The 60948-nt window shown below is 35.2% G+C and overlaps 1 protein-coding gene across 2 annotated transcripts; it reads left to right on the top strand.

Moving 5' to 3' along the window:
• Positions 1 to 2799: 2799 nt before the first annotated feature.
• Positions 2800 to 26816, top strand: LOC149070132 (putative divalent cation/proton antiporter TMEM165). Of its 2 annotated transcripts, XM_089249392.1 has the most exons (8): positions 2803 to 3187; positions 9043 to 9264; positions 12609 to 12831; positions 15456 to 15554; positions 19098 to 19174; positions 21518 to 21694; positions 24942 to 25047; positions 26581 to 26816. In XM_089249392.1, the coding sequence occupies exons 2-8, from the start codon at positions 9145 to 9147 to the stop codon at positions 26649 to 26651; spliced, it is 873 nt and encodes a 290-aa protein (XP_089105518.1). In that variant the 5' UTR covers positions 2803 to 3187; positions 9043 to 9144; the 3' UTR covers positions 26652 to 26816. The 2 variants fall into 2 exon arrangements, with proteins under 2 accessions (XP_089105517.1, XP_089105518.1); XM_089249391.1 differs by lacking the exon at positions 9043 to 9264 and having other exon boundaries at positions 2800 to 3187.
• Positions 26817 to 60948: the final 34132 nt, after the last annotated feature.

Here is a 60948-nt window from a genome sequence, read left to right as displayed (position 1 = left end):
ATATTTACGGGACGAGAGTATGAGTAGAGAAAACAAGAAACGATTTTTAGGCCAACACACCACTGACCTGTTTAATCAAAATGAACTCTTGACCACGTTTCGTCCACAATGGCGATTTGAAAATCACGATATAAAAGTGACATATCTATACAATCATTACACTTTTCCGAACAAGAAATCAGATTTTAGGAGAGCCAGATCTTTTATCAGTATGATTATTAAAAAAATATATATTGATATAGTTGTTATAGATATGTTATTAACGATTTTAATTGCCGTAGACACAACGTGGGTTCGCAGAGTCAAAAAAAAAATGGCGATTTAAACACAATTTTCAAAAATTCATATAAAATCATGAAATCATTAAAATTGCCTCGGGTTTGTTGCAAAATATTCCCAGGATTCTTGCCGACAATTTTCACACAGGGTGCCGAGACGTCGTCACTCAAAATTTAGAGTTTGAGGCGGAAAAAGAAAGGTACTCACAATTCCGCGAAACCCATACGGATCCATGTTATCCAAGCTCTGACGAGCACCGTAGAAAAACACAAAATTAGTTCACTTCCTGATGAGAAGTCACCACGAAAATTCGTCCCCAAGCACACGAACGACTGACAGACACGAATCTGAAGTCAAAACCCAGAAAATATTAGAAACACTGGTCGACCAACCATCACAACAAAACATTTGCCGGAGCTTCGCTGAACACGTCTGCTCGCTACTGTGGCAGTCGCGCGTCGCTATAAATGCATAACTGGCAGAACATTACAGTATCTGTCTGCCAGAAACAGACAAAAAGCCATCAGAGCTTGTTTGTTTTCATTATATCGAAAATTCTGCAGAAATCTGTCTAACTTCAACTAATCGCAAAAAAAAGAAAAGAAAAGACACCGTTGTAAAGGGATTATTGTTACATCTAGAGGCTAAATTATCATCACGACTAGGATGAATATACAGGGTGGCAAAAAGTTCGAAGAAAGTTAAAAAATAAATAAAAACCGGACAAATAAGCGAAATAAAAAACGGTTTGAAGGGTTAGCATCGCTAGGTCACGGGAATTTTTTTAAGACGGGGGGAAAAAACTAAAAAAAACATTCGATAGGTATCACTGATGCGAGTGACTTCGGTGGAAATATGCAAATGAGACGGTTATAAGAACTTGCACTCGAAATCCACAATCAGTTAGTTCACCGTCGTAAAACGTGTATGTGGACCTGCTGCACTCTGCCGTTGCTGGACTTGTGACTCACCTGCAATGTATTATCCCCTGTGGTGGTGGTCATGTGGAGCACATACTGCTGTAATAAACGATTTGGAGGAATTGTGTTCGTTACTTGCGTATATTTTCTTTCACTTGTGTACGCCAGCGACACCCAGCGGCTGTTTTTTGTTATTTTCCAGTCTTAAAAAAATTCCCGTGTCCAGCGATGCTAACAATGCAAACCATTTTTTATTTCTTTTAATTTTTCCGGTTTTTACGAATTTTTAAAGTTTTTACGGACTTTTTGCCCACCCTGTATTTATTGCATAAGGGATAATACAAATACAAAGGACCACAATAGGCAAAAAACCCTACAGCAAAGTAATTTTGCCGCTACAAATGATGCTGGAGGTAAGCTGGTTCAAAGACGGCCATGTTTTAAGTCGTTTCACACACAAGCGTTCTCACACATTCCTGAAATTTTTAATTTGTACTTTCTGTAATTATTTTTCTATATAGAAAAAAAATAACGTCTCAACAACATCATGCCCCTCCCCTCGAACGAAGTAGTGCATTCAGGCTCCTTCCACTTGGCGGGAAATATTAATCCAACAAATTACATACATTATACAACCATAGCATGAGATCTCGTTATCCTGGAGTCCCATTTAACCCTCGAGTTCCCTTGGTGAGCTCCCTGAGTTGAAACGGTCCTGGGATTACACCTCGTACTGCTATTCAGCACTGAACAGAATGAGTGAAAATATATATATATATACTCCTCAATTAAATGATTATTCCACAAATACCCGCTCCCCCTTTTTTAAAATAAAATTTAGGAGAGTCTTTTTGTAATATGAGAAGGCCCCGTCCTCTTGCTGCAGCTTATAAACGTTAAAAGGGTTTCAGATATAGTGGCGCCATTATATGTTGTGAACAGAGATAAGTGAAAGATAAGATATCAGGGACGTCTTAAGACCATGGACCTCGGGCAAAGTGATTATTTTGAGTCCCTACCTCGAAACATAGGCGGAGATAGACTTTGAAGTCTGGGGGGGGGGCAAGGTCATTATTGCTGGGGGGGGACATCATGATGATGTCAATTCATATATGCATATATACATTAGATCAGTCAACTTCACCTTTGATGCTGGGGGGGGGGGGGGGGGAGGAGCAGGATCTCCGCCCATGCCTGGAAAATTCTCGAAAATTTCAACTAGATTTCATTCCCTCTTCCTCTTTTGAAGCCTTTCCCAGGCTGTGCCAACACCTCCTACAGATAAGATCTATAAGGGGTGTTGGGTGTGCCCCCATTCGTTAAAAACTCACTGGCGAGTCTATAACAGGGAAAACCGAGACACTTCTGCCAAGGACGGCCAAAAATACAGAAAACACCGGGACTGTCCCGGGAAATACGAGACGTATGGTCACCCCAATCTATCGTGACCTTATGAAATCACATCCCGTATATTTAATGAAAAATATGGTCATCCAAGTTTAAGGACTCCTCTGTTATGACGTCATGATTCAGACGATTGCATGGGGTTGCAGAGATGCGTTCGGAACTCCGTAGCAGACGAAGGCGTGCTGACGAAGCCGGTAGAGCGCGAGGAAGTGAAAGTTCCTGCCCCTATGTCCGCTTGTGTTTATGTTTCACGTGTCCTTTCGCTGTGTTTTTGCTCAATGTTTCCCTTATCGTAGAATCATGCCGACGCTTTTATAGCTTTCGAGACCATTTTCTGTGATGCATCAGCGCTTTATTTAATTATGTTGACCAAGCGTACGAATAGTGGAAGCAGGACCTTTAACAACAGTTGTCGTAGCCGGCTCTACCCAACCGACCCATTGTTGTTGTTGTTTTATTTTGTCACTCTGTCGTGTGCTTTTGTTGTGGTGGCGAACGCTGCTAATATCCCCGTCGATGTTGTACAGAAGAGTTCCGAAGAGAGTTTAAAAAACGTCGATTTTCCTGATCATTACGACAGTGTGAGTTTTATTGCTCTTGGGGTGTTTGGTGTTGGGTAACATGATATAACGCGAAATGCAATCTAACCCTTGTTAAGACGATTTCGTACTAACCGAATTTCGTATTAACCGACGTGAGAGCTGTTTTTTTTTCATTGTGAAATATGCCCATTTTAAACCAGGGCTTGACAAATCCAGATCGAAATCTAGGTGCTAACCAAATATTTTAAAAGCCGAATGTATTTCTTTTGCTCGAGCATCGGATATTTTAGGCTCCGATACCAGTACTTTAGTTGCAATAGTGACCCGATGCCAGGGATTTGTCAAGCCTTGCTTTGAACAGAGTATGTGCAAGGTACGGATGAGCTGCTGAAGATCTGCAGAGCGTGATCCCCAAAGCAGGATGCTATATATCGGTGATTGGGCCAATTTTCAATATATGGTATACCGCTTTGTCTCCGAATTTTTGTATGCGTTAAAACAGCAGTATGCCGTCAACATAATTCCTGGTTATTTTCAGTGTTATGGCTGATCGCATAGATTGATGTATCTGCTACAATTCGAAGGGCCGAGAAGCAGTATCATCAAGTTCTGTGTGAAGAAGATGGGCCTGTGTTTGGGCAGTGACCCTAGCAAATAGTGCCTTACCATAGTTGGTGGCCCGAAGTTGATATTTTCAACTATAGATAGGTATATATATATATCCCCTATTAGGGGGGGGGGGCTATCGCCGAGAAGCGCCGTACGAAGTGCCCCCTATAGATGATCATTTATTAAATAATTATTATTAGTATGTTTTATATATATATAATTTTTATTTCCACATGTTTTTAATCGTCTTTTGGTAATGGGGCAGTAACCCTGTTGCCAAAGCGGGTTTGGCGATAAAAGAATCTTCAAAAAATAAATTTCTGAAGAGAAGACGATGGGACAAAAAAAGGTTGGGAAACTATGCTTTATATTGTTCTGCAACGTGCCCTCTGGGTGGGAACGTTCTGCAGTAAAACTTTCCATAATAGTGTTTTCTACAGTTTTCTTATAATTCTTTCACATTTTTCTGCATAAGTACTGATTGGTCTGTGATGTAGGTCACAGGTGTCAGGGTATTCTGCTTTGGGAGACGCGATGATGATGTCAATGCATATATATGTAATGACCAAAACCCAAAATTGGTCGGTTTTTGAATTGGTTAGACTTTGGTCGTAACATATACACACATACAGTAGAATATGTTGTATAATCCAGATGGTTGGCAATTTCTTTTTTGACACTAAACATGTCCAATGGCCTGGATGAAAGGCCAAACATACACTATGATTGCCAAAAAAAAAATTTGCCAACATAGAAAACATAAAAGCAGAAACCGACAATAATGCTATAAATAATAGTATGAATAAATATTCTCAGTATGAAAAACCCCCGGATTCTTTGAAATAATAAACCGATCAGGGCATAAGTTTCTCTATGTACCCAGACTCTTTTTAAATAACAAACTAAGAAATGGCGTTGATCGATCGCGTTAGTGATCACTCTATTTTGTTTGGCTAAGTTGGGGCGCCCAAGCCAAGGGGGGGGGGAAATAGAGACATACAATCCGGCAGTGGATTGAAAATGGTTAGTGATGACAAGATAATATAGGTTAACAGGTTGTTTAGAAGCTACGACAAACTCAGAAGGGTGATATTAGGCTTCAAGAGGAACAAAAATTGCAATAGAACATGATATTGCAAACCATATTTAGTCTATGAAAGTCCCAAAAAAATACTTATGAATGTTGTGACATCAAGTGGGACAAGAAGGCCAATAATAAGTGGAAAAAATATTTGACTGCATGATTACAACACAGCAAGTGGTGTATAAAGTAATGTCTAATAATATGTACAGAAATGTAAAATATGCTCAATGTCAGAAAGTTGACTAAGAGAAATTATTACAGGAGTTATGCAAAGTTGTGGCCGTGAAGGTTATTGCACAGCTGACAGCGACAGAGTAATGATTGTCGGACGTGCTCAAAGATACCGGGTGTGCTGGCGATGTCTGCTGTTTATTTTTGTGACAAGGTTATGACACCGTGTTCTATAGCAATTTTTGTTCCTCTTGATGTCTAATTTCACCCCCTCGAGTTTGTTGCCTTTTCAAGGGACACCCTGCATAGCCTGTTTGTTATAACACTTGGGATGGATGGATTATGAGAAAGTATTTAGTGATCATAATTATAGTGATGGTGTCTGAGATTTGTCATGTCCTGGTCTAATAACAAATATTGTGCTTTTCTGTCGACATTGTTAACCCCCCACACCAAAAGCAGAATATGCCCAAAACTAAGGTTACTCCAGAACCTTGAGTCAGCTGAGGGCTCATTGAAGAACATTGCAAAGCATTCTACATTAGAGATAAAAGTTTACCCCAACATGAAAGCATCACATGGCAAAATTAGATATTCAGATGTGGCTTAAGCGAGAGTATAAGGGTGGGGGGGGGGAGAGGTTGTAAGGGGTAGCAGCTTAGGCTGTAGTTGGACACAAGAATTTCCAATATTAAAATTACATCACACTTTTAAGCCATAGGTCTACCTTGACAACAAAGATGTGGAGAAAACAAGGGAACAGACAACCACAATACCATAAACAGGAATGTACTACAACTGAAACAAGTGTGTATTTTGATGTCCCCGCCCAGTAATTTTTCTAGAATGGTCAAATAAAGCAAGGAAGAATTCAGCTACACACTTGTATGATCCCTGGAGCACCAGCATTGCCTTCAAAATACACTTCTTGATAACATTAGCCTTGTTATACTTCCTGTTCGCAGGATAAGTGCAAGTGATGATGGCTCATAAATAAGTGCAGTTTTGTGGATCATGTTATCTGGCATCATAATTAAAAACAGTAAAATAATTCAAGACTTAAAAGCTAGACATATGTTCACTGATGGGGTGCAGCTTTGTACTAAAAAGAAAAATCTATGTTATTAATAACTGGGTCCTCTTGAATGAAGCCATGCAAGCCTCCCATCAGGGTTGTCCTTAGGGGTGGTAAATGAGCCTTTGCACCCAAGTTTGAGCTGCCCCTGCAAAATACCTGCACATAGATTTCATCTTTGCACCTGAACAAACTAACAGACAAGGAAAGTATTTTGCAGTAGTTTGATAGTCAACAGAGCAGGCTTCAGCTTGTTCCAGGTACCCTCATATTTATTTGCATAATCAATGAGATTATTATGACCACCTTTTCTCATATGTCTCATGCTCATGAGTATCCACTCACAGATCAGTTACTTTTTGAGGAATATTCACATTTCCCTCATGACTCACAGATTAGGCCTATGAAATACAAAGGTCATGCAAAGCACCATTTTATATAAGTAGCGAATAAATAGGTATATTTTTATAACTACTCTCAAGGCCGCAACTAGATGCTTTGTCAGCTGGTACAAGCATGCCTTTTGGCGCTTCTTGTAGTGCAGAAGGAGCAGTTAAATGGTGCATTTGGCACCCTCTTTGGTACAGTGTCTGGGGCACCAGGCCTGCCTGCTTCCCACTAGTTGCGACTGTGACTACTCTACTTCTTCACTGCTCACCAACTCTGGCCATATCACTATACTCCAATTTTCTCCTGTTAATGAGTTGGGTTTCGAAATAAAGGCACCATCTATTGCTGGTTGCGTCAAGCTTTTTAGGGTGAATGTCTTGTTATCTACATTCTTCCCTCGGTTCAAACCTGAAACCTGACTACAATCTTCACAGTGGTAGGCAAGTATCTTACCACCACACCACTCGGCTCCTGACTATTCTACTGTTCATATATAATATTATTGATGTAATCATTTTTATTTTTTGTAATATGAAGTAATATCAGTAAATAAGTTACAAATAACAATTTTATAAGTTTCAAGATAAAACACAGTTTTGGAAACCAATTTTTTTTTCAACATGGTCTCCATCGATGTTACAGCATTTGTCCCATATCTATGCTTCAAAATCTTGTCATTGGAACTCTAGGTTCTCTGTAGCAATCCAAACAGGGCATTGAGGTCGGTTTTCATTGAGAACGTTTAAGCAATCTTTTATGGAGAATTTACACTCCAGATTGTATGCACTGATCTATAGGGGGGAGGGGAGGGGATAGTGCCATCTTAACGCATGGGGCCTACCCGGGCCTCAAGAGAAGAGGGGGTCTCAGAAAAATGAGAAGTAGTTGAATTTTTCATCAATTCACATGGTAGGGCCTCAGAAAAGTCACTTGGCCTGGAGGCCCATGATGCGTCTCTGGGAGGGGGCTGATTGGGATGAGCTCCTCCTCCAAAGGAAATGCAATAATTCGTAAAATTTTCAAATCACCTATATGATAATATTGCATTCAATAAATATAATTACCTGTGTCAGCGTTTTTGATTAAATAACAAATTCAAGAAAACTTAGACTAAGAAACGGGAAATGCCGGGGGCCATTAAAAAAAAAGTTGAGATTGTAAAAAAAGAATAAAAAAATGGGACTGTGTCCCAGAAAATATGGGACAAAATGCAGAATGTATGGCCACCCTATTTACAGCAATTTAGAAAATCGCCCCTCCGAACAGGGAGCTCTAGGCACTGCCGTCTGAATCTGAAGGACATCATTGCCCCCCCGGGGGCCAAGTGATTTTTCTGAGGCCTTACCAGACAAATTCCTGAAAAATTCAACTACTTCTCATTTTTCTGAGGCCCGGATGAGCCCATGCATTAAGACGGCACTGACTCTAGATCTGTCCCTGCTAGATTGGCTACAGCTTCATGTGACAAACAATTCTCACTGCAAGATAAAGCATTTTCTGGTGGATGTCCTTTGCAGTTTTGTAAGAAGATTTTGCCAAGGCTTCACAAATTGCAGTCGCCAGGTCGTCTTAGTGACTAGACAATCAGTATTGGTGCCTAAAATTTTCTGTAAGTGATTGCTCAATCAGAGTCTGAGGATGAGATAAAATTTTTTTATTTTACTTTTTTTTTTTTGCAAACTGAGTACAACTGAGGTTTATCACTAGATTTCATTACATTACATGAAAAGAAAAATTCCAGAAATGTCCAAAAACCCCCATTATTTAGAACCGTGGTTTCTTAACAAAAACCATGCTTGGTTCCTAAGATATTTAGATTTTTTATTTTATTCCTTGGCTACTTTACCGCACACCAATTCCGGTCATATATTGCCTTACAGCAATTTCCAACCAGTGAGGTTGGGTGGGGAATAAAGGCATACTCTATTGATTTTCGCCCCAGGCTCGGTAGGTAAAGAACTTGTTTCTGATGTTCTTGCCAGATTTGAACCCATATACCTTCATGATAACTTTCATAGTGGGAGACGAGCATTTTTCCACTATGTCACTAAGATATTTGGCTACTTCACCAAACACCAACTTTGGCGATATCGTTATATTGTAATTTACTGCCACTAGTGCGATGGGTTGGAAATGATGGCAAGGCGGTTGCCTCAAAATCATTAGGGGGGAAATATCTATATCATCTCTCTGGTTTGACCCTGGAACTGTGACAGCAACCTTCATGGTGATAGACGAGCATCTTACCACCATGCCACTTGGGAGCGGTGGATATTTGGCTGGAGCTTAGATTTTTTTTCAATTTGTCAAGCCTGGGTTTAATCTGAGCATGCACATATGCTTCTCAGTAACTGAAAATTGTGAGTGAAGAGCACAGTGATTGCCTTTGAAACTAAATAAATACATTATAAGTTACACGAATGCACAATAGCTTGAATGATAAAGCACATGTCTTATCATCAAGCTATTGTGCATGTCTAAAATCAGTTAATAGCACAAGACTTATTTACTGATTTTCCTTTGTATTTCCACTAGCGTTAACCTAATTATCTCTGGATTTTACAGTGACTGCACCAAGATTATTTTAGAGTTTGAACTGGTTTATTAGACGTCAGTGGAGTTTTTGCATGCTTTTCAACTTTCCTAAATTATTGAGATCGATCAAACATGTTTTTCCCAGTCGCTTTCCTTACTCCCATGTTTATGTTGTTCGTGTTTTTTTACGTATTCGGACAAATGCCAGTGTCCATTATAAGTAATATGAGTTTCATGGAGTTTATTATTGAAGTGAGTATATTTGTGCATGGGCGCTTCATTGAATGTCCAGCCTTGTTAAAAGCACAAGGCTGGATGCCATGAAAAATTATTGTATTAAGTTTAATCTTTTAATGGAATGTTTGAGCGTATGCGAGGATTTTTATGAAACTATTATCTTGAGGGAACAGATATTTTTTTCGGAATATTATCCTGAGGTGAACTTGAAAAAAAATGTCGACGCCGGGATACGAACTTGGGCCCTCTTGCAAACCAGTCAAGTGTGCTACTATCTACACCACGCTTGTCATGTTTTCAATGGTGTAGATGGTAGCATGCTTGTCCGGTTTGCTAGAGGGCTTGGGTTTCAGTCCTGGCGGAAACCAGGTGACTTTTCTTTTCAAGTTCACCTCGGCATAATATCCAGAAAATATCTGTTCCCCTGATATTTTGGGCTAAAAAAAAACCCTTTAGCTCCCTCTATAATAAGTTGACACTTCAAAAAAATAAATTCATTTTCAAGTCCTTAAATGTCTTCAAAAATGATCTGAAATCATATCATAAATACATGAAAAGAAATCAGGTAGGCTGTGTCTTTGCATGTCCTCACGTTTTACATGAACACATGTCATGAACTGAACAGTGCTCGCTGAGCACAAATCATTTGGTTGGTGTAGTTGAATGAAAAACAAATCCAGTAGCCAATTAGATCTATCAGTCATATTATATGCTGCTGTGTGGTCCTTTGGCCATCATGATGGACTTTCATTGTAACGATTCAGGTTCAAATTCTGTTGGCAGCATTGTGGTGGTCTGCTGAAGTATTTTTGTACAGGTTTTCTCTAACTTCCAGGCGTGGATGCAAGCTGGTGTCCCATTTGAAAAAGTCTGTCCGCGAAAAGCAGGCATACCTTCAACATGATACTTACGTAACATGAAAATTTAAGCATTTACCATCTTCACTCAAAATATGGAAGACATATGGCAGCACTACCAGAACACAGAAATAAGTACAACTCTGACAACATAAATAAATCACTAGCCACACACACACACACACACAGATTCCAGCATGTGATGATTCATTCGAGATTCGGTAAAGAAATGTGTACGAGGTGCATTTATGGTTAAATAGTAATTGTATTATAAGAACATTTATTTCTTCTGCTGGAGTGACCATTTATTTTGGTGCAACAAATTTCTTTTAGCTCTTAGTTTATTCTGGTGCATTTCTGTTCTGGAAATGGCCAGGTTTATTAAAAGTTGACAAATCTCTCTTCGATCATAGACCAATGTCAAGGACATAGTGCCCTGAAATCAAGAATTATACTGATTTCAGGTTTGCCCTGTGCCATTAAAACCTAATCTATGGGGTTCCTTGAACCAATGAACATCCAAATACAGGATGTTAATTTTTTTCTACATGTAATTAGCTCACCCGAGATCTTTTTGAAGCTCTGTGCACAAAGGCATTGTTTCAATCGCCTGTACCTACAAGGACCCTGGAAGAAAATTCATAAATGTTACTCCCTCCTAAAAAGTGTGACATTAAATAATTCCATAACTCTTAACACCCCTTGCTAATAAAAAATGAGAAACGGTATGAGAATGGATGGTATGATGATGGCATATTTCATCAGAATGTCAAACTGAGTTTCAATTTGAGCATTGATTTGACATTGTCAATATGCATATCCTCCCCATATCCCCATTTTGAAAAGCACAAATCTAATCCATGAACATGATCGTGGAATGTATGGACTGTGATAGCAGTTTGCAATGAGGAATATGAGTGATATCCAAGACTTTAGGTGAATTGATACGTTTGTTACAAAGAAGTAAAAGAAATTTATTGACCAGTGTAACACAGTTGGTCCTCCATATTTGTTTTTTTTTTTAGTTTTCTGAAAAATATCGCTACATAGCTAATTTTTGTATCGAAACAAAATAGTAAAAGTTTAGATTTAGAAAATACTTTTCTTGGACATTGGTTTGAACGTTGATTCAGTCTTGAAGTCAGAAGGTACCTTGAGATGGTAAAGATGATATTCAAAGTTCTTTAAATACTGTGTAATGCCCTTGAATACCATGGCGTCTGAGTCCTCTATATACCTCCTAACTGAAGATCTACCATTCAGCTGCTTGATCAGATGTTATGTGAACATTTACAGCTCACTATAAACATTACCCAATGGTGATTGTACAGGAAATCAAAGAAAATGCAAATTCAAGAAACGTATTGACGTCATGGATAAATTTCATGGATAAATTAACCGATGCCATCAGTGTCATTGCTTGAGCTGTGGAAGCTATAAAAATAGAAACATTTATCTCAAGTTTGAAAACTTTCAGCCCGAGGGCACATTCATTTTTACAGAGCCAGTGAGAAAGTGCATTGAAGACATTGTCACGTTAGCAAAGCAGGTGGATGGACAAAGTTTCAATGATGTGGCCATAGAAGAAATTGAAAAATCAATTAATAGCAATTCAGAAATCGGCAGAGAAAGGATTAATCAAGCTGAGAACTCCTGAAGCTGAAGTAATACTCTATAAAGGTAATCAAGAATAAGATGTGAAAGACAAGCTCATTGCAAACAAAATAGCATAAAGGCTTCTTAAGTAAAAAAATAGGCAATAGATTGTTCCCATGACACAGACCTATCTATGATATGTTTTTCATGTGTAAAAAATATTGGTAGAGGAAACCTTGTTATCATACTCTATGCTTAAATTGAGAAGAAGCAGCTTACACAGACCTTGTAATATTTTTTCAGAAAACATCACGGAGTCATTGGACACCTGCAGCACAAAGTAAATATAAAAGAGATGCGTAAAAAACAAACGTTTATGGTTTTTGTTTTCGCAAATTTTTCATATTTGCTGTCACCTCTGAAACGTTATTTCATTGAATACCAAGGGGCAACTGTAATTCTGTTTTTTGTACGTTTGGTTTGGTTTAAGATACATTGCCGGGCTAGGCAAATCCCAGATGGTCATGGCAACCAAGAAATTAGTATTGGTGCCTAACATTTTCTATGTCTGGTTACAAAATTTGAATCTGAGGATAGTAGAAAATTTTTAGAACTTAAATCAGCTATCTGTCAATCACTATTTCCTGTAAATAGTAATAATAGCCTAGTTTCATATATTTCTTTCAACTTTTCAAAAAATAGATTTTTTACCAGTTTTTCATGGAAAAAATGCTTGGTGCCTAAGAATAATTGTTCGGCCGCCTAGATCTTTTTGTGATTTGTCAAGCCCTGATGTATTGTTTGCATTTAGTAAATATAGGTTTTCAAAATATTTTGTATTATACTTTTTATGGGCTAGAAAATTTGATTTTATAGGCTACATTAAAGTTGATTCTTATATTCTAGGCTGCTGGTGATTTTAAAAAGCCTGCCGCTTTCTTTCATAAATTCACAAATGTCAAGACCTTTGGTTTCCTCCATGGATTCGTGGCAGCTGTTTCTGTCATCATCGTCTCTGAGCTTGGAGACAAGACATTCTTCATTGCTGCCATCTTGGCAATGCGACACTCCAGGCTGACAGTTTTCATGGGTGCTATATCAGCATTGACTGTGATGACTATACTCTCTGGTTAGTTTTTTTTGTATGAAATTTTGCAAGTTTGTTACGTAATAGCAAACATGGTACATGGTCAGACCTCGGTATAACGCCATTCCTGAGCACCAAATAAAAATGACTTCATGGATGAGGTGACTTGATAATAAGTTTACCCATTTGCTAATTATGCAGGCTGGGACTTTTGAAAACTGTCATTATTAGTGAAGTGACACTAAAAGTGACAGATGTTATACTTAGGTCTGGCTACATTAATGCAAGTCTTGTCATATCAGATAGTGTTTAAATCTCATTTCAGCTTTATCATTGTGTAATATAGTTGGGGGTTGTTATAATGCATTGCTGTGATCGTTTCATTAAAATGAGCAGTATGATAAGTTCCAAATGTTTTTCAATTCATCCTATGTCATTTTTTTTATCCAATACAACGACGTGTAAAGATCATTCAATCTAATACATCATCCTATAACTCTGCTCTCTTCCCCTCCCTGTGTTATGCAAAGAAATTGGTAAAACTCATCCATAAGTGTATTTGAAACTGATCTTTGGCATTGGAGAATTTGGTGTAATCTGCTTATAATGGTGAGAAATGCATTGTCCCCCCTCATGTCAGAAGCATGAATGTGCAAATTTTAAATTGTTTGAGTTTATCAGCTGGTTGGATCCAGTATTTTGATATTTAAGTTTTGTCAGAAACGTGAATGTTTTAACCCCTATTGAAACGCATGTTACAAAATATTTTAGGGAAATGACACTCATAGAGTAACATGGGTAGATTAAACATTCAAGCATACCTGGCAACACACTTACCATTATACCATAGATACCCTGTATGCAAGAGTTCCTAGGTTCAATTCCTGGTGGAGAGAAACAACACGTTTTTCCTATTTACCTTAGCATAATATCCAGAAAGCCTATTGATTTCATGTATTTTAGCCGAGCAAAAAAATCATCATTTATTTATTATTTCCCACATTTTGGAAATTCGCACATTCATGCTTCCAGCATTGGGATGGGGGAACAATAACATGGAATGTATGGTAAATATCTGTATGTAGTGGTTGCATGACTAACCCTTCCATTTCTTGAGGTCAGGGTTTTTGAAATCCATATAGAGGAGAAAGATTCTGACCACATCATATAGACATGTCATTCACTGGGCATTCATATTGAATCACTTTTCTTCAAATAAGGGGATGGAGCGAGAACGAGAAATGCGACAGCATCTATGGCACATAGCGAACTTAATGGTCGAAGATGAACTACTATCAACTTTCGTAGATTAGTGGTGTCAACAGAATATTGCATCCTCACAGAAAGACTTTTTCCTTCTGCCAGCATCTGTGCAGCCATCTGTCAGGTTTTTACTTGACGACAGACCTCACTGTGATAATATGCACACAAACTCGAATTTATTTTTTCACTCTTAAAATCATCACTTTATTTTTTTGCATTCATTGTATATGGCTGCCTGAATAAGGTGCAATTCTTGAACATTAAATTTCACTCGCATGCAATTAATTATTACAGTCTCAGTATCACTCTCTAATGTTATACATTTTCATTGCATATTTACATTATAAAAAAATTAATAATATATATATTTTTTATTTTTCCAAATAGAGTTTTTTAAGAGCTAATTTTTTATTTCAAATTTTCAATATAGCGATTTCCCAATATTATTCAATTTGTCGATGAGGGTTCTGATGAGCATCTCAACTGCACTTATTTGTTATAGTGGTTCATAAGCGTATAGCTATACATACTCATTGAAATATCTGCAGTTTGTGTAAATTTTTATTAAAGAAATAAAAGTCAACAGGGCATGAAAAATTCCAGGGGGGCAGGTCATTATGAGGAACTAAAATTTTTTTTATCATTACATAAAATTTTTTATATGTGATTACTAAATTTATAGATAAGGATCTCTTACTAAACCACACATGTATTTTGAAACATTGTTTTGAAGACTTTCTGATTAATTGATGATGCATGCCAGAAATGTGTGCCATCTCATTTATGAATTGGGAGATGTCTGAATTTTGTTTTTTGTTTCTACCTGCTCTCTGTAAAGGGACATTTTAAACCATAGGAGACCTGCTCTTATTCACATCTTGAAGTTTAAAAATCATGGAAGAGTGTCAGAAAGTCCTGTAAAGTTGCAATTAGGGAAAAATTATTTTGATCCAGTTTTCTTGAAGAATATGCTTAGTTCCAAAAATTTTTGTGAGAATTTTTTTTTCCAAGAATTTCTTAGTGTGAAAAACTCTAGAAGCCCCAAAGCAGAATGTGCCAAAATCTGCGACGTACGCCGCAGAACAATTAGCACTACTGCAGAACAATTTGGAAGAATTTTCAGAAAAAGTGAAAAAAAAAACCCACTATTACATGTATGGGGATTTTTACCACGGTTCTAGAAGTAAAAATGATGTAGCATTTAAAATTGTTTTCAGTCAAATCTCATGTTTGATTATGATGATTTTCACTCTTCTGTGAATGTTAAAAAAACGTAAAAATTTGAAATGTTTGCATCAGTTCAAATATAGTGTGAGGAGTCTATTTACAGTTTTTTTTTTTTTTTGAATATATATTTTAATTTTTGGCTGCGCTCTAAAACTCTTTTCATGTTTCTGTTACAGCTGCTGTAGGATTTGCTACAACAGTGATACCACGGGCATTAACTCATTATATATCTGCAGCACTATTTGTTATTTTTGGACTGAAAATGTTGAAAGAAGGTAACAAATGATGTATCATGTTTATTTTCCCAATCATGTGATTCTAAGTTTATTCCCCCCCCCCCGCCCCCATTGAGTACTGTGTCTTTATTTTATTAGAATAATGTTGTGCCTTGACCTGCAAATGTCTCAACTTGTAAGTGATCCGAGCTATGAACAAAAAATATTTGCTGAAAATGCACCAACCGAGAGAATCATGAAGAAGAATCATGAGCACTTTAAAAAAGAAATGGTGCATACGCTTTAAGAACTGCCCTATTTGAGAAATTTGAAAAAAAATGTTTATTCATATAGTTTTTCTTTTCAAGTTATATTGCCGTAACCTATTTCTGTTGCACTTGTGACATGTATTTGTAATGTTTTGCTTAGTTCTCAGATTTCATATTTTTTAGCAACATTCATCAGTATAGGTGATTGCGTAAAACAGATGCACATATCTCCTAAGTTGATAATAGTTGATAGGCAATCGATAAAACATGTTTTTTGCTCCTAGATCACACACAAAAATATTTTACATATTTATAGAATTGCCTTAGCATCAAATCACTTCAAATACATTCTTTCTCATAGAACAAGATTTTGTATACTTCTTTTGGACGCAAAGGACACTATGATACCTTTATGGCTACTTTCAGCTCCAGCTCAGTGCTCCTTTCCATTGTTGGTCACTGTTCGGGATAAGATAGCAACACACATTCTCCATTGACGTCCAAGCATAGGGACAAATAGTCCAAACAAGGCAATTTGGGCTATAAAAGCCATCACTTTGTAGAAGTGGAAAGATTTATTGGGGGCACTATCTAATGCCCTTTATCCCTCTCAAATAATTTTCCCCCAAGATTATGCTTTCGAGTTCCCCAATAATTTTCACTTTTATAAAAGACAAAATGCCTGTCCACTGATGGAAAATGCTTTATAAACCATTCCAGACTTTGGTAACCATTTGTCCCTTATAAACGTATGGACTTGCAAGTCTAATGTAATCTTTTGTTTTTAAAGGTTGATTTTTTACAGTATGGGAAAACCATTTTCTTCAAAACAATGTTGACATCTGTGGTTTTAGGGCGAATTGTTGAGTTGATCACTACATAATTTTGTAATAAGCGATCCTAGGGACTGAGCCCCCCAATAATTTCTGAACAAACAATGCATTGCACCCTCCCTCTCCTGCATACATGTTTGAGTCCCGTATATACGGGACGACCAGCAACTTTCAGCCCCTCCTAATTTTTTCTTCGTTTATGCATCTCTGATGGAAAGACATTTTCTAACTAAATGCAGGGCTCCCACTCATCTACGTTTCCTACCTTTTGGTAAAATGTCCTACTTTAGCTACTTTTTTACCAAAACCTATCAATGAAATTCATATAATTGATTTTAAATGAGGAGGAAATCATCAATATAATGCCAAATAATACAAATGTAGTAGATTGCAATTAATGATTCTGCCAAAGCAGAAGTTGTATTGTTTTTAAAGTTATTTGGCAGGGGGGGGGGGTGTATGTGAACCATTTGGTAGTTTATTAATTTTTGATTTGCTTAGTTTGATGGTTCAACAAGTAAAGTAGTCATCAAAACTTCTACCTGGTTGAAAAAAAAAATTGTATTTACTACTTCATGGTCTTGGACAGTAACTAACATTCATCATTCAAAATTATGGTGCAAATTTTGTGTATAGGTGAAACAACAGTTTACATAACAAAGCAGTTGGGTACATGAACCTATTCTAGGTTTTGTGACTCTGATGATACTCAATAACATTCAGTTGTCTTATGTATTTTTAGGGTATGCAGAGGCATAAACAATATTTACAATGCTCAGGAAAGAGCTAGAAATCAAAGTGCTTCATTTTTCAAAAACGACTACACTGGCATTGAGGGCTAAAATTTAAACAAATCCTTTTAAAAAGGGATGGACAACATAGTAAAACCATATTTACTTTACTGCACACCAACTCCGTTCATATATCACCATACGGCTATTTCTAACCAGAGGAGTTGGGTGGGAAATGAAGGTTCCATCCATCGGTGGTAGCACAGGCTCGGTAGGTAAAGAACTTGTTTCTAACGTTCTGTGCCCGGATTTGAACCCATGGACCTTGATGGTAAATTTCATTAGTGGAAGACGAGCATCTTACCACAGCGCCACTCAGGCGCTAGTAAAACCATCTTTCTTTCAAACTGAGCCCAACTCAGGTCTATCACCATCTATGGGTAATTTTCCGACTGTGCCGAAAGTGTAGCTGTGTGTGTGTGTACCTAACAGTCTGAGTGCATATGTAGGGTTGTGTTTGATTTTTCAGTGCTGCCATCTATATTTCAGAAGTGGAGTGAGTAGTAAAACCACCTGGTTCACTTTGACTTATTTATATCGAACTGTGGAATTTTTACACGTTTTGCACAGTGCTTTTGAAGTGGTCTCGAAAGAGCATCATTCATAAAAAACATACATGTCATCATAATTTGCTGTGTGCATTGTCGAAGAGAGTTGACAGACTGGACTGTGGAGGACTCCAAAAATATAATGTAATATATGTATTGTGAGGAGAGAAAAAGTTATCTGTGGTTGCTGATATCCTATTTGGCCAAAAATGACGGTGGTACGACAAAAATGAACAAACAAAACTTAACTTTACTACGACACATGCCCCTCTTCCCATCTGACATATCAGAGCATTCCTGAAGATTGGGCACGCTTAGAGCCAACATTTTTTTTGTGCAGAACGAAACCTAACTACAATACAGCATGAAATGTAAAAATTGTTTTTATTAATCCAATAAGAAATGTGAGACATGGTGATAGCTGGGATATACCTGGTCCTAAATTATCAAAGTTATACCATATACCTACGATGTTCTAGAAGTAAAGATCAATATTCATTTCTCAGCTATTACAATGTGCCAATATTCATATAAAAAGAATTTTCATGGTGAAATGAGTTATGGTACAAATTCCACGTGGAATAAGATAACGCCACTTTATAATGAAAACCTACCTTGTACATCAATTTTTTTTTCAAAAATGACTTTTTGACAGTTTTAAATCAGTGCTGAGAAAATAATATATCACCTATTACAGCTATTTGGAAAAAAATCTGCAAAGATCTATTCTACAATGATCTGATCTCTCTATACAGAAAAAAAAAATTTATACAGAAAAAAAAATTAACCCTTTTTGTGTTATTCAATGGGATATCTCATCCTTTTGCTGTAAAGTTGAGAAGTTTTAGTGCAAAGTTTTCATTATAAAGTGACATAAATATTTCTTGAAAGATAAAATCAGTGCACAGTTAAACAATTTTGTCTACTTTAACTTATTCAAAGTGGCCAATAGGTCAAAATAAGTTTTTTCTCATACTGGTTAGCTGAATATTTATTTGCAAGTTCATGTGCATTTATCAAATATTTTCTTTCATAACTTGGACTACTTGCAAGAGTTATATGAATGTCTGGGTACCCCTCACAGCAACTATATAGTGACTCACATATTCAGAGGTTTTCTAATGGCTTTCAATTAAAATTTTATTGCAATATAAATTGGCAGGTTATCAAATGTCACCAGATGAAGGTCAAGAGGAATATGAGGAAGTTCAGAAGACTGTCAGCAAAAGAGAGAATGAAGTAATTCATTTATTTTTCTTGCCTCTGTTATTTTTAAAGAAGTGTTTTTAAGGATACAGTGTAATTTTTGTTTCTTATTTTGTTTTGCATATATTAATCGGAAACATTCATTGAATTTGTACTGCTGTTGACAGTTAGATACATGAGAGTTTCTTTTTTTTTGTCAAAGACACACACACCTTACAAAAGAAAAATATTATAAATGTCCAATAACTACTGCCATACTATTGCAAATTGCAACTGGTGAATTCCATTTCTTTGTCATTCATATTCAAGGTTAATTGAGAGTTTATTGAATTCTTTTCTTCAATAGCTTCTTTTCATAGAGATAAGGATATATTCAGAATACTGTAATTTAGTGTATAATCTGTGCAAGCAAATTTTGATACTTTAAGAAAAAATCCCATTGTGTAATTCACATTCATAAGCAAAATGTTTTGTATTGTTCTTCAATTTGCCATCAGCTGACAGAAATTTTTAGGTTAAAAATAATAGTTTTTTGCATGGAAGAGTTCTTTTACCCTTATTTTCTTCAAGTTCTTCCAGAGATTGTTCTGTGGCAGCAGAACAATCAGGTCACAGTTTTAATTATATTCTGCTTTCAAGAATTTGCATGCTCAAGCTTCTAGATATGATCTTTTGTATCAGATGCTTACCTATGCTGATGTTTTAATTAAACTTTTTCTATATTTTCAACATCAATTTTTTTTTTCACTTGTATCTACACAGCATTTTGTTTATAAAATAATTATTTTTATGAATATTTTTGGCTTAACCTATCAGCTAATATGCAGTAGTATTTAAAAATATGACACCAAAAAATTCAGATTTGTTCTGAATAAAATCTCTTCATATAATTTGCAGATTATAGGCCATAAATAGTGGAAAAGACCTATTCTTTCTAATACATTTAGCTTCTGAATAGGTCTTCTAACACAGCTAAACGTTTTACATATTTGACTGAAAATAATGTTTTTTGTAACAATTGGTTCAGTTCCAGATAAATGAGCTAGTTTATTACAATGATGTTATTGTATACAAAATACAGCAAAACCTCTCTATTTTGCAACTGACAGGACCGAGAAAAAATTTGAGATATAGTTTTCTGTATAAAGGAAAAACGTCGAAAATTAGAAGAATTTTGATTGACAAATGGTAAAATATTAAATTTAACTGCACACTAATTAATTTTTTTTTCTGTCAAATTAGACAATGTTCAATTATACTATATACAAACACACTAAAATGCATTCAAAAATTTTTTTGTTCATTTCAATTTGTATTTACATACTTTATTTAAAATAATCCAATCTATCAATAAAATAATCAACCTATATTATTCAAAATAATAGATTAATGCATATTTTTTGCTCCTTGAGCCTTCTCTGTGTCTTCTTATTTTTACACACCTGTGTTATGAGCATAAGCAAACACAGACTTTCCGAACAGAAAGGGAAGGAGTGGGCAATAGAGTCCACCCCAACTTTTTGCCTATGAAACTAAATTTTTTTAAGTGAGCTGCCCCCTTTCAATCATATTATCCCCCTATAATTGACAAGATCCATCATCACAATGGTTTGTAAGTCTGGGATTACTCTATAAAAGTTTGATGAAAGCTTTTTATAAAACTTGAAAATGCAACAAATAAGCTTATCAGTTACATTTGAGTGAATGTAACCAACAGGCTTATTGGTTGTTTTCTTCAAGTTCTGTAAAAGATCTTTTATCAAACTTTATAGAGTAGTCCCAGCCTAATTCTATTAGGAATATTCTTTATTATAACTTTTTTCTTCACCTCCATTTAAAAAAAAGCCAGATTTACATGAAAGAAAAGGAATTTCCAGTGTTTTCGTTTTACTCTCATTGTGACTCATCCTTCGAGATAGAGTTTTTAGAAAAATGCATTGATTTAGTACATTAAATGCAGGAAAGTTTCTTCTTCACGATGCAGAGTTTTCAGGGAAGGAGAGGTTTGACCGTAGGTGGAGGCAGTTCCTTTTTGGCATAGAAATAAAAACCCTTTTGGAATTTGTTGTGCATATAAATTAGGGTAACTAGTATTTCCTCACTTATCCATTCATATATCCCTAGTTTGGACTATGTGTTTAAGAAACGAGAAGGAAAAAAAGAAGATAACAAACTGTTAAAATGAGAAGAAAAAAACCAAACATACATATTACACCTTAAAGGAGGGGGGGGGGATCTTGTTTCAAAGAATGCCACTTTTTAAATGAGAACCTAGTGAAAGAATTACACTGTATAAATTGGTTTTGCTAATATGCCTGAAATTCTTTTTTGTGTATGAATTGGCATAAATTTAATATAATATTGATGAAATTTCAGACTGAAAGTCCCGATGATGTTGAGAATGGTACGATTAAAATAAGTCATGCCAGAGCAATAAAAAGGAAGCTCATGGTTTTTGTGTCTAGAATATTTTTAGAATCTTTCACCATGACTTTTCTCGCAGAATGGGGTGATCGTTCCCAGCTAACGACAATTATATTGGCAGCCAGAGAAGTGAGTGTCATTTTTTAAACCCATTTCTTTGTAATATGATTGCTAGTTATTATACATTTATCATTTACATCAATTGCCAAAAATTTTCTTACTTTAACATTGTTAATTTCAGTGAATTTTATCAATAGCTATATGCAGTCTGTGTGAAGAGTTTCCAGACTGACGCTGCAAAAAAATGTATTGGAAAAGCTAATTACTAACTTAGTCTTTGACATATGACCCTCCTGTGTTCACTTATCTTAGAGTATTTTGAAGCAGTTATTAGATTGGGGGCAACTTATTGAAGTGGATAGAATCATGGTTGAGAGATGGGCCACAACAGTTATAGTGAACAGGGAATTTTCTGATTGGACTGGTGTCAAAAGTGGAGTCCCTCAATGAAGTGGCCTTGGTCTTATATTTTTCCCACTTTTATCGATAAACTCAATCAGGGTATTGATGGGATTGTTAGCAAATTTGCAAATGATTCGAAGCTAATAGGGGGTAGTCTGGAATCCAAGTGATTGGAAGATGCTTCATATCAGCTTGAATATGATTGTAGCATAGTCTAATGAATGAAGCATGACCTTTAGTGTTGATAAGTGCATAATCACTCATTTTGGTTCAAACAACCCACACTTCACTTAAGAGTTGAATGGTATTACTATCCCGAATGCAACTAGTGTCACCAATTTGGGAATTCACATTGGCAAGTGGCTTAGGTTTTCTGAACGTTGTTCAGCAGTGGTTAAACAGATGAATAGGATGTTCTTTTATTCTTAAAAGGGTCTCTTTGCATTCTCCTAAAGTCAATCTTCCTCTTTTGCAAGGCTTAATTCATCGTGGACTAGCGTTTGCTGTAAGGTTTTGAAGACCATATCTACAGAGGGACATAGACTTGGTTGAAGGGGCTGCAGAAAAGAGACACATTCTATTTATGGCACACAGGGCTTGAGATATAAAGAAAGACTTGATTTCTTGAATATTTTTATGCATTCATCGGAGGAATGCAGGTGTAGGGGGATATGATCAAAGTGTTTAAAATTTTCAACATGACAGATAGGATTGACCATAAATTATTTTTACACTGTTGTTCTGCTTCGACAAAGGGACATTTCAGAACAGCAATTTTTACATATATTTACAAGCAGAGACATATGCTAACCAGATCAGAGTTTTCTTATTGAGCGTCAAGTCCAACAACTCTCTTGTTTTTATAGATGTGACGAAAATTCTGAAATTCTATAGTTCTGGTTTTGTGGCACCACTGTCTGGAGACCTTCTAGATAAATCTAGAAGCTTTGAGCATATCTTGACATTCCCCATTTGGCAACAGTAGATTATTGTCCAGAGGGGTTCTTCAAAAATCGTGCTGCAATATTTTTTGTATAACACCAGTTTTATACAATGCTAGTTGTGCAGTAGAAACATGTGCTGTGATCAAAGTTAACATTCATTGGCCTTGAAAATTTTATCATTTGCATGCTTGGTATAAAGGAATTCGCATGAAAATTTCGAGATTATCAGATTATGTTTTAGCGGTGCTTCATTTGTTTTTGCAAAAGAGTGTATTTTTAGGATCAGTATACTTTCATATTTAATATTTTTTGTAATTTCAAATATTTTTTATCAATAGTTTATAGCCAAACAAAAATTTTCCCCAGCTTTTTCTTCATTACTGACATTTGGAAAACATTGGTTTAGGCAGGGCCATAACTAGGATTTTTGCCACCCGGGGCTAACATTATTTTGCTGTCCCAGAAACTTTAAAACTCAATAATATTGTAACAGTGTTCTTTGTTCCCACCTAAAATTGCTGCCTGGGGCAGTTCCCCCTTGTGCCCCTCTATTAACAGCCCTACTTTAGGTCATACAAACCAGTTGCCACTTATCAAATTCTGTGTTGAAAAGGTTAAGAAGAATATAGCCATCACTTGAACTTCCTTTTAAATCAGTTACAATTGTAAGTTAGTTCACAAATTAGATTTATTCCGGAAAAAATGGGTGAGTGACTTTATTAAATGTCCTTGTTCTTTTGTTGCAAGAAGTATGAAATTGAAAATTATTTTCACTTTATCAAGTGTTTCAGTTTAGAGACATCTATTATTTTAAAAAAACATATGGATTTTCAATATGCTCAGTTTTTGATCAGTGTTGCAAAACATAAAAAAGGTCTTTCTCCTGGCATTAGTCAATGAGAAGGAAAGTTTGATCATAAGTTAAAAGGGAAAAGATTCCAGATTTCTTGGTTGTAACATCAAACTGCAGTAATGATCCATCTGAAGACTTTGCTTTGATAACACAACCCGTGGCAAAACAGAGAAATTAGGAATCTGTTGTCCCTATGAAATTGACTGAAAAAGAAGCGAGAAACACAAATAAAAAAAGAAAGAAAAATGCAATTGAAGAAAAAGTTGTTCAGAGTATCAGTGCTTGTTCAAGTTGAAAATGAGCTACGAAAATAGATGGAGTATGGTGCGATTGTCAAGGATTAATATCAAATTAAGTGCTGAAACAGGCAAAATGCCTTGTCAGATTTGCCTGTCTCTTAACATGGTTAAATTTAAATTTATTTTTCCACCATAAATTTTTAACAAACTTTGCCGCTAACTATATTCCATTTATTAGCAGGTAAAGAAGATAGCGGGTGTTTTTAAATCATCAAAAAATAAATAATAATAAATAAAATAAAATAAAAATAAATAAAATTAATAATAATTATTTAAATAATTACTTATATAGTAGTTTTAAAAAATTAATATAATCAAATCAAAAATCAGTACGACACTATGTGCCGTCGTAGCAAGATGACTAGTTAAGAGTCCTCGTGAAGCAAAATTTGGAAGAAGAATCGATACTACATTTACCTTTCAATGGCCCAACATTCAAAACCAAATTTGGCCCAAATGTATGATTAGAGAAGTGATAGAAGTTTTGTGATTTCATTCACCTCTCAAGTTTTATAGTTGGGGAAAATTCACATTTCCTCATCTAATGTGAACAAAAAAGTTGTTTTTCAGAATACCTTAACCTCAGTGTACCTCAATCAAGCTTTTATTTCAAGCTTTTATGTGTCAGTAAAAATGCCAACCATTGTTCAACAACAGGCAAAATATTAAGTTGTAAGCAAATTTCATTAGTAAACAAGATGGTGAAAAATGGAATTTGTAGCATTCCTCACTAGTTGAAATAAGCTCAAAATAATTGGGAGAAAAAACTATATTGGTACTAATGACAATATTATTTTGTTTTTATTTTATTATCCAAGGATGCGATTGGAGTTACAATCGGTGCAGTTTTAGGCCATGCCATGTGTACAGCATTAGCAGTCATAGGCGGGAGAATTATTGCACAAAGGATATCTGTGAAATCAGGTATGCATGAATGATCAGTTATAGTTAAGTTTTTGTCGATTGGTTCATTGTACACATTGCATTCATGTTGATATAAGACCAATTTAAGAATGAGAACAATAACATTGTAATGCATATTAATTCTGTATAGTGTTCAGAATGACTGCTACTGTCATTCTTGGTAGAATTTTGTTTTACAACTAAACCTAGAACATTAATACTCTAGCTAGCAATTCAAATGCCTCAAGAAGATGAGAACAGTCATAAAATTTGAATAACCTGAGGTAAACCGATCAGGTATACAGTGATACCTTGGCTAACGAATCCCTTGGCCTGCAAATTTTTTGACCAATAAAGATTTTTTTCACGTTTTTTCTATCTCGGCAAACAGATGCTGATTCGGCGAACAAAATTTTTTGTTGATATGGATGCACATGCTAACGTAAAATATCTGCATCATCAGCTGAATTTTAGCTCAAACCAACATCAGAATTACTGTTGCTTGAGTCCAATTAACTCGGGTTCACCTTTGAATCTTTTTACAGATTTACTTACATTTTGGGTGCGGTAGCCCGGTTGATAAGATGCTCACCTAAAGTACCAAAGGATGTTTAGAGGTGTCGCGAGTTCGATACCCGGTTTGTCCTTGTCAGAAAACTTTCCCGACACAGGGGTACAACAGAAAACGGCGATTTGACCGCAGCGAAAAATTGCTACTGTAGAAAGTCCCCCATCAAGGGGTTAGCACACCAACCTCTCGATGAGTATAAAAAACAAGCCTGCCATTCGGAATCAGCAATAAATTGTAGATCCCGATCTCATTAGCCCTCGTGTGCAGAAAATGACAGTGGTGTGACAAAAATGATCAAATTTACTTACATTTCTCTTTCAGACTCTCTCCATCAAACTGTACATTCTGGACATCACCTTTTCCATCTGCATGTATCAGACACAGAAATCAGCTGACCAAATCCCAAATAGATGGGGGTACACCTAGAAACTTGGCTGGGTTGTGACAAATAGACTGTCAAATTATGGTAGACTAAAGCTGTGTTGGTTGCGTACATACTGTAAAATAAAAAAGATCCACAGTATCTCATCGTTTTATAAATTCTCATTTATCTAATTTTAGAGCTGTTCATTTTAGCCTTCTGTCAGTTTTTGTCTTTTTTGTTTAATGTTTTGAAAAACTTATCTTCAAATTTTGGGCAGTTTCTGGAGGTAATTAAACAATTTTCCATATGGAAAATCTTGTTTCGGCTTACAAAGACTTTGGCTAATAACGAACGGGATTCCAGAAAAAATTATCTTTGTTAGCTGAGGTATCACTGTAATTGCATGTCAAAGTAGCTTTCGTGTCAAAATGAATGCTTCCATCATTCTAGTGGTGAATGGTAGTTGAATCGTCTGGTTCCTATCTTACCTTTGAAAAATTTGTTTCACGTATTTCTCAAACAATGCACTTTTTCTTGCTAACTTTAAAATTTATGATGTATTTTATCAAATTTTTTTTTTCTATCTCTAAACTGATATTTTCATTACATTGTGTTCTAGTGACCTTGATCGGAGGATTTGTATTTCTGATATTCGCTGCATGGGCACTCATCATGGGTCCTGGTTCATGAGGAAGGTTTGGCTCTTGAAGATAGTGGGGAAAACTTGAGTGCAAATGATTATTCTTTCAAACAAAATTACATTCTTCGTACAAATCTGTAATTCACGAGGCAGTGTGTGTGAAAGAACTCATTTTTCTGACTGAGTTCATAATTTAAATACATTATATTTATTTATTTGTTCTGTCTGTCATTATTGAAAACGTTTTTCATTAATTTCTGATGATTTTTTTTAGTAATAGTGATTATAGAGTTTTATGATTCAGCTTTCTTGAAGCTGGATCAAGGGAATGTTTCTCTTTCAGTGAAATTTTGAGATCTTGAAACACTTTTTTAAATTTATTAAACGTGTCTTTATTTAATTTTAATTCATTTCAATTTATATTGTTTTACCGATAGGAAAGAGCTAATAAGAATTTGTCTCGTTAATTACTGCGCAAATTTGTTCCTCATTCAGAAGCCATTGATTTTGTGATTTTTGTTGTGGTGCGTGATCATGAATTTTGAAGGAGAATTGAATATATGTTATGATGTACAGAATTGTTATTCGAAAAAAAAAAAAAAATGGAATTTTATTTTTGTTTATTTTATTTTTATTCACCTGTAAATAATTGGGGGAAAATTAGTTATTCATTTGTAAATAAATGGGAAGTAAAGTTAATGTGGGTTTAGTTTGATTAAAAAAAATTATCCTGACTCATATACAATTGTCTTGTTTTTTTTAAAATCATTTTTGGTGTAAATGTTTTCGTGAGAAATTCATCATAGAAATTGATTGTTATTAGCAGAATATGTTAAAATGAGTATTGTCTTCCAAGCATGAGATAAGACTTGGCTGTGTCATGTTCGATGACTCCATACTTTTCTTTCAGGTAAAACAGGGTATCAAGAATCACTCATCAGTGTCTGAGCTTTCATGTTTGGCTTCTAAAAAAAAAGAAAAAGGAATCATTCATCATGACATGACATGATGATGTGAACTAGATGAACTAACATGATGATGTCTCATCTTGTGCTTGGAGCAGGGTTGATAAAAAATTAGGGGTTTTTTTTTCCGGTTTTAATAACATTTACATTAAAAACAACATTTCTGAAAAATCATTCAAACTTCTAATAATTAATTAAAATAAAATGTTTATTAATGTAACTAACACAATTTGTATATTAATTAATTTATAAATATTTCTTATATTTTGATAAATACCAGCTTTTGCAATTTAGTTGTTTTATACCTTAACTCAAAGAAACATTTGGTGTTTGAGAATTAATGTTATTATTAACCATATAATAAAGATGTTTACCCTAGTTACTCTTTCAATTTGATTAATTAGGACTCTATTTCACAAAAACTGATAAAAACTAAGGAATTATAGTGTGTTCAGTGAAGCATAATTAATGCAATTTAATTGGTGACTATAACTAAAGTTATGATTTCAGAACACTGTAAAATAAAAACCACTGACCAGAATGATTTGAAAATTTGTATTACCATTCAGGAATGTTCCTGAGGCAATGGAATTTTGTATGGCAAAGAGGAAAAAATACTTAAAAATGTAAGATAGATGAAACTGTACTCATCCAGCACATGGGAAATTTGCTTGCAGAATGGATATGACAGCCAGTCAAGGCAAAATGATAATGCAATTAGCATGGCACAATTTTATAATTCATGGAAATATACAGTTGAATCCCGTTATAACGAACTCCAAGAGACCGTAGAAATCACTTCGTTATAAAGGAATTCCAGGTTTTTGCATTGTTCCTATGTGAACTTATCTAGAGGATTAGAAAAGTGTTAGTTAAAACTAGATTTTCGCTACAGCAGTATTTGTTTGTATCACAAAAATGCCCTAATGGGCATTTAAAATGGTCATTTAAACCAACAATTACAACTTAACAAGAAATGTTAAATATGTTGTCCACTGTGTTCTGGCTGTGAGGTGAAAGAACAAAAGTGCTTGTGTGTTCAACATCATCAGAGTAGGCCTATGCCATGGTAATGATGTGGATGTGCTTTCAGTTCACCAAAGCTTTCAATCTGACCACTGCACGTAACATTTTGGGCTATTCATAAAGCCAAAAGTTGTAAGGGTTATAGTAGTGTTCACCTGTAAGGTGGACATGCCAGCCAGGTGTGGTGTCATGTTGTTATTGTCAAGATTTTTTCTTCAGCAACTGCTTTGCTGGTGTTGCAATGTGCATCTTGATAAAAGTTGTACCATCCACCAGGGCTAGACAAAAAAAAAATTAGGTGCCAGCCAAATTCGTTAAAAGTGAAGCATGTGTTTTTCCCCGAGAAAAACAGTCCTGAGTATTTTTTTTTTTAATTTTCCGAGACTTTATTACCCATTCTCATGTTGGAAAACACATTATTACGAAAAAAAAAAATTCTCACACATTTCATTTTAGCAGTGATGCACGTGAAGTTTATAGGTGCCAAAACCGATTTACTAGTCACCCCGGCATCTGGGATTTGTCCAATCCTGCTATTCACACACTGATGCTGTTGAAGTGCCAAAATGATGTGGTTGAGCAAAATAGATTACAGCTCCCATTAGAAAAATTATAATATTTAACTCAGATTGAGAAAATGCAAAATTTGATTTCAAATTTGTATTATATTTCAAAGAAAGCATCATTTTACAAATTTTAAACAAGTACAACAGATTCTACATAGTTTGTAGAAGAATGTATCACAAAAGAAAAATTATACATTAAAAAAAAAAAACAATGCATTTTCTGAAAAAATCATAAAATTATAATACTTTAGTAATTGATTCAAAAAATTATAATAAACTGGAAAGAAAGAGCATAGATTTTTCAAAACAAACAATTCAGAATTCTTCAATACTTGGTGGCATCCCCAGCTCTTTGCCCTAATAACATTTCGTGAAATGATTTGGCATATTATCAACAAGTTTTTTATGGTAATAGCTAGAGGTATTGGCCCACACAGATTTCAAGGTAGACAAAAGTTCGTTGTTGTTCTTTGGGGCAAATTGCTGTGTGCATTCGTCTGAGTACGGTGGAGGATGATGCAGTCACTCCTATTTCTTTCCAAGCCTCACTATGAAAAGTTTGGTAGAAATCGGAATGTCTTTCTTTCTGTCCATTTTCAATGTATAACTAAAGCCTGCTTAGAGAGAGAGAGAGAGATGGCTTTTTCTCAGCCCAAGATATCAAGGAAACAGTTATTTTCCAGATATTATGCAAGAGGGCCTGGGTTCGAGTCCCAGCGGAGATGTGATGACTTTTCTTTCCGAGTTCACCTTAGCATAATATCCGGAAAATAACTGTTTCCTAAAGCCTGCTTGCTAGCAGGTATTTATAGTAGTAGCACATGCGTAATAGAAAATTTTATGCTAATTTTTGCCCTCAGCGTCAACCAATAAGAAATATTCATAAATATTCTAATATTTTGAAAGGTTTTTTTTTGCCTCCAGATTATTCTAACTTTGCGAATGATTACAGCATTTTTTTTAATATCCTATATTGATGTTGAGTGAAGGTGTGAATAATATATATTTTTCCAAGTCTATATCTAGCACAGTTATTTTTTTTCATTCATTTACACTTTATTTTTCAAGATGTCATTTATTTTAAAACATCAAACATACATTTTTCACTATATTCTAATTTTTTGAATTGGAGTTGTATACTGCTGGCCAAGTACAGCATCATCTATTTATACATTTACAGTTTTTTTTTTCTTTTGCCAAAAAAAAATTCCATTGCTTCATCTAATTTTCAAGCCATTCTGACCATCAGTTCTTATACGTGTTGTGGAATCAGAACTTCAATTATAATCACCCTGTACTGTACAAATCAGTTACTACTGTACATCCTAACCAAATAGTGACCCAGTCCATATTCCAAGGAATTTCTAACTGAACATTTTTTTTTGACAGGGATCACCAGCCACTTCACGAACTGACCAATTTCGGGCTTTTACTCGAGAACCGAGAGCTTTTACAGTAGAACCTTGATTAACTGGGGGTATTGTTGAAAATATGTAAAACTAATAATTCAATATTAAACCTGGTGGCAATATACAGTATGAGATGCGCTGCTTCCTATGAAATGAAAATGTTTGAAGGTAATGTAACTACTAGTACACTGGTGTTTGTCCTTAAGGAGCAGCTGGTCTCCTTTTGGATTATAAGACCACCTGCTCTTAGCATGACAGTGAAGTCACTACTGTTGTTGCTTCTTTGTGAGGGGGGTGGGGAAGCCTTTGAGATAATACGCCACCACCACATATGTGTGAACCACTTACACTCTCAACAATGGGATTTGTATGCTGATTATATATTGCTATGGATATATAATTTTCACTTAAAATCTAGAGCCAATCGGGAAAGACCAATGCCAGATTCGGAATCAGCAGTCCTAATATACCCCGAAACCATTAAAAATTTCCGTAAGGACATGAAAATTTTCAACCTGTATTTCACATGGACCTCTGGGGTTCCGTGAGAATTTTGCAGGTGGTCTGCGGAACCTTTCATTTGTCACCATTGCATACACGCAACACGATATACCTAGATTGATCGCATTCATTAGGGAATTAAGAACTAATAAAGTGAAGTTTATATAGCATTGATGTCAATTCTGAATTCATGAAAGAAATAATTTCAGAATTGAAAATTCCGGAATGAAATCAGTTGAAGCTCGGAAACCTTGTTTACTACGAAAAAAATGCGTTTGATGTGTGCATATTTTTTTACTTTAGTTTCCTCTTACTAAATGCAGGGCCAGGTGCGACTGCACCTCACTGCACACCCCTGAGGACGGGAATGATTGAGGGCCGTATGAAATGTTAGAAGCATTGTGAGATTTGTTCGCATTCATCTCCCAACAGGAAGATATAAACGATCATAAATTACATAAAATAACGCAAACGATCAGAATCTTTAAATTCTCTCGAGTATTTTCTAAATTAAATATATATGTATATATAATATTTGCGCAAATTTATGGCGGGGGACCGATTTCGGGCACTTTTCCTTTTCCTGTTATTTTTTTTTCGATCGACGGTCCGTATAATGTAAAACGTAAAATGTTAAGAGGTATTGTGAAAATTGTGTGTATATAAATAAATAAATAATAATTTTAAAACTTCAAACAATGAAAATAAAAGCTATTTTCCCCTTTAAGGGCCGTATTCACCGACATGGTTTAAACTGTAGTCACAATTTTTGGATAAGGGACCGACATGGATTGGTTAAATTCAGGTTTTTAACCAATCTATATTGATCTCTCATCCAAAAATTGTGACTACAGTTTAAACCATGTCGGTGAGTACAGCCCTAAGAAAAAAAGCTTTATTTTCTTGGCAGTGATTTTTACGTGTATACCTTTTTGTTTGTTGATAGATTCAATATATCGAATTAAGAAACTTTATATCCGTAATGAGTAGGGTGACCATACGTCCCGTATTTCCCGGGACAGACCCGGTATTTTCTGTTTTTACGGTCGTCCCGACTTTTTGGCAAAAGTGTCCCGGTTTTTCCCGTATTTTACACGAAGCCTACTTGAATATTTACTTTTTATTGAAGTCAAAGATTGACATTATTTTTCAACTCATAAATTATTTTATGATAATTACAACTATATATATGAGAATATTAATCTCCCACATTCATGTTGACGTTTTTCTTCGTGGAATTCATTTTAATTCACTTCAATTTGCAGTAATTGTTCATTTCCCACCATTTTGATTTTTCCGTAATTTCAACAATATTTCACAACTTTTTTTTGGATTTGGCGTCATTTTTGGCGATAATTAGCGATGTCCCGTATTTCCCCGTATTTGGAATCCCAATGTCCCGTATTTCTTTCGAAGAAATACGGTCAGCCTAGTAATGAGTGTGTGAAACATCTTTTTTTCCTTTTCTATTCAATCTTGGCAGAATGCCAAAGATTTTCCGTGCTTAAAGTTTAATCAGGATTCGAGGTGAATTCATTCATTTATGGATACTTTTAAAAATATTTACAATTTTATATTCCGTTTTCAAAGAAGCTATTGGATTTCTATTGATCGCATATACAGTGGCACTTCGGTTAACGAGCGGTTCGATTATCGAGTAATTCGCATAACGAGTATAAATTTTGGAAAAAAAAAATTGATTTGATTAACGAGCGATGATTCGCATTACCAGCAAAATTTTTACGCTTTTTTTATTCATTGTCACGTTTTCACAACAAAGCTGATGATTTTTCGCTTTCGTGCACACACGTACTGTGGAATTGTAGGTGATATTTTCCCCTACAGTGTCCGGTCAGCGTGCCTCACTGGAAAAATTGAGTGTGACTATTATACGAAACTAGATGTTGCGCATTGTAATCGTGCGCTGGTTTTCTTTATAAATTCTACTTGGCCAGTAGTTGACCATAGACGAACTGATGGACTTTCATTGCATGCAACAGCAAGAGCTTATATTAAAGGTATCTTTGTCTGAGGAAGAGAGGAGAAGTCCCTCACTTTTCATATGTGTTTATAGAGATATGTAAAATGTGGGAATCCGTGCAAAATTCTGTAGAAAAGTACTAATGAAATAGAAGCAAGCAATAAATCTGTCCAACGACAATGCAATTTCCCTTCTCCGAGAAATCCTAAAAAGGAGGCAAAAAGCAAGTGTCATTGGATACGTTCTTTTTAAAATCACACAAAAAGGAATAAGAATGCAAACAACAGTGAGTTCGTAAATCGTCCAACACGAGATAGTCCTCTTCTCTCTCGTTGTTTAGAGTAAGTTAATTTATATACATTATCGTATCGCAATGTTTGTTTAGCGTTATTACATTATAAGCGTAATCCATTTCTATATATATATATAATGGAAACACGGATAATTCGTTCCACAATTATATATATATATATATATATATATATAATAATGGAAACACAGATAATTTGTTCCACAATTATTTTCATTCACATAAAATTGACTAATAAGAACGGCATTTAATCATTATTGCATTGCATTATTGATTAAATGCTGTTCTTGTTAGTCATTTTTATGTGAATGAAAACAATTGTGAAACGAATTATCCGTGTTTCCATTATTTCCTATGGGGTAGGTTGATTCGAATAGCGATTCGTATAACGAGCACGTTCACGGAACGAATTAAGCTCGTTAACCGAAGTTCCAACTGTATATATATTTTTTTTTTTCAGTGTTCATTGCAAACTCGATTTCGACCATTTTTCTAAAGCCGGATTCATATCCGCATTACTACATAGATAGCTCCGAGCAGCTTAAAAACCAATTTTTGGGGGTGTGGCAAAGGTGATTTTTACTGATTCTGTCAACAAAAACCGGTTTTCGTGCAACTTGGAGCGGCGTAGCGCTGCGGGTGTGGAACCAGTTAAATATGAATAGCATATAAGGAAAATCTGTTCAAATGTATGGGAACTTTTTCAAGAATTAGTTTCCTAATTATGATACTATCATTTTTATTTGCTTCAATGTGGCAAATTTCATAGATGATGGTTGAAGAGGTTTTCCTCTTGCCGTGGGGGAAAGATAGACCTACACAGACATTGAAGAAGATCATCATGCAGTTCGTACGAACAGCTATCTCACCAAACTTTCGCCCGAGGGATTATTTGACAACTCTATATCAAGAAGAAAGGACATTTTTTAACAATACGAGGTGATTATAAATTCATGGGACAAACTTCATGAGGTGATATGACAAGTATTAGCATTTTAGCCATAGAAAGTGCTGTCGAATCGCAAATGTGGTAGAGGGTGTCTTTAGAAAGTGTTCAACAGCACTACACCAAAAACAAATACCATATTTTTCTGACGGATCTGCTACGATATGCGGCATCAACCATTCCAGGGTGAATTTGCACCTTCAGATTGGATTAGAGTTTGTTTTTTATTGGTGTGAGGACCATCAAGGTCATGCTGCACCAAACAATGATGAAGAGGTATAATGACTTGTGGTGCAATTTGCGTTACCAGGTTTTACCATGAGAAGGCGTACCGCATTACAATACCTTGCACTCTCGAATAGTTTGCCGCAATTATTGCAGAAAATCCGTCAGAAAAATCTGATATATTTGTTTTTGGTGAAGTGCTGTTGTGCACTCCCTAAAAACATCCGCTACCGCCTTTGCTATTGCGATTGGACCGTACATATTCGATGATAAAAAATGTTTGTTTAGATGTCTTATATCTCTTCTTAATGTTTGTCCCATGAATTTAGAATCACCGTGTAGTCCATGGACCCCTTGGGTTCACTTTGTAATAAGTCTGCGGGACTTTTCATTTGCCACCATTGCATACATACAGCATGATATACTACCTAGGTTGACCACATTTTCTCGACATAAATATGTGCAATCTGAATCCCTACAAAAAAAGACGACATCACCAATGATCGACAAAAAAATTTTGTCAAAGTTGTGTTCACCATTTCCTTCGAGGAATTTTGTTTTGGTTCCTTAGATGAGCCAAAAATGGCACCTAAATTGTTTTTCAATTTATCACGCCCTGTACTAATCTAAGTTTAAGTTATTTTCTTCATAACTTCCCCTTATCAAGAAGTGAAATTATTTGTTAAATATCAGACATTTACACGGTTCTTAATTAATGGAAAACACACAAAATAGTGAAAATCGTACGAGCTTAGAACACTTGTTTATTCGACGCATTCAAAGTGAAGGTACCATTCTGGATATCCCATGCACTTCTTTTCCAGCCTAATATACATACTACATGCACATATTTTTATTTTCCTGAAAAAAAAGAAGGAAAAATGGCCATCGTGGAAGTGAGGTATGTAGCGTTGTGCTTTCTCCTAATGGCATCCTCGAGAACATTTTCTTCCTTAAAAATTTATGCTGTTCTGAATGATCAGCTTAGGCACAAAAAAACAGATGTTACCCCTTTACCACATTCTCAGCCAGAAAAACGACGTCATCTTTTTGAATATAGCTCTTCTTGCCTGTTTTTTCTCCTTTTTCCCGGAATATTTTTAACTTTCTTTTCATTCCCCGGTTCCTGTTGTATATTTATTTATTTGTTTATTTACTTTTTTTCCAGTTTCCTTGTATATTTTTCCTAAATGTTCCGGCTGTAGCAGATTCTCGGTCAGAAAATCGTTTTCTGAGAACCGAGGAACAAAAATCAGATTCAAGAATATGCTAATGAGGATTCATCTGCGGAACATTTTCCCCCCTAACATTTTACGGGTAGGGGAAGGAGAAAAATGAATAAAACTATCGTACTCGTATTATGTGTTTTGCCGGGGAAAAGAAATTATAATATTAAAATTTTACAGTATAAAAGAGTAAGTGCACTAAAGCAGTGGTTCTCGGCCGGGGGCCATATGGGCACCCTCCCTTGTGGTACATTTCAAGGGAGCCGCGGGAGGAAATTAAGTAGAAAGCGCGGGGCAATGACAGGTAAGTGCTTTGGAGGGCCACAGACAGCTGAGAAGAAAAATTGAGGTGTGGAAAAATAAAGCTTTTATATTAGTGACCATAAACTTGCAGAATCCAGCAAAACCACCCACAAAACCAGGGCCACATTAGGGCATAGACCGACCTGGGCCTGTCCCCTTCCCCTACATTTTGCCGCAGGTTCCCTAGGATGGAGGTCTTTAGGAGGCACCCCCGTCTAGATTTTTCACGACCCCTCCCCCATATTAAAATTATTGCGAGCGGAAAAAAAAGAGAATTATATCGGGTCCCCGGGTTGCAGCTCTGTCAGTCTCACTCTTGTGGGGGGGGGGGGGGGGGGGGCATTCCCGGGTGTCTCGTATCCATAAGTGACCCCAGCTCATGAAATTTCGTATAGTACCATAGATTTTGAAAATAAGTTATAGATATGTAGGCTTTAGGCTTTTACATCCAGCTAAGTATGGGACTACCATGACATCACTTTGCCTAGGGTGCCCATGATGTTGAGACGGCCCTGAATAGAACCCAGACTAGCGGGGAGCTTTACATATTCTACTCCAGTGGTGTGTAGAGAACAATCTTATTTATAAAATTTTCGTTCAGTATAAATTTAATGAAAAATTCTTTTCTCCCTCATTTATGCCGTTCTTTAATAACATTTCTCAGTTTGTGAATTCAGATATTTCAACGAATATCATACGCACTCAAAAAACATGAGAATTTTTTTTTGTTGTTGCCCTCAGAAGAGACAAGACAACAACTTTCTAATTGAAAATTAGAGAAAAGGGCGTCCGTATATATGAAGATAAATTTTTATTTTATTTTATGGTATACTGGTGCAGAGTGGTTTCTGAACACATTTTGAGCTTTTTTTTCAAATTAGAATCATACCTCTACGACGGACGGTTGATGCCGATAAAGGCTGAATTACCAATTACAGGACACCTTGTAAGTAATAATTCAGTAAGTAATATATTAGTAAGTGATATTAGTAAGTGATATTAGTAAGTGATATTAGTAAGTGATATTAGTAAGTGATATTAGTAAGTGATATTAGTAAGTGATATTAGTAAGTGATATTAGTAAGTGATATTAGTAAGTGATATTAGTAAGTGATATTAGTAAGTGATATTAGTAAGTGATATTAGTAAGTGATATTAGTAAGTGATATTAGTAAGTGATATTAGTAACCATATCTTGAATGCAATCAGAATGACAAAAAAAATGAAATCCCTTGGAGTAAGAAACAAAATCAGTAACGCGTTATCAAATTAATTCTTTCCAATGTAAGACATATTTCATCAAATTCTTCTATACTTCTAATAAGAAACTAACGTAAATATGCGATATTTATTGTTCGTCTGTAAATTGCATTAATTAGGAGATAGCATATATATGCAGTATTGTATACAAAGTTTTGCATCACGTACAAATGTTTTAGCGCTAATTAATAACATGAAAGAATATGAATAAAAATTATTACATGTCTTCAAGATAATTGAAATATTATGTATAAAATGTGTAGATATAATCCAATTTTCAAATTATAAAGAAACACGATTCCAATGAAAAAGAACAGACAAGAGGGGAATAAATCTATGAACGATGAATTTAAGAAGAAAATATAAATAACGTCGAGATATTTTTTGATTGTTTGAGGAATTAAGATAAAAATAAGGAAGAAATACGAATTATTGTAGATATAAATGCCACGGAAATACACGTTCCTAAATGGACGACAATATATATTTTTTTCACACTGATAATCCTAGATAATGCTTGTCTAAAATCATTTCTCTCATATGGGGCCGTTCAAGTATTACATCAGCAAATTTTTAGTCATTTTTGATCCCACCCCCCCCCCTGTAAGCAAAATTTCGTCATCACTGCGCCCCTACCTCCTAGTGTACATTGGTGGGAATCAGAAACGTACGCGGGAGGGGGCATAGGGGGGCTCGTGTGCCTCCCCCGCGATGAAAAAAAATATTAAAAAAAAATTAAAATTTCCAAAGAAAATACCTTTATATGTTATTATAATCGATTTCTGTTAATTTAAATGCTATTTGAAAGTTATGAACTCAAAATTTCTCTTTAAGAAATTCATTGTGACCCACCCTTCTATCCATATATGGTAAACCCTTGACCCGCGGACCAAAAGTGGCCCTGAAGGTTATCTGATGTGGCTTGGCCCCTCAAACCTAATTTTGTAAAAATGAACTAAGCGGCACATTTTTACAAATCGCTTCAATGACCCGTGGCGAAATTCCAGAGCATTTAAGTGGCCCGTGGCAGATTTTCAGATCAGTGAAGTAGGCCTCAAAGATCACTTTGACCAGATTAAATTAAGTATATATGGGTTTCCGACTTGCGTGGGGAATAAGCCCTTATTTCAAAATTAAATATCTCTACAACAAAGATCAATAGAATTATGCGGTAAACGGTACGTTCATTAGCAAAACTGTAAGAATGTTATACAGAAATTTCTAAAATTTAGTTACAAAAACTGTTAACAGATGGCGCTCTGCGCTGAAAACTCTTTCTCTGAAAGGAGTCTAGAACAAAAAAAATAATAAAGTCAAGCAGTCTTTGCAATCAGAACACAATTTTTTCAAAATGTTCACCGTTCGTAACAATGAGGTGGCGTAAACGAACAATGAAATTTGACATCACGTCTTGCAATGTCTCAACGGAAATGGAATCACATGCAACACCAATCAACGATTCAAGCTCATCCAGAGTAGCGGGATTGTTTCGATAGACGGTGTCTTTCAATGCGCCCCACAGAAAGAAGTCACAAGGAGTCAGATCGGGAGAATATGGAGGCCAATCTATTCCTGTGTCAGTAAATTTCGGATAATCTAACGCAATTACTCTATTCCCAAAGTATTCATGAAGAAAGCGAAAAACTTTATCTGTTCGATGTGGTCGAGCCCCATCTTGCATGAACCAGTCGATACCTGGTCGATCCTCCAACGCTAGATGTGTGCTGACAAATTGTTCCAAAATTGTAACGTAACGTTCGGTAGTAATCGTTTCTCGCACAAAGAAGGGACCGATAATGCCTCTGGCGCATACCGCAGCCCATGCAGTAACTTTAGGCGAATGCAGTGGTTTCTCTTCACACAAATGAGGATTTTCGGAACCCCAAAATCTCCAGTTCTGTTTATTTACGAATCCATTCAAGTGAAAATGTGCTTCATCTGTGTACCAGATGCAGCCCACATCAAATCCTTCGTTGTCGATCATTGTGAGAATCTGATTCGCAAAGTCAACCCTTTGTCGAACAGCTTTCATGGGTATGGCCTGATGACTTTGGATTTTGTATGGAAACATCCGTAGGCTATTTCTCAATATTTTTTGCGTGCTCGTGTACTTCAAACCCGTCTCTGAGGCAATTCGGATGCTTTTCCTAGGATTTTGCTGAACAATTCCAGAAACTTTGGCTGCATTTTCAGGAGTGACTACAGTTTGCCTAGGCCCAACATTTCCCTTTCGATCATCATCCACGCTGCCAGTCCGTTCGAATTTGGCGAAGAGCATGCGAAGGGTTTTCGCATCGGGTCCAACTGGAACATTGAATCGGTTTTGAAAACTGCGCCTTGTTGCCGTAGGACTATGTTCTAATCTGTGATATTCCAGTACCAAAAAAACACGTTGTTCAATGGAATACATTATTTCAATTTCTACACGCTAGCCTCTTTTCACTATCCAACATTTAGACTTCGAAGCACGTTTTAAAGGCTATTTATAGGTATCATTCCGATTACAGCGCCATCTGTAAACAGTTTTTGTAACTAAATTTTCGAAATTTCTGTTCAACATTCTTACAGTTTTGCTAATAAACATACCGTTTACCGCATAATTCTATTGATCTTTATTGTAGAGATATTTAATTTTGAAATAAGGACTTATTCGCTGATCACCCTGTATTACGTTATACACTGGTCTAACATTCGTTTAGATATTATATACTTTTTTTCCATAGTAGATGGTGCTGTTAAGATGGAAACAATTGCAGATACATATACTGGTAGAACTCGGAATTTTTAAATTTCAGTTCATAAAGAATAAGTATAAAGAATATGCTACGAATTTCGAAATGTCATGAAAATTATCGAAAACCTGATCAAGAAATTTCTTTGATAAGAGTGTTTTGTTTTTTACACAAACACCATTCTCAAAAAAATATTGTTTAAAAATATCCCTTTTTCTTGATAAAGAGCGAATATAACTAAAGAAACAATTGTTTCAGAAATTTCATACTTAATCAGTATTTTGCCAATAATTTTGATTTGTTTCTATCATTTCACATCATGAAAAGCTATCTAAATTGTGACTCCATTTTCGTTCGTCATATGAGGCTTCCTGAAGTCATTTCTCATGGAATGTTCTCGAGGCACGTCTTCTCTATTATTTCGTTTGTCAGCATTTTTCTTTTTCCCCCAGGATACTATATTTCTTCTTCTTGCCAATTACCCCCAATCCTCCTCGAATAACTTTCCCAAATAATCATTCAGGTGAAAGTTTGGCGTGATAGCTTTTTGATACGAACTGCCTGATGATAAACCTTTTCAGCTTTCATCTATGAAATCTATTAAGGTAATGGTTCATAGTATGTATAGTTCTATATGGTAATGGTGAGGTTCTCTTAACGTTACCCCTCTTTTAAGGGCAAATAATAATTTCCCCTTTTGTAATAAAAGTATGCATTTCCAACCCCTTATGGTCACTCCTCTTTTAGGGACGAATTTTTTTGTCCGGCCGGTGACCACATGAGAGAGGTTTTACTATGCATTGAAGAAAGTGGAAATGATAGTATTGTAATTAATAAACCAATTCTTGCATGTTCTCTTACATTCAAACAGCTTTTCCTCATATAAGCTATTCATATTTAACTGGTTCCACACCCGCAGCACTACGCCGCTCCGAGTTGCACGAAAACCAGTTTTTGTTGTCAGAATCAGTAAAAATCACCTTACACGGAAAGGGTCCCAAAGTGACGTCTTCAAAAAGTTTTGAGAAAATTACCACTGATTTTACTCATATAAATGTGCACAAAAAAATACAACAAAAATCCGCGGAATTATTATGGGACTCAAAAAAATGTAAATACTAATATTTTGAATGCCAACAGAGGCCAAAAGTTTATTTAAAAATCCTGCAACCCTAGAGGGACAAATTAATAAATATCATTCAAACAATACATGATCAGATTATGGCGTCTTTACGCAGTATTTTCTAGGAGTTTTAGGGGTTCTAGATCAGGTACAGCACAGAAAAAAAAGAGGCGAAAAAAATAAATACTAACTAGTTTCTAGAACAAAGAAGCTGAAGAAAAGACAGTAAAAGATAGTGAAAATAAGTTTTTTTTATAGATATCACCAAGAAGCGCGAGAGGTGATGAGTAGCCAACTGTTATCATGTTTAATAAATTTTGCGGCTTTAATAATTGCATTCCGCCGCTAGTTTTTTTGTTTTTATGTGCTCCTGGATCCTGGATGAGATGAATGTACTTAATTTTTTTATTCCTAATTTTTTGAGCGTCACTTTGAAACCGTTTCTTTGTTAGCCATACTTCAAAAACCGGTTTTTTTTTGAGTCGAAATCACACAGCCACACCCCAAAAACTGGTTTTCGAGTTGCTCGAAGGTATTTAGCAATGCGGATCCGGCGTTGGAAAAACGGTCGAGATCGAGTTTGCCATGAACACTAATAATAATATGCGATCAATATAAATTCAATAGCTACTTCGGAAACGGAATATAAAATTGCAAAACAACTTTAAATATGTATAAATAAATGAATTCGCCTTGAGCCCCTGATTAAAAACACTACGGCACGGAAAATCCTTGGCACTGTGCCAAGATTGAATGAAACTAAAAAAGAAAAATATTTCACACTCATTACGGATATAAAATTTCTTAATTCCATAAATTGAAACTTCCAACAAATAAAAAAGAGTACACACGTAAAAAATCACTGCCAAGAAAATAAAACTTCCGTTTTTTTCTTAAGGGAAAATGGCTTTTATTTTCATTATTTGTGTTTCAAAAGTTTTAAAATTCTTTTAAAAAAATATTTGTTCTAATTAAATTAAAAGCCTTAATTATTCTTTCTTAATTGAAAAAATTTTTTTTTTTTTTCCTTAGGAAGACGAGTCGTTAATATTAGTCTCAGCGTCGGGAAATGCGTTCATTTTATAAAATTCCCACAAATTATAGTTTTTTTTGTTTAAAATTTAGAAAATACTTGGCAGAAATGAAAGATTCCGATCGTCTGTATCATTTTATATAATTTATTATCGTTTATATCTTGGTGTTGGTAGATGAATGCGAACAGATCTCACACCTCGTTTCTGGCCCCCCCTTTAGGGTTTTGCGGTCACGACGGGACTCGCGGTTTGGGGAAAGGGGCTTGCATTTATTAAGAGAAAACTAATAGAAGTGAAAGAAATGCACACATCAAATGAATTTTTTTCGTAGTAAACAAGGTTTCAGAGCTTCAACTGATTTGATTCTGGAATTTTTATCAATTCTGGAATTATTTCTTTCATTAACTCTGGGATTGTTTCTTCCATGAATTCTGGGATAATTTCTCTCAATAATTCTGAATTTCCATCGATTTTAGAAGTTTCTTTCATTAATTTTGAATTTCCTTCACTTCTGGACCTACAGTATTTCTTTCATTACTTATCAATTACATCAATTCTGGGATTTTTTTTCTCTTGTTAATTCTGAATTTTCATTTATTCTGGATTTTTTCTTCAATTAATTCTGGATTTTTTCTTCAATTAATTCTGAATTTTCATCAATTCTGGGGTTTTTCTTCAATTTCAATCATTTTTGGATTTTTTTCTCTGATTAACTCTGAATAACTATCAGTTCTGTGATTTTTTTCTCTGATTAACTCTGAATTACTATCAGTTCTGTGATTTTTTCTTCCACTCATTCTGAATTTTCTTCAGTTCTGGAATATTTTTTCTTAATAACTCTGAATTTTTCTATCACTCAATTCTTGGATTTTTAATTGTTAATTTTTGTGAATTCTGGAATTTTTTCTCCCATTAATTCTTAATTTCAATCAATTCTGCAATTTTTTCTGAATTTTCATTGGTGAGTAGATGTTTTTCAACATTCTTGTTCATTCAATGATAATCCATGAACATTAGGATGCGTGCGCTCTATCATTCTATCTACCTATATTCCTATCCCCACAACTTATATAATATTCGGGCTATGGAACCCCGAAACTATTTTCGCACCGGGCGCCGCTACTGCTAATGACGGCCCTGACCTCAATCGAAAGAAAAAAATCCAATATATTGAAATTTTTTCTTTTTCTATTCTTCTGAAAAAAAAATTAACCCTGTGACATTTGGATATAAATTCGCTGAGATATTAAAAATTGAAAATATTAAAAAAAATTGAAATTTATAAAATATTGAAAAAATTGAAAATATTAAAAAAAATTGAAATTTATAAAATATTAAAAAAAATTGAAAATATTAAAAAAATTGAAAATATTAAAAAAATTGAAATTTAGAAAATATTGAAAAAATTAAAAATATAAAAATTGAAATTATTGATTTTTGCACTTTTCAAATTTGTTCGAAGCCTTGAAAATTTTTTTAGACAGTAATTTTAAAGCACGTAAAATCTGTCAAGAATCAAGAACTATAACCACAGATATCTCGGTGAATTTCACTAATTGTCACTGATTTCTAAGAAACGTGCAAAAATTTTAATATTTATACTTCGAATCATTATCGTATATCATGTAAATGCTATTATTACAGATGGATTTTATTCCTTTTTCTCATATTTTCATTTCTGAATCCCCTCTCGCATATTTTCTTAGAAAAATCCACATTACAAAAAAAAAAAAAATTATTTACCCGAATATCTCTTATATTTTATTTCAATGTTTCCTTTTCATATCATTTTCTTTGACTATATAATCACACAAAAGCATCGAAAACCTATGAGAAAAGCTTATTTCTCCGAAAAGTTTTCCAAAGAAAGTCAAATGGCATTTTGTTTGCATCAAATGGATATTTTTTTGAAGTTATACAAAAATAAAATGAATGAAACGAAAAATGTTTCGTGTTGAAAAATATTAGAGATAAAATAAATTTTAGATTCCAATCTACTTCTCTTTTTTACGTAATTTTTTTTCCCGTGAAGATCATGTAAAAAAAAAAAAAGAAAAATTTGTATGTCGGTGAAAGATGTTCGTACATGATCACACTTTAATATCACCGCATATAGTCGGTATGTGGAGAAACTAACGAGCTCTCGAATCCACAACACGTTGCAAAAACTTTCCACAGTTTCTTCTTTACAACAAGTACAAAGGATATTGTTAAAAAGAGGAAAAGAAAAACACACCAGTTTTTGTTATTTTCTCATTTCTCTTTATCCTTTATATTTCCTAAGCGTTGAACTTTTATATCATGCGCTCCATCGATAATACTTTAAACATGAAATATTCTCCAACGCGTATGTGCTTTTGTGTATCTCTCTTTCAAAGACTTTCCGGGAAAATATACGAGTTTTTTCTTGTAGAAAGTTTGGAAATATATGTATTATTATACTCTTATCGGAGAGATATTTTTAATTCTTTTCATATTTTGTTGCATAGTTTACCTACTACGAAACATAATTAAGTTTTTAGTTAGCCCCGAAATCTCTCGTTTTCGACAGGCGCATGTTTGAGCGGTGCTCTTGTCTTTTTATCTCATTAAAATTTTTACATTTTGGAGCAAAATTTAAAAGGTGAAAATCTACCGAGATGTCCAGTACGAATTCAGCGTTCGTATTTTCCACAGAGTGCTCAACATGGCTGATCAAAAGTGGAATTTAAAGAATTTGGTAACTAATTTTAATTTTTAAATTTAGGAACTGCCGCTCACACTTCGAAATATTTCTGATATTTGTGGAAATGATGTAATACCTGAATCAACGGCTTAATAAATTTTTTAAATTTTCATGAAGAAGTTAGTTTCCTCATGCTTTCGTATAGGAAAAATTTATTATTTTTAAGGCATATTCTTAAAACTTTTCTATTTACTTTAAACACTCTTGATACTTCTCTTATATTTTGTGAGTACTTCCGTATAATTTATAGAGGGTTTTTAGGATTTTTCGGTCTAATATTCACTTTAACATTATGAAAATTTTCGAAAATAATTACCAAAATTATTATAAATTAATATTATTACATATATTATTAATATATATATTGAATACAGTGAAACCTCGCTACAACAATACTCGAAATAACGATAAATCAACATACAACGATATTTTTTTCAAGTCTTGTTTCGAAATGTCTATACAGTGGAGATTCGTTTAACGAGCAATTCGAATAACGAGCGAAAATTTTGACTCGGCTAGCGAGCGATGAATTCGCATTACGAGCAAACATTTTGCGCTTTGTTTATTTATTTTCCCGTTATCAGAAGGGGGTTCACCATCTATTGAGCTGATGGTTTTTCGCTTTCGTCCACATACGTACTGTGGAATTGTGGGAAATATTCTAAGAAAGGGGCGATGGAACAAAAAGGGTGGGACACTGTCCTTTAGCGATAGTCCTCTCTCTCTCTCTCCCCGGTAAACATTATTGTGTTGTATGTTTATTTATGGCGTTATTTCATATTATATACAGTTTACTGTATTATTTATTGTATTATCAGTGCGTTGTATTATTGATTTTATCGTTTTTACTTCCATTTTTATGTGAAAGAATAACTGTGGAACAAATCATCCGAGTTTACATTATTTCCCATGGGGAAGTTTGATTCGAATAACGAGCGATTTGGATAACGATAACATTGGTGGAAAGAATTAAGCTCGTTAACCGAAGTTCCATTGTATCCTTATATCGAACTGCTGCCTCTCGATATAACGATATTCCCTCTACAATGATATCTTTTCGTGGTCCACAAAATATCGTATCGTTATATCGAGATTTCACTGCATTAAATGAATTCTGTAAATAGGAAAAATAATGTGCAGACCGAAAAGAGAAGAAACCGCTGAAGTTATATATACATATATCAAAAACACACTAACAAAGCGTTTATCGAAATTTCACCCCTAAGGAAGTTGGGGGGGGGGGCCGAAGGTTATACAGAGAAATCACGCTGAGCCGAAACCGCTGAAACCAAGGGCGTAGAGAGGGGGGGGTCTGGTCCCTCCCCGAAATGTGAGAAAATGACCGAAAAAAGGGAAAAAGATGGCCAAATCCATTGTTCTGTCACTTTGGTCCCCCCCCCCCGAACGAAATTTCTGGCTACGCCCCTGGCTGAAACTATACATGTATATGGAATTTAGTCAATACATTCATTTTATCATGTAAGGACTAAATATGAAGGCTTTTTTTCTAAATTCGACCCCAGTGGGGGGGGGGGGGGTGGATCATAAAAGGCTACATGGAGATATCGCCGAATGTCGACACGCACGCACGCACGTCGCAATCATCACTGAGTTTGTCCAAACAGCAGAAGCTATAAATATGAAATTTGGTGAGTATTATATTTTATAATTCAGAGAATCACTACGACGGGATTTCTGGAAATTTTATCCCCAACGGGTTGCAAATGTTATATGAGGGAAATCATTGCAGAAAAAATTTTCAGATGACCAAATCAACGCGAGCGAAGCCGCGGGTTGCAACTAGTCGAGAGTGTAATATTCGATAATTAGTTCAATAAATAATTAGTTACGTTTAGACGCACTGACGTAAATGAATTAAACCGAACGACGAACATACATCCCAGGATTTTCACTGTGGATAATCGACACACGCTGTTAGGATTAACGAACCTTCTCCCCCATGTCGTACGTCTTACTTAATTTCACCAAGGAAAGGTTTACCGGGAATGTGTTTTTGTAAGGCTTTCCTCAACACAAAACCCTCGTCCAGACTATAAAAGGAAGAGAAGCCTCAAAGAGTAGTTCGTTGGGAAATCTTTGGGAAAAGATATTGAAGGGACACGAACGTTAATTGCTGGATACGTGAAAAATATAGTGAGAGAATAACTTGGTGAAAGAAAAATATAGGGAGAGAATTCGTTCTTTCACTGTAGAAGGATAACATCGTTTTAGGGTATTTTTTTGGGACAATCGGAAGCGTATTTTCCGCTTTTTTTTTTCAAGGGGGGGGGGGGGTTCCCACGCCATTCTTGGCGTTAAATGTTATCCAATTACTTGGAAAAGCCTAAATTTTCATTTCCAACCACCCGTTTTTTGTCGAGTAAAATCCCCGAAAGCTTAACATTGTGAGGAGTTTTTTGTCTTCTGTATAGATGAGAAAAATACAAAACGGCTGCGAGAATTCTCGAGAAAAATATTTCGGAAGGAAAAGAATTATTCCGTATATAAAATCCGCTTTTCTGTGAAAAACCCGTATTTATTTATTTATTCAGGGTATTGTCCAAATCGGATTCAAGGTATATATACTGTGCTATTTGACAGTTTCTTTATACTGTACCATTTATGGTCGTTATGAGTTATAACTTTGTGTATTTCGATTAATTTCTTTCTGCGGTTATACGATACCGTTATGAAACTTTAATACAAAATACATACGCCGCTTATTATAATCACGTATAATGTTATCATTTCGGTATTGCTATCACTTTTTCAAGGAACGGAGTGATTTCGCAACATGAGGAAAAAAAATCGTTTTAATTGTCGGAACTTCGGAGAACGATAGAGATAGACGACTTATTTTCAGCCCAACATATCAAGGAATTCGATATTTTCTGAATTTTATGCCGAGGGAATTCGGAAAGAAAATATCAGTTTACTTCGGATAATGTTATCAATTTTTTTTCCCCGTCGAAAGTTTTTTTTTGAGCATTTTAAAGCTAAGGTTTTTAATCAAACTTAATTTTTTCCCTGTAAATTATATACAAATGCATATGTTATATTTAAGCCTTTACAGCTGTAAAAACTGTTTTCTTATGATCCTTATACTGTACGGCGTATGATAATTACAGGGTGAAAACTTGAGTCTGTTTCGGTTCAAATAATTCGTGAGCCATTGGTTACAGAGAAACACTTCCAATTAGGAAAAAATATTCAAATATCGTGCCTATTTCAAATAATATCTAAAGTATATATAAGTAGAATTTTGTTAGTTAGAATTTTGAATAATAACTTCTACGAACTCCCCTTGAGTTCTCTATCTAATTTAATGTTAAAATTTCTTGCTTAATTCCACAAGTTATCGGATAATTTGAAGTTGGAGGGGGAAAAAATCATGATTTTTTGTGTGAACAAATTTGGTTTTGAAAAATTCTAGAAAGAGCCAGAAATTGCCCTTTTTTTCGATCAAGTTATTAAACAACAAATATTTAAAGACTAATAAGAGTTTGAAAATTCTGTTTTTCTCTATCCCCCTTTTTTTGGATAATTTAATGCTCATTTTAACAGTTTTTTGTTCACTTGCAGTGCATCGAGACTAGATGCCACTTGATACCGATTACGATTTTCAACCTAAATAAGGTGTTGGATTCAAGATCGGAATATTTCTGCCGTCATTAAGAGTATGGAAAGTTTCGAAAAGTCAGGATTGTAATACGTTTAATGAAGGTATATTTCCTTGAAAGCATAAGAATGATGAGCAAAGTTCGGGAAACAGTTTCGTAATGAACGATCATGAACTGTTTCCGTAAATCAGGCTTTGAACACGGTCACGAAATTCTGCATTGATGCTGATTCCAGAACAATGTATAGCCAGCTAAGATAAATTATTATAATTACAAATTATTAAAATTTGGGAAACAGTTTCGTAACTGATGGTAAAATTTTAATAATTGATAATTATTATCCTACGTGAACGTTGATGATTTAGTTGCAATTCATAGTCGTTTTACAGATCCAGGATAATTCAAACAATTTCCCAGTGACTTTGGACTTATTTTAAATTAACTAAGTTCGACTGTACTTCATGTCAAAAACATATTATGCCATTTATTTCACTAGGGACCATATATGCGACGAAATAAAAAAAATGCAATTTTTTTATACGGACCTTCGTTCTTTTATTTGTTCTTCTTTAAAAGTTATTGCTCTATTTCTCTTCTGCAAAAGCAAAGAGAAATACTAAACGAACTCGAGTTTTCACCCCATATAACCCTTTGAGGGGCACTATATAAAAAAAAATTTTTTTGGCCGAACTAACTTCATATACTTGATACATAGGACTCATATAAATATGTTTTGCAACTATTATTTTATTTTCATCAAAATCCAGCGAACAACAGGTGGTCGCACAGTGGGGACACCGCACACCTAGAACACTGAAAGCTTCCCAAGGGTGTAATGCAGGAAAAGCAACATTTTGTTTGAAAAATTCCCTTTCTACCGATTTTGTAGGCCAAAATGATCAACATAAGCATATTGATAGGTGGTAAATCTTTTTCAATGAGATGGCAGTGTAAATTTTCCTTCTTGAGTGGCATATAAATTTTTTCGAAATGCCAAATTTTCCATCAGTGGCACTGAAAAAAACAATAAGAACATCAAGATTGGCGATGTATCCGGCATTCGTAGAATTTACTAAGATGGTCCCACTTCTTCCTTGAAATCTGGATTTTGGTTTTTTTTCCTGAACCATATGAAATTGGCAGGAGGATCCAGGCATTGGGCAGTGTATACATCAGCATCATTTTCGTGATAATCCATGCAGTAAGCTTTGTTTTATTTTCTTTATTTGGTGTATCATCAGATGCATTAGACTCCAGATCAGAGAGAAGCTCTGAAATTAGTATAATATTGCTTCAACTGTACTTAGGAATTTTATAGGCATTTCACCACCAATAAAAGTAATAAATGCCCAATAATCGGTTGAGGAGGAGGGGGGGGGGGGGGACTCAAGGCGAAATAAATTCCAAAAAATAAAATCAAAGCAGTAGAGAGAGCATAGAAAGTAGTCGTCAAAAGAAAAAGCTGCTCTAAAACCACTAGAATGAAAGAATGGTTATGTGTGGGACAAAAAAATAACACATGTTGTGTCTTCCATTCTAACCCCCGAAATTTCCACCACAAATACACATCTGAGATGTTTCAACACCATTGCTGCTGTCACCCATTTTCTAGTAAACAAGAAAGAGGGGAGAAAATGAAGAAAAACAAGGTCGCTTCATCTCAAGAGAGGTGGTTTCACACTGACGTCACTTGGTGTATCTCATTGCTCTAGGTGTGCGGTGTCCTCAGTATGGAACCACCTTTTTAAAACTTTCATAATTTGATTTTAAACTATTCTTAAGTTTATTGAATGGCTTGATTTCAACAAATAGGGCAAAATCTATAAAAAACCATTATCAATTTTTGAAAAAAAAATTTTTTTTATTAGGAAATAAATTTTTAAACAAGTACTATAAAAATAGAGAAAATGGCGGATTTTTTTACCACTTGCGAAACAAAACCAGTATGATGCTGCCATCTCTGACAGAAAATCTAAATCTTAAGCTATTTAATAAGATTTAAATGATTACTGTGCGAAAATTAGTTATTTTTTGATGGAATTTTGAAAAGGTGGTTTCGCTATGGGGACACCGCGCCGGAAAGGGTGGACTTTTAATAATTGATAATTATTATCCTACGTGAACGTTGATGATTTAGTTGCAATTCATAGTCGTTTTACAGATCCAGGATAATTCAAACAATTTCCCAGTGACTTTGGACTTATTTTAAATTAACTAAGTTCGACTGTACTTCATGTCAAAAACATATTATGCCATTTATTTCACTAGGGACCATATATGCGACGAAATAAAAAAAATGCAATTTTTTTATACGGACCTTCGTTCTTTTATTTGTTCTTCTTTAAAAGTTATTGCTCTATTTCTCTTCTGCAAAAGCAAAGAGAAAAACTAAACGAACTCGAGTTTTCACCCCATATAAACCATAAAATATAATTAAATATAAATATAAATATACAGGGTGTTTCAAAAAGAATCACCCGATTTGAAATGCGTATACGAAAAATATTCAACAAAGGCACTTAGGATTAATTTTATATTACATGGCTAATCATAAAGTTTTTTTACAAACCGAATTGAAGGTGCTCAATATGTCCACCTTGGAATGCACGGCATATGTCATAGACGCATAGAGGCATATGTGTACGGTAGTCAAATTCGTCCTAAAATTTGAGAGCATGTTTGCGTCCACTGCGAGTGGATTTCTGCGAATTACGTGAGAAACTCTGTCGGATGCACTCCACAGTTTTGTCTGACATGCGGCGACGGCCACGGGATTTCAATTTACACAGTCAATCCGTGTCTCGGAATCGTTTATACCATCGCCTGATGCTCTGAGTGGTAGGACGTTCAACACCAGGGTATTGTCGACGAAAAGCACAAAGCACGATGAACAGTTGTTACGGACTCGCAGTTTGCGAAGCTTAGAACACAAAACGATTTCTGTTGTGCAGCCGCCATCTTGACAAACACTGAAGTGGCAGCCGAAGGAAGAGCGTTAGCGCCACCTGTTGGCAACTGCGTGAAACTCGAGATTTCCATTTTCCTACCTATACATCATTCGATCAAAACGGATTAAAAGCTGGATGGGTATAATTTTTTTTAAATCGGATGATTCTTTTAGAAAGACTCTTTATTTTTTTCACTTTGATTGAAAAGATTTTGAAAACATAAAAGTACACATCATCAATTTTTTTTGATAAATTATCCGAGGTAGAAAAATAACACTTTATTTCATCAATAAACGGTTTACATCTCTTAGGTAGAAAAATTTCATGAATTATTTACAAAAAATACATGTTATATAATGATAAATTTTCTTTTCAAATATACTTCGAAAATAGGCAACTTGTTTTTAATAAACTCCCAATTTCACTACTACTACTATTAAACCACACATGCACCTCGTCCATATTCCTCTGCGGAACCTCTAACGAATTGGTACATGTTGGAAAGTGTGTGAACCTACCGTGAAGTTTGTTTCCGTGTAATGCTTGTTATGTGTAGTGTGCTGCCATCTGCAACCAATTTTTTTATTTCATTTAAATATTTGTACACATGTTACGGTAAAAACTGCGATAAATTTGTTATTATACATAATAACCAGAGGCGGATGTAACGGCGGGCACATCGGGCCCGCCCAGGGCCCCAAAAACCGAAACTTCACTCTTTTTTTATAATTTAAGGGGCCCAATATTTTCTTTTGCTCCCTGGGCTACGACCGACTTTAATCCGCCACTGATAATAACCGATTATTATGCATACTTTGTTTGATAAATTAATACTAAGTTTATTTATTTCTACGTACGAGTTTGATAAATTTATCACTTCTACTGGCGAATATGCTTAATACCCTAGTGTCGTTGATAAATTTGATAAATACTTGAAAATTATAGCCTTTGGCTGTGATTACACATAATAATCTAGTGTAATTTATGAATTTGATAAACATGAAAAAAAAAAATCCAAATGAGTTAGATCCAATTCTATCCAATGCGTGATGGGTATAGACGGATCCCGATGTAATGATAACAAATTTTACGATCGTACCCCGATATAGTGATAAAATTATCATGCATAGTAGTATCATGCACAGTATATCATATAGTACGGTTTATCATGTTTACCAACGACGCGAAGTTTGGGTATTGTGCATGATCACCGGTAAAAGTGATAATTTAGTGATATTTATCAAATTCACCTACGGTGCTTGGGTAGTGTGCATAATCACCGGTAAGAGTGATAAATTTTGAGAAATTTATCAAAGTTACCTATGCTATAACTTGATTGTGCATAATAATCACATTCGTCACATCTACGTAATACACATATATAAGCAGACCATATCTTTTTTTTACTCAAACTCATAAGTATCCGGAAAAATGTTTAAACGCATATTCTCAACAATTCTTTTTGCGAGTAAATACAGATTACCTAATTACCAAAGATTTTCAGAGTAAAAGCAAAGGGGTTAAACCTCCACAGATGTCTCTTGGCATTTTGTTAGGCAACTAACTTTCAGTGAAATGTTTTGAGTAGGTACATGTAAAGAGGCTTTAGCTTGTGGAAGAAATCCCCCCTAATGATGCCTTTCTCACAATGAAGAGGGTTTCAGGAAAAGGAAGCATTTAAATACAAGGAAAGAAAAAGACACAGTCTTTAGACACGCGCTGAATAGAAATGTTTGCCTTTTAAGGCCCGTATTTTACAAAACGAGGCGATGTTTTGAAACTTAAAAAAGGAAAATAAAAATATTTTGTGTGTAAATTCTTTAAAATTGAATGCGATAGAGGAAGTTTTGATGATGTTGAGGAAATTCTTCAACTCTCTCTCTCCAGCGAATTCGTGAAATGTCTTATGAAAATCGTGTTAATGATCTCCGGATTCTCCGCGTGTAATCGAGAAGAGCCATTTCTGACTCTTGGCTCGTAAATTTAATGGCTTTTGGCGCTAAGAAAATCAACGAAATAACTGAGAAAAAAAAAAAAAAAAAAAGCAGAGTATCTCTCCCTTTTGGTTTACCGAGTGTGAATAACACTAATGAATTCGTTAGCATACCGCTCTGAACAAAAGCCTCTTTAGGTTTTTCCCCCCAAGTCTCTGAATTTCTAAAGTCTCTCAATCTTTCTCTGGTGATCATTCTTTTGTTTTTGGATCTTATTGAAAGAAAGCTGAATAATCCGGTCACTGTGACCAACCTGCTGTGAAAAAATAAGGAAAGAGTTTGAAAAAGAAAATTAATGCTAGACATATATTGGAATTTCCTACTGAATACACGCTCTGTCCGCTAAAATTCGTTGCTTATAAAAATTTATATAGAAATTGATATTCGTAAATTAGGTTGCTTTACATGGTTATGAAATGATGATTATTTTGTTGATGTAGAAAAAAATAAGGACGGACGAACGAATCAAAAGACAAACAAGTGTTCCACGAGCGTTTCTCTGCAGGGTATCCTGTAAGGGGCCGTTCAAGTATTACGTCATCATCGATGATGGGGAGGGGGTTTCCAATTTGCTGACTTTTGATGACAAGGGGGGGGGGGTTTGGATAATGCTTACGTCATCAACCACCTTTTATGAAAATATAAAATATTTTTAATATGGTTGGTTACCATTTTTAATATTACAGTTGGTTTTCTGTGGTTCCCAACTTCAAGGCGCAAATGCGAGCCGATCTCCCCGTTAAAAAGTCTCGCCACAGAGAACAACAGTCCTACAACGATAAATCATTCAATCATAACACTTCACTCATAGTTAGAAAAACTTGTGGCAGATGGCAGCACTACGCATAACAAGCATTACAGAGAAACAAAAAAACTTCACGTCAGGTTTCACTATACGTACACTCACATTCCCGCATGTGCCGATTCGTTGGGGGTTCCGTGGGCGGGGGGGGTGCATGTGTGGTGTAGCAGTAGTAGGTAGGGCCTCCAAAAAAAATGGCTCGGGGATCCATGATGTTCTTAAGTCAGCCACCTCGTTGGGCAATTTGCCTGTTGTGGCGTTGTATTTGTATTTGTATTTAATTGCATCTTACTTGGTGCGCCAAAAACGACAAAAAAACCTTTCGTTAGTTTGTGGGCAATTGAAGTAACATCCCTCCTATTCATAAGTGCCCTACAGAGCCACTTTAGTGATCTCTAAATGTTTCACGGATCCAAGTGATAAGGAAATGTGTCCGGGTCGCTTAAGTGCTCTGGAAATGTGCCACGCATCACTTAAATAATCTGAGAATGTGCCGCGGGTAATTTGAGTGATGTAGAACCGCACTAAGGGCCACTTAAGTGCTCTAAAACTACGTCACATGTCACTCAAGGGATCTCTAAATGTGTCACGGATAGCTTAAGTGTTCTGGAACTGTGTCTCGGGTCATTTAAGTGATCTGAAAATATGCCACGGGCCGCTTAAATGTTCTGGATTTGTACCACGGGACACTTAACCGATCTGTGAATGTGCCGTGTAGTTCATTTTTACAAAATTAGGTTTGAAGAGGGCAGGCAGCATCAAGTAAACCCCAGGGTCATATTTGGTTCGCGGGCCGAGGATCTTTATGCGATTTATCATTATATGGCTTAGAGGGTGGGTCGCGATGAATTTTTTAAAGATAAATTTTGAGTTCATAGCCTTCAAATAACATTGAAATTAACAGAAATTGATTATAAAATAACATATAAAGGTATTTTCTTCCCAAATTTCATTTAAAAAAAAACGATTTTTTTGCATTAAAAAAATAAATTTTTGATCGTGGAAAGGGGGCACGAGAGAACCCCCTTATGATTCCCCCCCCCCCCCCTGTGTACTTCTCTGATCCCATCAATATGCGTTAGGATTCAGAGGGGCAGAGCTGATGACGGAATTTTGCTGACGGTGGGGGGGGGGGGGTTAGCGTTTTGCTTACTTTTGCTGACAAGGGGGGGGGGTTAAAAATAGCTAAAAATTTGCTTACGTAATATTTGAACGGCCCCTAAGTGCTGATGCGACCTTTATCCCATCAGCCGTTCGACGTAGAGCTATAGTTTCGATTTCAAAAATACTAACAATGCGTTCAAAAGTCACCCTGTGTGCACCAGTTATGAAAGTGGAAATGCAGCGTGTAACAAAAAAAAAAAAAAATCTGTATCTTTATATGGTCTCCCTGTCCTCAAACTCCAAATTAGAAAGTTGTTACCCTGTCTCTTCTGTCTTCTGGCCCTTAAAAAAAAACTGCGTATTTAAGTGCAATATTCACTGAGATATTTGAAAAACAAAATAAAAGTTGGGAAAAAATAGCATAAATGGGGAAAAAGAAGCCTTTTCTTTTAGTTTTTGCTGTTCCTTTCTAACCTTTCTCTGATTTTTGAATTAAAATATCTCATTGAATATTGCACTTGGAAACGTGAATTTTTTTTAAGTTGGCGTCAAGAGAGACAGGGCAAAAATTTTCTAATCGGGTTTTTTGGGCATACGGGGACAGTATAAAGAGTTAACATTTCATTTTTAATAACTATACAACATCCCTTGCAGCATGAATGAAATATCTGAGTATTGCACCTTATTTGGATACTTTTTATAATTAGAAGTTATGCCTCTAGGAGATCAACGTTTCGCATTGAAATACCACACACCTGTTAGCTATGCACCCTGTATACATAAAATAACATATCTTGACTGACTGATTCATCATCGCCGAGCCGAAACCACAGAAGCTATAAATATGAAATTCTATCAGTTGTTTCATTTGATGACGTAAAGACTCGCTAAAAAAGGGTTTTTCAAAATTGTATCCCTTACGGTGAAATAAGGGCGTTGAATTGTTGTACATGAATATCATGCTGATCCGAAGCAACTGAGACAAACCTCGTTCGCGGTCACTCGGATAACGCGTCACTTTGCTTACCGGGTGACATTTTGAATATCCTGATTGCCCTCTATGGCGTTCTAATGTTATGAAAACTCCCGAAAATGCGTCTTACACTCTGCGCTTAAGGGGTGTTTTTTTAAAGCACTCCTTAAAAAATTTACATTGAAATCAGAAATATGAAATTACCATTGCATGATGCCAAGACGTGTGGGTGTTGATCAACGTATATATCAATTGTGCGGTCAATCGACAGAGAAAGGCTTTCCCCACGTGACAAAAGCTTTCCAATAGGTTGAGCATCCTTGCTGAATTGTAATTCAATGCCGTGTTAACGAAATAAGTAACTTAAAGTGTATTCATACAAATTGAAAGTTTTCGGATTGCATACTGTTTTGTTCATGTCTCAAGTTATTTTTTGAAAATTCGAGTTAACCAGGATCTCGACTGTAATGTAATACGATACACGCAATATTCTATTTTTCCCTCACAGCTGCAAGTGTTTCTGGAAGGCCTATTTCTGACATTTTCCTTTTTCTTGTCTAGTCGACTAAAAATATAAAACTTTTCCCAATAAGATAGGATATCACGGGGGCAAAAAAATTCAATGAAAAAATAACTATGGGATATAATTCAGCCCAGGGCGTATTTGTACAGCATTTCCGATCAGTTCTTTCGCACCACGTTCTCAGTTTTATTGGGATATTTTTCTTGACTTCAACGTTGGGAATTGATGAAAATTCAAGGAAAAGACTCCGGACAAACTTCGTATCTTACATTTTGATCGCATGACATGGAAATGGATAAAAAGCTAAATTTAATTCCTCCTCCATGGCTAATACATATTACAACATACAGAATGTGACTTTTGTTCTTGACTGAAAAAAAAATAATGCGCTAGGGTACGCCGATCGTGATTTAAATCGCCATTTAAATCACTTGACTTTTTAAAAGAAATCATTGATCAATCACAAAATTTAAATTCCGTTTTTCTTTTGCATAACTTTAATGATATTGATGTAAAAGTAACCTGGCATGGTAGGCATGTTATTGGTATGTGACAAAGTTCATGATTAAAAGAAATACAGGAGATCTTTATGGTAAATATAGACTTAAACTTGATCCCTAGATACAGTGCACAAAAAACAGACTGGCCTATTTTGTGCACTTAAAAAAATTGCAGAAAAATATTGGGAACTAAACTTACGTAACTGCACTTAGTATTTTCAATGTATTACTATGTTTTAGACTACGGTTCCCCTGATTAAAAAACAGAGAAATTATTTTTTATGTAAAAAGATGGAATTCTATGCCGTAACTGCTGATTCAAAATAATAATAGGTATTGTACCAACATAAATATTGTTAAGTTTTAGAATTCTTCACTTTTCGTATTAAAATTTCGAGTTCGCTCGTTTTTCTCTTATCAAAACCTATTGAATCTGTGAAAGAATAAAATTGTGTAAATTAGTAAGAAACATCATGAAAGTCGGAAACACATCAATTGATTGTACAAGAAACAATCTTGTCAATATATAGAATTCGTTTATTTAGTTGATGCCGAATGGCCCTTTGTTGTACAATTTGTTGTACAAAGTACATAGAGTGAATTGAGAAACCTGCACCATATGTGTGACCAGCAGTGGCGGATTAAAGTTGGTTGATGCCCTGGGTGCAAATAAAAATATTGGGCCCCTTGAATTAGAAAAAAGTGTAAAGCTTGGATTTTTTGGAGGCCCTTCAGAAGTCGGGGGCCAAGGGCGCGAGCCCGGTGCGTCCTCCGTTAAATCACAATCTGGCCACCAGACATTACCTTTATGGGGGGGGGGGGGAGAGCCCTCATGAACAAAAGCACTTTCCTCTCCAAGAAAAATGTTAATCCACGAAGTTAATTTGCGCTCAACGACCTTTCATGTTACATAAACACAGATTTTTGATGTTCATATTTCTTAATTGAAAAGTTCGCGTTTTTGTTATAAAAAAAACGTTATAGTTTATTCATCAATGCTGAATTAAATTTGAGAGATTAGGTGAAAAAAGCTGGTAGGGGTGGTATGTAAATATATGCATCCTTAATGATTAACAAGATTTGTTCTAATTATATGAGCAGTCAGTTAATCAAAATCACAAAAATCAGATTTAAATAAAAAAAATCCAATTAAAAAAATAATAATGGTTTTTTTTCATATGCCAACTGTACGTACGCATTGTCAGGCATCAATTCATTTTTAGTACTTTATAAATAGCATCATGATAAAACTATTAAAAATTAGAATGATATCACTGTTCAGCAGGGATTTTGTTCTCAAAGATATTTCAGTGATTTTAGGACCATTTTAGGACACTGATTACGAATCTGGCATTGGTTTTGCCAGATTGGCTCTAGTTTTCGGCATATTCTAACCGAAGTGATTTGCATACTGCTTGTGCATTAAAAAATTGAAATTTAATTTTCACTTTATCTCGAAAACCGGAGTCAGTCTGACAAAACCAATGCCAGATTCGGAATTGGCGCTCCAAAATCAGGCTAAAATCAATGATTTATAACACACAGTTTCAATGTTGTTTGCACGCTGCTTATGATATTACCGAGCCCGGAAGCTCAGACAAAATGCCTGTTTGAGTACGTAACCGGCATTTCAAACGGTTACGAATTCACGCTATGGTTCACACAAGGCGGAGTAGGAGCAGACAGGGCTCTGGGGCACATGTTGTTTTGATTTTATGTGTTTTGCACTGCAAACAACCATGGCTACTTATTAAACATGCATATTTAGTATTCGATTAAAATAACCAGAGTAGCCAGGAGTGTGCGACAGCTTGGGCCACACAGGGCCCAGCGCTTCAAAGAGTCTCGTATATGTAGTAATAAAATTTTTTTACTACAATAGAACAAGGTAGCCATGTTTCAACTGTAGAAATGATAATGATTATTCCAAATAATACGACAAATAAATGAAAATTGTTCGTAACTCGAAGGAGCCCACAGTTCATTTTCTCTACCGGCTCCGCGTCTGGTAATGGTGGGACCTGGAATTGGCCTAATTCTGAGGATCTGCTAATATTTTATTTTGGGCATGAAATCAATCTAACTTGAATAATAATGCAGTTATTATAAACTATAATTAAAACAATAGACGGATTAAGTGCAATGAAGTTCCCATCTAGTTTTTGAACCCTTAACACCTTTTGTTTTTAGTTATTTTTCTTCTTTCGAAAAATTATAAATGTTTTTTTTAGTGCTTATATTAGACATTTTTAGTGGCTTTTCACTTGCCTATTTTTACCATTTTTAGTGCCTAAACTACCGGGCTCTATATAAAACAATTGGAAATTTATTTCCCTTTATCTCAAAAACTAGAACGAATGCCAGCAGCCCCAATACAGCTTAAAATCACTGAAATATCTTTGAGAATGTTTTTTTTAGCAGTGATTTAGCTCTCGATTTTTCATAGTAAATCACATATTCCAATGCTACATGGTGCCCCAAAATTTTGCAAATAGTTTAAACCTCCATAGAAACTGATTTCTTTTAATGAAAATTTAGCTTTTATTGAAGAAAGATACATGTATATATATACAAAGTGCATAGCAAATAGGGGGTTAAGGCATTTTAACGGTGAATAGTTGATCCTTGAGGTATACTTCCAGTTAGGAAGAGTATCCAAATAACGTTTAGTACTCAGATGAGTCATTCATGTTTCAAGAGGTGGCGCAGTTACTAAAATAAAAATAATAGCTTTTTATACAATCCCCGCGTACTCCAAAATACAATTAGAATGTTCTTTCCCTATCTTTCCTGATGCCAACAAAAAACATTCTTTGTTTCTAAGTGCAATAATCCCTGAGATATTCGAATTCGAAAAACGGAGGAGGAAATTAGGGAAGCACAGCGTTAAATGCGGGTAAAATGTTTTTTTTTCCCGAATTTACAGCTGTTTCATCACATTTTGGGTTTACTTACATTCTTATTCTTGTGTCTATTATCTCATCCAAAATGCACACTGCGTATATCCCGTGAGTCAAGTGGTTAATGAATGTGTTTGTTGTGCGCGTCAATACATACACATTTCAGTTCGCCTCTGAAGAAAAGTGAATTTAATTGGTTGATGATTAACACATTGAAATATTTCAGATAAGAGCAATATTTCTCATTTATTCAGAAACCATTTCTCTCAGAGCTAAACAAAGAGGATGCCTTTTGGAATCCGATTACGTAAATTTCTTTTCCTTCCACTTGGCTGGCATCTTCATTTTCAAAACTGGAACATTATCCATGTTTTCATTTCCTATTCAATCCGCATACTAAAAAAATAGCGTTTACCGGATTTCTTTAGTACACACTTCCAAAAAACTGCTTCTTTTTTTTTTATTGTATTTCTTTCTTTTTTCAACCTCGGCAACACATAACACGAGTATAATAGTTTCATTCATTTTACTTTCCCATCCGTTAACATTATGCGAAAAAGAGCAAATGTTTTGTGGATGGATCCCGATTAGCATATTCTTGAATCCGATTTTGTTCCTCGAAAACGATTTTCTGACGAGAAGCTGTTGCTA

This window comes from Pholcus phalangioides, unplaced genomic scaffold (assembly GCF_987345545.1).
Source record: "Pholcus phalangioides strain wild (caught in Gottingen) unplaced genomic scaffold, Ppha-v1.0 ptg000022l_1, whole genome shotgun sequence".
Taxonomy (NCBI): Eukaryota; Metazoa; Arthropoda; class Arachnida; order Araneae; family Pholcidae; genus Pholcus; species Pholcus phalangioides.
Note: the sequence above shows the minus strand (reverse complement) of the source record. Positions and strands in the feature narration are given on the sequence as shown.

Coding starts and splice junctions, on each gene's coding strand:
- LOC149070132 (XM_089249391.1), top strand. CDS start 2,969: ATGTTGACCAAGCGTACGAATAGTGGAAGCAGGACCTTTAACAACAGT. Junction 3,188..12,608: donor TTCCTGATCATTACGACAGT/GTGAGTTTTATT, acceptor CTTATATTCTAG/GCTGCTGGTGATTTTAAAAA. Junction 15,555..19,097: donor ACTGAAAATGTTGAAAGAAG/GTAACAAATGAT, acceptor ATAAATTGGCAG/GTTATCAAATGTCACCAGAT.